Source organism: Thalia democratica, chromosome 1, assembly GCF_965202585.1.
Source record: "Thalia democratica chromosome 1, ktThaDemo2.hap1.1, whole genome shotgun sequence".
Taxonomy (NCBI): domain Eukaryota; kingdom Metazoa; phylum Chordata; class Thaliacea; order Salpida; family Salpidae; genus Thalia; species Thalia democratica.
This window is the reverse complement of record NC_139165.1, coordinates 28,814,724-28,886,812: the sequence shown is the minus strand read 5'-3', so window position 1 is coordinate 28,886,812 and position 72,089 is coordinate 28,814,724. Positions and strand designations below refer to the sequence as shown.

General features: G+C 25.6%; 3 protein-coding genes across 3 annotated transcripts; all 3 read left to right on the top strand.

Moving 5' to 3' along the window:
• Positions 1-11,147: 11,147 nt before the first annotated feature.
• On the top strand, positions 11,148-21,205 carry LOC145834999 (fibrinogen-like protein A). Its single transcript, XM_082942532.1, has 7 exons — positions 11,148-11,174; positions 18,311-18,551; positions 19,885-20,015; positions 20,178-20,274; positions 20,361-20,457; positions 20,584-20,657; positions 20,964-21,205. The coding sequence occupies exons 1-7, from the start codon at positions 11,148-11,150 to the stop codon at positions 21,203-21,205; spliced, it is 909 nt and encodes a 302-aa protein (XP_082798658.1).
• A 23,224-nt stretch (positions 21,206-44,429) lies between these two features.
• Positions 44,430-57,438, top strand: LOC145849268 (peflin-like). The gene is made up of 4 exons (XM_082954417.1): positions 44,430-44,493; positions 45,741-45,891; positions 49,187-49,330; positions 56,190-57,438. The coding sequence occupies exons 1-4, from the start codon at positions 44,467-44,469 to the stop codon at positions 56,417-56,419; spliced, it is 552 nt and encodes a 183-aa protein (XP_082810543.1). The 5' UTR covers positions 44,430-44,466; the 3' UTR covers positions 56,420-57,438.
• Positions 57,439-57,449: 11 nt separating this feature from the next.
• Positions 57,450-69,707, top strand: LOC145849267 (dynein axonemal assembly factor 3-like). Its single transcript, XM_082954416.1, has 11 exons — positions 57,450-57,555; positions 61,265-61,404; positions 62,217-62,310; positions 62,579-62,736; positions 63,738-63,911; positions 66,111-66,230; positions 66,875-67,003; positions 67,467-67,671; positions 67,931-68,045; positions 68,220-68,288; positions 68,606-69,707. The coding sequence occupies exons 1-11, from the start codon at positions 57,468-57,470 to the stop codon at positions 68,778-68,780; spliced, it is 1,467 nt and encodes a 488-aa protein (XP_082810542.1). The 5' UTR covers positions 57,450-57,467; the 3' UTR covers positions 68,781-69,707.
• The last annotated feature ends 2,382 nt before the right edge of the window (positions 69,708-72,089 follow it).

Below are 72,089 nucleotides of genomic sequence, written 5' to 3'. Positions count from 1 at the left end.
CTTATACATCACCTCCGCTAGTACTAAAAGACACATCGAGTTATGGTTTTACTTTACTCGTTATTATAGGTTTTAAGGTTACAAAGTACTGTTTTTTATATTTAAAATAAGTAACAATTTTTGTTTCATAAAACGAATAGTTGACTAGTACAGAGATTTTTAATATTATTGTTAATAACTTAACTTTCGAGCCTAATTTAGTCTCTTTTAAAAAAGTAATGAAAAAATGTTACTAAAAATACATACAAATAGAATTTTATACACAAAATATGTACTAAGAATTAATATACTTGAATAATGATGATTTTAATACATATTTACTTTTTAAGTTACTTATCATGAGATGTTTTGTTAAGTAATTGAAGTTTTGTTTAAATCACGATTTACCAAAAGAGGCGATATCATTCAAGGAAAATTTTAGCTATCAATGGGCAGTAAAAAATGAGGGCGTAAGTAAATCAGCAATTATCTAGTAAACAGAAATACTTATTGAACATAAAAAAATGTTTTTAAAACTTCTGCTAAGTGGGAAAAGTGAGTTCGGGAAGTCAAACATATTGTTTTAGAACTATATGAATTACATACTATGAGTATTAGTTCATATTACAAAGCGTTAAAGGATAATTAGAAAACTGCTCTGATGTAAAGCTTTTAGTATTTGTACATTTTAAGTATATAAGCGTTCTATGATATGAAAAATATAAAATACTACAATGCGTTCTTTAATTGTATTTTTATGAAACTGCATAACATTACAAACTAAGTTTGAAATGAGTTTTATCTAAGTTATAGGACAAATATTTTGAGCATCATTTTTCGTTGTTTAATAAACTAAAATGAATTATATAATCAAAAATAGTAAGAGAAGTTAAAGTAAAACATTTAATAAACTTTGTAACGAAGCTCAATGTAAAAAAATAATTTTAAGTTTTTATTATCTAAGTCTAAATAAAAATCGAAAAACTCTAATTCTTTAAAGCGTTTAAACTTTTATCCATTCAAAAACAACGAAAACTAAAAAATCAGGAATTTTTATTAATAAGCGTTTATCAAATTATTATCAAGTGGAGTTAAATTCTTGCAAACAACATTTTGAAGTAATTTTACGCTAAGTTGCTATTATAAAGAGCGATATAAGAGAACAACTCGCAAAAAAAAATTCTGTAAATTTTTCCCAATATTTCTCTCTCAAGCTAGTACTAGTGGACAAGTGCTTTGAAATTGTGTCAAACTGCTGTATTAAGATTTTTTGTCTTGTAGTCTCTAACTTTGAAGAAACTTAAATTTGCTATTAATGCTGTTAAACACAACTTTTAAAAAGTAACATATGTTGTCACTTATAAGTTTTATAAAACGATCTCAACCATATTAAAAACAAGTTTTTACTCAAATTATTAACTTAAAGTAAATATAGATTAATAGCTATATATATTTAAATATTTGTCTAAAATTAGTTTTTATTTGTTCTGAGGTTAAATATATATTTTTAATATCTACTTTTTTTACTACTGTTGATGGTACAAAAAGTAAACTATACAACTCACTAATAAGAACTATATCAAAATAAATAAATTTATGACAAACAAAACGGTTGAAAATATTTTTATTACTAACAAAATTCAAGCAAAACACTAATCTAAGCTAAACCAGTCCAAACACAAAAAAAGTAGGCGAATTGTCTAAAGAGGTAAACTAATTAAAAAAGCCCAAACAAATTATTTTAATTTAAGGTAAATAACCTTTTAGAAAGAAATGATTCAACAACCACTCGCAAGTGGTTACGTCACCGCCACCGGATTTGCCGTCGACATTCACACGCTTCTTCGTTTCCGCTTGGCTCGTTCCACCCCCGGACTCTCGCTCGCTGCCGTCACTCCTCTGCTCATAACTCTCGTCAGCCCGGTTGTATCGTTTTCTCTTTCTTTTCTTTGTTATTAGTGCCTTGAACTTTTTGTTGTACTTAAAGGTTTCTATTCGGTGGCGTTGCGTGTAACCGACGTTTTTCTTCGCGTCGGGTAGTTGATCGCTCGTTTTGGCGAACTTTGTGCTGATCGTTTTTCGCCGAGCCACTTTTGGTGGTATGACTGGTGCTGCGTACTTGACAGTACGTTTTGCGTCAATGAAAGACAACCTGCCGCTCCTCCTTAAGGATGGTTTCGGCAAAGAAACAGGCATTGGTTCGGTATCAACGAAGTCGTATATTCTTAAATCCATGCCTTCCAACTGCTGACAGCGTTAATTAGTTTTCAAGTAAAACCGGCACTTCTGTTTAATCCGGCAGAAAAAAAAAAAGCTTTCTCTTATTCTTTTTTCTCAGTTTATACAAGCCTATCTCAATTGAAGATCTCGAGCTTATGCTGTCACCTATTAGATCATTTTCTCTGTTTTCTAACTTCGAAATACACTTTTATTTCTCATACTGATGTTTTACAATTTTTTATATGTCTAGTTTAAATGATTAGTATGTGCCGTGTAAAATTTTGCAAAGTTATTGACAACTTACCATTAGTGAGTTGTTGTTTTTAATAATTTAAAGTAACTACAAGTTGAAATACAATATGTCGTTGAGTTAGATTAATTACCATCTATTTACTTGTTTATAGTTAATACTATAAAACATTTTAGGTGTCTAAAGCCAACTAAACAACCACGATTTTGCATTGTACAAATTAGATAAAATTATTATGACATACTTCAAGCATTAGTTGAAAATTAAGTACATAAAACTAAAATTAAACATAAATATATACAAGAGTTGTCAGTTTTATTTAACCATTTAAACTTATTTTGTATACTTTTTATGTACATAAATGTTTTATTTTTACTTGACTAGTTTAGACAAATCGCCTTTTTAAATATTTGTTTGTTGTTAAATGTAAGAATCTCAAAATACAAGTTTAAAATTGTTAGCTTAGTTTAAAAGATTTTTAATAAACTACAATAAACAATTTGAAATATTCAAATTTACGCACGTGAGAATTTCGAATATATAATAGCAATATGTGACTACTTCATTTGTAATATAGTTAGCTGCTTACTCAAATGTACTTTTCTTTTTATTTTCCGCTCATAGCTAAAAAATTCAAGTAACACATTTAAGTTGAGAGAGCTTCATACTGACAGAGAGTGCTGTAAAACAAATTATCAAATAACAAACCACTATATGAGAGTACTTCAATAACTCTTTAGTTGAGTTAGCTGTTTACATTAAGCGTTTTTTTTTTGCTCATAGCACAAAATTTGAAGTTATGTATACAAAGCTTCATGCTGACAGAAAGTATTGTAACGTGAAACTTGCTTGTTCATAATAAGATTATAGGTGTCTTGTCGCCGACTGATTTACCTTTACTTCGAACTTTCATCACATTAAGAAAGTATATAGATTTACTAAAAGTGAGGAGAATAACAAGATGTTTTGTTTTTTAATGTTTGTATCAAAACAAATTGTATGCACTGTTAATTAATAAAACTTTGTGTATCGGTCAAAAGTTATTGTGAACGCATTCTGAAAAAGTTGTTTTTTTACAAAGCTTATTTTAATATTAAGTTAAAACAATTTTTAAATGTATCAAACTGTTAGTAAAACTTTCAAAAATTGAACTTTATAAATAAAACTTTTTCAGTTGTATTTTATTTTATATACTTTACTAACGTAAACATCAAACGCTAACAAACAAAAATAACAAGTTTGTTTCGTCTTTGTTTTTGCAAGTATTGTTCTAACTTAAAAGTTAATTTTCTTTTTTATAGCTTCAAATGCTAATTTACATGTGTAAACTGTTTTATATGTTTTTTAAATTTTTAAAATCAGCATAAACTTAGTTGGACATCTTAATTACTTATAACTTGTATTTATTAAGTTAACAAGCTGTTTTACGTACAAATTTATTTTAAGGATGTACTAATAATTTGTTTAACAAGTTTTCAAATCCAAAAAAATATTTTGTTTTCCCAAAAAAGTTTTGAGTTTGCATAAAAATTTCGAAATATTGCAAGCTTGATGATACTTTCTTGTGTATTAATTGTAACTTACTCCAAAATAGAATTAGCAAAGTATTGATCTTTTTAAACATAAGAGACCAATAATATCAAGAAAGTTGTTGCTTATACGTAAAAAATACATTATTTTTGAAACGTTTTTATAATTTTTTGTTGAATAACTAAAATATCAACAGCCTTAAAATGCAAAGCTTTGATAATTTTTATAATTTAAGTTTATACTGAAATAAAGTGTTTTTTCATAAATAGCCTGTGTATTTTTAATATTAAACTTAATTTTAAATTATAAACTAATCAAATGCTATACTACTTTTTATTAAAACTAGTAAAATGTAGAAGTAAGCTGCACCGTAACAATTTCGTATTTAAATTTAAATTTTAAGATTCAATAGCAAACTTGCAATTCTTATGTTGAAAAATGTTTTGCCGGCCTTATATACTTCTACTGAAACAATTAGAAATAAAGTTGTTAAAAAAATGAATTTAAATAAAAAAATAAATAATTAAAGTATTATTATTAAAACTATGATTATAGAAATCAAGTAATTGTTGAATAAAATCAACGTTTTTAAATTTGGTAGATACTACAGTTATTTTGTTGTACAATGGTAAGATTTGTTTGAATACTTTAAGATAAGCATTTCAAGTTTTAATTTAGTTTTCATTTTGATAATACATAAATTTTAAATGTAGCTTTTACATTCTTGAATGAAGTTAAACTAAATATAAAATTTTACTTAGGTTTCAAATTAATAAGTATTATGAATTATTGATATTCATTATAGTTGAAAACTGTTTGGTTTTAGAATTTTGGTAGTTAATTTAACATAATTTTAACGAATTGTTCAAAACAAAAAGTTGTTATCAGTAAACATAAAAATATTATATAAAGTTCAGTATTATTTCTAAATAATTATATTCTACCTACATTTAATGACTACTTATCAGATTTTTTGTTATTAGTGAAGTTCATGAAAGTTATAAAGTTCAATTGATATTTAAAAAAAGTTTACAAGCAAATAAACTAATTTACTAAAGAGTGTATTTAAAATTGTTATGTTTCACTCTCTACTAAATTATATGTTTCAGCAAAAAAAACTACTTGTATTTTGTTCATAAAACATTCGATACCAACTCGGTGTTGTGTCGAAATCTATATTTTTATGTGCAAGTTTATAAGTAAAATAATAAAACTATATAGTTGTTTTACGTTTATTTATGTTCTACGTTTGTTTGTTCTACGTTCTTAAATTTTTTAATTCGTATACATAAGTTATTATATAGTTTAAATGTAGTTTATGAAACACTATTTAATTTTAAATTTGCCATAAAACGTTTGTTAAAAGAATATAAAAGTAATTTTTTTTTTTAGAAAACCTAATAATACCTTGATAAGATAGAAAATAAGTTGAATTTCTCATGCAACTAGACAAGTAAAAAAAAACTATCAAACAGTAATGTTAAACTATTAAACGGAGTATCTTAAAGTAAGCTCGAACGCTTATACTTATTGACTTACAGCAAAGTTATACGCTTGTACAAAGTGAAATAAAACGCTCACAACAACATACAGCGAAGTAAACTCACAGTTAGTAATGCAAAGTGCTAACAGAAAAATAAAATGCTGGTAAGTTCGAATGCTCAACGCTTAAACACAAAAGTTTAAGTACAAACGCTAACACAGAGAGTAAGTTACAACAAAATACAAACGCTCACACAGAATAACACACAGAAACCTACAGCGAAGTTAAACGCTCACAGCAAATTCTAACGCTCACAGTGAATTCGAATGCTGTAACACTGAGTAACAGACTTCCCGTCTACACTTGAGTAGACAGTTGAAACACGGCGAGAGAAGCATTTGAGAAAAAATATTGCGAGTTATAAATACAGGCATTTTCAAAGGCAAGTTACCATACAAATAAGGTTTTGCGATCAAAGTATCAAGAATAATATGATGGAAAACACAACTTTTATGATGTCTACTACTACGAACTACTTCTACCAGCAAGTGTGTTACGTTGAACGAAACAACGAGACGATTCAATATACAAACCAGTGGTCGTCAACAAGCGTAGAAAGCATGTCGGTTTTCAAGCATCCAGTAGAAACCACGAGTTATAACCAAAACAACTTTTCAGCAGCAGAAAACCAAGCATTAGCTGCAAGTTATAACCGAAACAATACTCCGGCAGCAGCTGCAAGTGACAGTTCGAACAACAACGAGCAAGATTTACTTGATTCAACAAAAAACACTCATAAGAGAAGTCATGCAAGAACCAGCTGCGAAGAAATGATCGAACAACATTTTGCTGGCATGGATATTGGCGTCAACGCTTTAGAGAGATGGATCGTGGAATCTTAACATTTTTTCTTTGTTAGTTTAATCGTAATTTTAAGCTGAATGTTTTAGGTTAATAAAAAGTTAGTGAACTATTTTTTAGAACTTTATTTAAAGTTTTAATAATTTATTTTTATTCGAAATAATTTTTTGCTTTTGCTGGTTACAGTTACACGTTTTTCAAATAAAAATTATAAACTAAAAAAGTTATTGTGATTAAATTTTTTTTTTTTCTTAGTTTGTGAAACTCTAACTTTTAAAAATCGTAGCTCGGTAACTATACAGCTGTTTTTAATTACTAGTTTAAATGTTTTTTTTGTCTCAGTGTAAAACGTTAGAAAATTCTTAAATAAACTGTATTGAATATCCAACAGTGATTTTAAAATCTTTTTTTTCTTTGATTATGTACGTTCGTTTTTATTGTAGCAATAGTTCGTACGTTTTGTAAATTAAAGTCAATGTCTGAATAGCTTTTGTTTTTGTTGTTTTTTTATAATCTCAAGTAATTTTCACTAATAATCAAAACAAACTATCAAAACCATTATGTTAAATGTCTAAATAACAGACATTGGAAATTTATTTAACTCAAACTAGTTACTTTTTAATATGTAGGAACTAGTTTACCTTAAATTCTTGTGTTTTTTTACGTTAAGTTAATTGAGAGTTCAAGTGTTTTTTATTTATTTAAAGCTGTTCTTTTTCTCTACTTGAATTAAATATCTTACAAAGTAATACATCTAATATCTTATTATATCAAAGTTATACCAAAGTTCTTCTAAAACAATTCCCTTTGAACTTATAGAACCACATTATAACAGTTAAGTCATACAAAACCGGTATGATGTTATTCTAAGGTATTGGTTTCATACTTTCATAAATATTTAACACTCATTTTGGTTAACCCAAAGTATTAAAACTAGTTGTTACTAAAATTCTCAAAAGTTTAAGTGAAGAGAAAAGGTATTTCATTAATACTTTTACATAAAAGTGAAGTTAAATTAAACTTTAAATTAAATATTATTATTCGATTGCTTGTTTTCAAGCTTTTAAAGGTTATTATGCTTGAAAGAATTAAGTCAGTTTAGTTAACAATCGGTGTAAATATTGTTTTATTGATGTAATTTCATCTAAGATTTAGCTGTATTTAGAAAATATATTTTTAACTAGATTTGTCTACTAGAAGAAGTGAGTGTTTTAAAGCTTTTTAACCAAAGAAAAAAAGAAAATTTAAAACGGATGTTGTTATAACAGATTAAAATTAAAAAGATAGATTAAAATTTACGAATTAAATTTTACCTAGCTCTAACTATTTGTTAGAAAAAATAATAGAATTATAATTTAATATTAAATATTTTGTTTAGTTATTAAATTATTAATACTGTAAAGTTTTGAGATTTTTCATAACAGTAACAACTAAGCAAGCCTAAATTAAAAAATAAAGTATTCCTTAAGTTGTTCATAACATTAATTATACTAAAAAATATTCTTAGATGACTAAATTTTTAAATAAAATGAAAAACATATTCCATTTGCAGCTTTTTTGTAAATTTTATTAGTAGTTATAATAATTTTCAAATTAAAAACATAAATAGTTATGATAAAAAGATCTACATACTTTTTAACTATTTGTTTTTTTGTGGATTGTTTTCACAAATAGTTTAGTAAATTTGCGCTATATTATACAGTGGGATAAATAAATTAAATCAATAACCATTGTTTATTAACAAAAAGATTTGCTTTGAACTAATTTTTGTATTTTGACACTTATTATGAATGTATTCATTACATATTTTTGATTTTTCTCATCATACATCTAAAATCAATAATAAAACTATTTAATCAAAAGAAAAGTTAAAGCTTGTAAATGTGTGTAGTTCTTCAAATAAAACTTGCTTTTATGCTCATGTAGAGGGTTTTATACAGCTTAGATGTGCTTTACCCTTCTAATTTTTCAACTAATAGTTTTTATGCTCATTGTAATTTGTATAAATGAACTATTTTATTACACTTTGGTGACAAATGTAAAATTATACAAAAATATAAAAAACTATATAAGTCAAAACCTTCAGCAAATTGCATAAAAAGAATATACAACAGTTACAAAAATGTTTAAATAAAAAATATATAAAAAAACAGATGACATAGATTGTTTTAGGTGTTTTAATTTATCAAAATAAGAACTAAAGTTTGTTTAGATTCGGTTTGTAACTTTTTACTGTTTCACAAATAAGTAAAGAAATATATTGATTTAAATACATTTTATATGATGGTAAACATACGTTTCAAAGTCTACTTACTGTAATGACTTCTATAGTTTATGGGTCTTACACGAGCTTTTCAAAATAATACTTTAACCTATTTCATACTTTATTAGACAACTAAATTTTTACCGACTGTATATTTCTATATTCCATTTGAACTTTCATATCGAAGTTAAATATTTTTATTCAACTCATTTATATCTAGGACCGTTATATTAATTTTCCTTCTTAACTTTATATTTTATAATAAAAGATGAATTAAAACTTAAACATTTTTTATAAATGTTTAAAATACAAGAAAAAATATAGACGTAAACAACAAAGCTACATAGACACATAGCATAAAATAAAATAATTAAAGATACAAAGTTTAAAGTAAGAGATAAACCTCAACCAAATTGCAAACTGCTGATATTAATATAGGCTTTAACGTTTTCATACAAAAACTAATATCGTTGTATACTAATATCGTTGTACTTATGAAACTTACAGAACTTTATTACAAACGTGAGCAGATTAATACAAACTTCATTACTTAACATGAAACTGAACATAACTTAACATTTAAAATTCAGCAACTCTTTGCACCTACTTTAAAACTTGCAGTAACATTTTCAAAGGTTTCCTTTTCTTTCCACCATTTCTCACAATATCGATTATGATGTTCGATAGATTCTTCAAAATGTTTTGTATGTCAGTCACCTTGTTATCGAGGTTTCGGACTTCTTTCTCAAAACTGCTTCGACATCAGCTAACTTGATATCAAGGTTTCGGACTGCGTTCTCAACATCTTCCCGCCTTCTGTCCAAGACCGCTTTGGTATTCAGCAGATCGCTCGGCTTGCTCGTTGCTAATGTCTTGAAAGGTCTGCAAGTCTTTTGTCATAGCATGCAAACTGAGTAATTCTGCAGGAGTTGCTACTTTAACTTGGTTCGTTACTTTGTTCAGTTAACGGTTGTAACTGCCGCGGAAGACGGCGAGTTTTCGATCCAGTCTCGCTAAACTCTCGTTTGCTGGGAGATTTCCATGACCAACTCCAGGATAGGGAGGTAAAGGGTCTCGGACTGGGGGATTCATCGAAAGGTTGAGGGCACTATCTAAACTTTGAAGATAGAGAACATTATTCCCTGTTTCGTCATTTAGACTTCGGAGGCGAGGTGTCTCTGAGGGATTTTCAGCTGCATTTTGAAGAGAATCGTCATTCCTTGTTCCGTCATTTTGAGAATCACTTTTGGCCTTATTTGAGTCCGACAATTTCAAACAACAGTATGCTGTGAAATAAAATGAAAGTTATAAATTATTATTATTAATAAAAACACTGTTTTTTGAATGGAGATTCTTTGTTATTATGTAAACTAATATTTTAAGCACTTAAGTACATTTACAATTAATTAAATCAATTAAACATAATAATTTTGATGTTATAACTTAATTTTTATAAAATACTGAAACTTCAAATTTACCCAAACACAAAGTTAGGTTCCCTAACCTTAGTTTTGATTTATATTATTAACACTATTATTCTTTTTATAAATATTCGTACTTATATCAAAGTTTTAAACAAAAGTTGATTTTGCATCAATAAGTTAACATTTTGTAAAAGTCAAATCTTACTAAAAGTTAAAATGTTATAACTTTATGTTTAGTATATTATTCAAACAAAACTTTACTCAGCATTTAAATTTCGCAAGAGTTTAAAGATAAGTTTATTTTGACTTTTAAAGTATACAAGTTTGTATATATAATAAACTTACATTTATGAATAGTTCATATAAAATTTGACTTACTATTGCTTCATCGAGCTTAAATAACTTATAAAATCAATTATGCAATTAAAAAATCTAGTAAAAGATTGTATGATGCAAAAATAATCAAACATCTTCTTTTTTGATAAATATTTTATTTTCAAGAAATAGTAACAAAAATTCAAACAAACTGCCAGTTTTAAAGTATGTAACAAAGTAGTACAAAGTAGGTAGGACGTACCCGTTTGTAGGCATTAATAAAATAGTGGTGTGGAAATATTATTTAAATTTTAGTAAAAAAGAATATTTAACAACAGGAGATAATTTTTTTTCATAAAGCAAAACCTAAATATTTAAGCTTAAGATAAGGTGTTAAAATCTAACTAATTAAAACTTTTATAGTTTTATTAGTGAATTAACATTTACATTTTAAAAATAGTATAAATTTAATCTACAAAGTATAATTTTACATAACATTTTTATATGTATTTTGTGTTATAAGTTTTATTTGTTGTTGAATAAGTTAAATTTTATAATACATTTAAATCTAAATCAAATTTAAAATCCCTAAGAATTTAATACTTTATAACTGTAATGTTTGATAAATGAAAAATATCTATAAACTATCCCAATCCATAATTGCGTAGTTTGTCGAACCGCTTCCGGTTAAAGACATTTTAACAAGATGCTTTAGAAAAATATTTTAGTAACACCGAATAAAATACATTTAAACGCAGGAATTTCTTTTTCATTATAAAGTATCTCAATCTAAAAATTAAGATTAAGATAACGTGATAAAAAATGGTCAACGTCAACAAAAAAGAAATCGTTATTTATATACTGATTTGGAAAATTCAAATGGTGCAACCTTAGATTAAACTAAAAACATATGGATTTTATACTAAGTTTAAATCGTTGTATAAAGTTCAGCACGAATCTAGCTCGCCTTGGTTTTGCATATATTTTTTTCGTACTACTAGTTTTCAAAAATTTATATCATTTAAATTATATAAAGTACAACTAACAAATAATTACGTTTCAAAACCTGAAAATTTGTAATAATTTTGAAAACAACTTAATGTAAACCTGCTGTACCAGAATTAGATCATTCATGGTATGAAAAACTTTAATTTTCTTGTGAACCAGCTACACAAAAAGTCCTAAACAAAACTATTCTTTAGTATTTAAAACTTGATTTAATAAAACTTCTATGATATTTATAATTTTTTACCGTTACTGTTTCAAAACTTTAGTTGCTAAGCTAAACTAAAAACTTTTATATAAACCTTGTATACTCACTTATATTCTGTGTATATTTTTTAACCTTTAAAAGAAGTAAATTCCATTCTTAAGTCTTTTACTGAGTTTCTGGTCAACTTGTTCACGTGTTTAGGGCCTAAAATTTCAAAAATTATTTGAAATTTTTTTAACTTTGTAAGGAATTTTTATATTAAATTAAACTTACCAAGTTAAAATTTGCCGTTAGTGGAGCCAAAACCCTGTTCGTAATCATTCCAATTTCTATCAAAGTACACTGTTCCATGAAATATCCTCTGAAAAATCTAAAAAAGTTTAAATTACTTAGAAACACCAATCTACTCTATAATAACTTTTTTATTGTAACTATGTTTACTCAATAATAACTTTTTATAAAACTTTAATTGAAAACATAATTGCCACAAATTACTTGATGCAAGTCATTAAACATTTGTAGAACAAACTTATGGTCCATCTACCAGAGGCACTCTTCACTTTACTCTGAACCTCAAAATTTTGCCAATCTTGTAAAATTCAATTGGTGAACTTGGATTCAGTTCTTTGATGTCTTTGCAACTCCTTTACTTTGCCAAAAGACATCTTAGATCTTTTTTTAAAGCTACGTTTAAAAATAAATACAATTGAATAACCTAGAAGTTAGTTTTATAAATCGTATATTTTCTTTGATTGGTTTACCTTGATTGATTAAAAGTTTTACTATTGTTTAAACATTGTATATTTTCATTACATTTTGTTCCGCTATATTATACGTTTGCATTAATAGCGTCTTGTTCAGCAACTGTGAAATTAAATTATAAAATTTTATTAATCTATTTAAACTTAAAATTTACTAACTGTTTTAAAATTCATTTGCGCTGATCTACTATTGTTTTGTTCACTAATTTTCTCATTCAATGCATAATATTTTCTAATACAATGTACCGCCACTCATGATAGACTGATCACTAAAAAAGCATTAAATATTGCAGCTGCAACTAACAAATATTTTATTATGAATAGCTTTTTTAATTTTTTAAAATATTTGAGTTTTTTTTTATACACAATGACAGAGCAAGTTTTTGTATTTACTTTAAACTAAATATTTATGATTTATAAAAGCTCTAGTTGTAAAACTTAGTTGCAAGCAATTTTTTATAGTTTTTTGCTATTGCAGATCAATAAAAACAGTAAAAATTATAGGTAAACAACAATTAATACACTGTTGAAAATAACTCTTCTTCTTAATTAACAAATCATTACAGCTTAGAAAGTAAAAAACAAACATTTTTTAAAAATGGTTAAGCTCAGAAAAGGCACACTACTGTGCACAAGTGCACACTCTAATTTTTTATTAATATTAAAATTAACCAAGATAAAAAACATTCCTAGTTATCGTAAACAGTAGTTGAAAGTATGTTTATATAATAAAAAAAGAAAACCTAAACTAACTGAATTAATATTACAGTTAAGCTTCTTGTGTTTTAACTTTTACTAAATTGCTTTATATAATCAACACAACACAATGAACTATTTGAAATGAACCTAAATCGTTAACGAAACTGATAAAATTCTTAGTACAATAAACATATTATAAACTTCATAAAACCTTATTAAGAAAGGTTATATTTATTTTTAAAACCATGTTACATCAAGCGTTTATAATTTAAAGTTTTATAAATTTTACAACAAATTTACATTTTAAAGGATATAAAATTTTAAACACTTTGTTTATTAATACAAACTTGTTATTATATTTTTTTAAACTTTTTTTAAAACTACAGTTTTTGTTTTTAGTTTTTATTTGTACATTAAAAAAAACGGAGATTATTACGCTGTGTAAATATATACGAACAATAATTTGTTATAGTATGTAAAAACATGTATTGTATTCAAGATTAAGTTAGTTTTTGGTGTTTAAAACTTGATACTGGGGTTAAACTACATTTGTGCATTGAAAAATGTTATAATAAATTGCTACGGAGTAACTATAATCAGATTATTTTGTGATGAAAATCAAAAATTGCTTTATTATTAACACATAAAAGAAGTTTAAACAATTACTAATGCTTTTTCAAGTGTGTAATTAAACGACGCTGTTTTAAAAAGTTACAATAATGTTAAATATCTAATCGTCAAAATACAAACCTATTTTAATATAAGTAATATTTTTACTGTTACAGGTATCATTTTCAAAAATGTAATCATAAAATGGTTTAATTACTTAGAAACTACTTTATGCTTTTGAACAACTTAAGAACAATTATTTTAATTTTTAATTAAAACTTATATTTTACGAAAACAACTCTTAAAAGAATATACATAAAAGTTTTACTACCAACTAGTTTATAGAGATCACTGCTTGTTTAAAAATTTTCAAATTTTAGTTTTTTTTATGTACTTAAAAAACACTTTGTAAGGTAAACTGTTTTAGTCATACATTTATTTGTGTTACTTACCTACTTTTCATATCTACATATAAATATGTTGTAAATTTTGATGTTCCAGTGTAATTTTTCAGTAAATTTTAAAATATTTTGTGATTTTTTACTCTATCAAAATAGAAAATAACTTTTTACTTTTTTTTTAATATATCATTTAAAGTTCTTAAATATTTAATTACTGATAAATTTACTGTAATTTCTTAGTGTAATTTTACAGTAAAAGGATAAAATATTTTCGGTGATTTTCTACTCTCTATAAACACTCTCAAAAAACTTTCTACCATTGTTCTAATAAGTCATTCATTTTTCTAATACTTAACTTTTTTTAATTTTACTGTGAAATTTTAACTTATAAATGTAGTTTTAAAGTCATTTTTTTACTTTTGTGATGATTTTACTATCTTGATATAGAAATAAAAACTTTCCACTTTAATAAGTTTCCACTTTAATAAGTCTGTTTTAATAAGTTTTTAAAACAATTAAATTAATATGCTATTCATTTTGATTTTGTTTTAGAAAATATATTTTGTTTTAACTCGTTGTGTAAAAGTGAAAAATTATAAAAAATACTTTACTTAAAATCTATTTGTTGTCGTAAATTTATGTTACTTAGATTTTTTGCTAATTAAACTAAACTTTTTAAAGACAATTTGCAAAATATTTATGGTTAAACAAGTTGAGTGTTATTATAATTGCAATAGATAAACAATTCAAAACTCATAAAAACTAATTAATTTTTTTTAATTGAAATTTATGCATGTAAATACATACTTTCTAATAACAATTACTACTTAATGTTTAAAACTTATTCATTCAAACTTTAAACAGTTGTTAAGAAAAAATAAAATCTGAAGTACTAATGTTTCTTATTAAACGCAGTGTAGTACATTATACTTTCTATGCGTGAACTTGTACAACCTAAAAACAAAAACGCGTGTCTATCGAAAACAAATTTAACAAATTTGTTTTCTTAAAACAAACTAGTTTAAGCATTAATAGTAGTAATCAGGTAATGTTGTTGTAAACAAGCTTTTTTGTTAAAAACAGTAAACACACACGACTTTAAATTTAAAATAAGATTGTGCAAAGTAGCAAAATAAAAAAATTCATAATTGTTTTACTGTACTTTTTTTAATTTGATATATTTTATAAAATCTTTAAGTAATTTATTATAACATCTAACCTATTGTTTTAGTTTAAAACAAAAATTGCAGGTTAGTTAGATTTATTTGCAAAACACATCAAATACTGTTGATAAAATGTATAGTTTGTATAAAAGTTTATTTACAGAGATTTAAAATGCTTTTTTTTATCGTTTTAAAACTCATTTAGTTTTAGTTATTTATAAATTTGAAAACAAAATGTTTAAATCCCAACGTAAGTTCTGCCAAAAAGTAATCTGCTTATTATTTTTAGTTTTAAGTTGTGTAATAATTTAAAAGTAATAAAACAAGTATGAAAGTTGTTAAACTAAAATATTTTATACGCCTTTACTAAGTAAAATTAGTTTAATTAGCTGTTTTTGGATTACGGAGTGAATATAATATATGAGTCAAGATAACTAAAATTTATTTCAAATATATTTTGAGGAAAAACAAGTAAAGAGCGTTTTAAACACTTTTAATAAGCATTAAAATTAGTCATATTAAAATAAAATAACATTATCAAAGCTGTAAGTAAGATAAAATAGATGTACATCACAAAAATGCTGTTTTAATTTGTTAATGGAACCACCTAAATGTTCTATTAAAAATAGATAGTAACATACTAAAATATTTGACGCTTACAAAGGTAATTTAATTAGTTTAATAAAAGCTTTTACTTTTTGAAAAGTTTTACATGTGTAACATATATAAATATTAAACGTATGAAAAAATTAGTTTAAAACGTATTTACTTTTACTTATCACTTCGATATTTTTAAGTAAAATATATTTTAACGAGTTTTGTCTCAAACTCAAAATAAACAACAAAAACAATTCAAATTAAAAAAAAAATTTGAAAGATTTAAAAAATTACCAGTGGAAAGTTTTTTGTTTAAGTCGAGAGAGTGGAAAATCACAAGAATTTTTTTTTACTTCAACTGTATAATCACATTAAAAGTTTAAAACTTACATTAAAATCTTTGGTAGTTTAATATTTTTTGAAATTCAAACGAATTGTGGAAAGTTTTTTTTTTCGAGAGAGAGGAAAATCACTTAAAAGTTTTTCTATTTATAATGTAAAGTTACACAAAAAATGTGAATTTTTAGAAGATTTGTTTGTAGGTGTGAAACGTAGGTAAGGAGTGCAAATAAAAGTAAGACTAATAGATATTAAGTATATATAGAAAATTAACAAACATTTAAAATGTTAACTTACAGCTAATTGTTTGATAATAAAGAAATAAACAAGCTTATAAGACTAAACAAAAGTAAATTTTTAAAACATACTCTGTTATGAACATTATATAAAATTCATTTTTGTAAGGTTTTTCATTTTTTATCGCCTTACAGTAAATTTTCTTTTATTGTTTACTTGGAATGAACAGTTTATATCAAAATAGTAAATGTCGTTTGTTGAAATGGTTTTTTACCTTAAAGTTTATCAGTTTTTAAAAATTACATATCCTTAAAAGTTATTTAAAAACATTTCATAGCTCATACAGCAAAAGAAAAAAACTATCCTTAAATTGATTAATACATACACTTATATTATTAAAAACTTACTTTTAGAATCCTTTAACACAAGAGTAAAGATATACAAAGAAAATAAACGAAAAATTTATAAACATGCATTTAACTCTACAATTCAGTTGTAAAGAAAACCAGATAAGAGATATAGATAAACACTTGGTAATTACGTTCTGTTTAAACAAAAAAGTATACAAGTATACAAACATTTAAAAAATAACCATCGTTACAGAAAAATCATGTACTCAATATAATTTTTTGAATATTTTTCAATATGGTATATTTAAAAATACAAGTTTCGCATATTTTTAAAGTTAACAAATTGTTTTCATTTTTGTTTAGTTTTTAATTTATATTGTTTTGTGAACATGCAATATACTTTAAGTTTAAATATTTATTTCACTTGTATTTTTTTGAATTCTCTCACTACCTTTTGTTGGTTTATAGTTTTACTGTAGCTTTACAAAAAAACTTTAAGTAATTTTCCACTCTCTCGTTAAAAAAAAAGTTTTTATCTAAAAAAAATAGTTTTAATTTTTGATAGTAGTTGCCTTTTGATTATCTTTGAAGTTGTAAATCAAATTCAAAAAAAAATGTTTTAAGTATTTCAGTATGTTGGTTTTGTATGTTTAAAAGTTAAAGTAGTTTTCAAGGAGGTACTTTTTTAAACTATGTTTTTTAAAGTAATAGCTGTACTAGTAAAAATATAACTAATATTAAGATAGATTTTTATTTTGACAATTAGATACTTAGCATTGTTATAATTTTTTCAAACATATAGTTTAATTAAACACACTTCACTTAGTAAAGCATTAAACACTATTTACAATACTTATTTATGTGTTAATAGTTAAACAATAGTTGTTATCATCATAAAACATTTGATTTTAACTACTCCATTGCGGTTTATTCAAATATTTTTAATGAGCAAATGTAGTTAAAACCCAGTATTAAGTTTCAAACTCGTAAAAAACACATTATCTTTGTTTTAACACACTTTTACTAAAGACTATACAAATTTATTGTTTTTAAATTCACGCCGTATTATAAACTCTGTTTTTGTTATAAACTAACACAAACTAAAAGCAAAAATTCTTGTTTTTAAAGACATTTCAAAAGAAAAAAAAATCTTATTCATAAACTAACTACTTAAAATTTTAAAGCTCTTACAATGTATTTTTTTTGCAAAATTTTTAAAACTCTAACTTATTGATGCTTGTTTATAAATGTTTAGTGACCTTAAAATTGAAAAACAATTTTGATTAAATGGTTTTGTAAAGTTTTTTAAGGACTTGTTGTTTTACTAACTCGATTAATTTTATTAAAAAGTTTAAATTCATAATAAAAATACGTTATTGTTATACAAAACATTTAGTATGAATCATTTTAACAAAACCTAAATTATAACTTAGTTTTCGATGGTTTAAATATTATTTTTTGATAAAAGATAACAATTTAAATTACTATTTATATATGCAAGTATTATTCCTTGGGCACAATAGGTCTCGACAATTTAAATAATTGGAGACAAAGAGGAAAAAACGTGCAACTGCCGCAACAAAGACTCCTGCCCCTTAAGTGGCAAATGTTTGCAGGGGAATGTTGTTTATAAGGCGACGATTACCAGTCAGAACGAAACAAAAGAATACATAGGATCCACAGGAAGCCAGTTCAAAAAGAGATGGTATGCGCACATTAGTGATATTAAGAATGAAAATAACAAGGGAACAGAGCTTTCCAAGTACATTTGGAGACTAAAAAACAATAACACCAGCTACGATTTAAAATGGAGCATAATGCACAAGATCAGGGAAATGAAGAATATAGGCAAAATCTGTAAGACTTGCAATTTGGAAAAGATAGAAATAGCACTTGCTAATAAGAAACGAATTTTAAACAAAAGACAAGAGCTCTACTACACCTGCCCGCACTTTAGGAAATTTTATTTCAAAACTTAGCGTATTAATTTCTCTATTACTTAGTTCTGTTTTTGTTATTACTTGTACCCTCATTTGTTAAGCGCCATTTTGTTTTGTTTTGTAATAAGCTAAATCCAAATCTATATAGAACAAATCATCTATTGTAAGTATAAATCATATTTAAAATTAAAAAAAAAGTCTTTTTCATTGTTATAAAACTTTTAAATTTGTTAACTAATTATCTAGTAATAGCGCTATACATTTTTAATTTTAATTTGAATTCAATTATAATTTTTTGCATTATTGTGTTTTCTTAAGTTGTCCATCGCCTTATGTTTATCTTATTTTACAGGCCTGAAGATCCCTTAGGGGAGAAACATTGTTGCCTTGTAAATAAATAAATTAAAAAATTAAATTACTATTTACAATAATTTAAAATATTTTAGTAGTAAACTTGTTTATTTTTAATATTATTTCAAAGGCCAGAGTGTGCACCCGAACACAGTTGTCTGCTTTTTTAAAGCTATACAGCTTCGATGTGATTTATTTTGAAAGCTGTAATGAATTTTTAGATAAAACGAGGAGTTTTAAGACAAACAGTAAAAACTAGAAATAAACAACAACTACTGTACAAAAAATTAATTCACCTATAATTTAATTGAGCAGAAGTATATCTTTGTATATATACTGCACATAGAGTTTAAAAAAGTTGTATGCAACCATTTATACAACTACAGTTAAAATGAAACATAATATTATGTTCCAATTTAAATAAACAACTTGCTGTCAAATTGTATAACTAAAAATTGTTTTTCAGAAATTTCCTGATAAAACAATGATGGTATTTGAATCGAAAAAAATGTTAATTGCATCTGCAATATTTAATGTTTTTGTAATAATATGCTTTTCTTGCTTAGCGGTACATTGTACAGGAAAATATTATGTCTTCAATAAAGTGATAAGTGAGCAGAACAAAACTATTTTAGGGCAAATGAATTTTGAAAATGTTAGTTTATTTAAATTTGTGATGCTTAGTTTTAAAATTCTCTAAAGAATGTTTATGCTTACAGATGCTGAGCAAGACAATATTAATGCAAATGAATAAATTAGCAGACCGGAATAAAACAATAACGAAAGTTCAATCAATTAAAAAGATTCAATCAAAGAAAATAGACGATCTACAAAACATAATTCTAGGTTAATTATTATATTTTAATTAGGTTTAATAAAACTTATACATGCTTTTTTAGGTAAGCTCAGGAATTGTAAAGACATCAAAGGTTTAGACCCAAGCTTACCAAGCGGTATTTACAAAATTAAAATTGACGGGGAAATTTTAGAGGTTTGGTGTGAAATGAACAGTGCCTCTGGTGGATGGACCGTAAGTTTGCTTTGTAAAGATTTGGTGACTTACTTTCAGTAATTAAAAATTCATTTGTGATTAATAATTTAAAAAATATTTTAAAAGCATTTGTTACGTCAACTAATTTAACAAATTATTAGATGTTGATGTTCCTAAATTGAAAAAAAAAACTTTTCACAGGTTTTTCAGAGGAGATTTGATCGAACAGTGGACTTTAATAGAAATTGGAAGTCATACGAACAAGGATTTGGCTGCGTTAATGGCGAATTTTGGTTGGGTGAGTAAATTTTAATGCAAATAACACCAGACATGCTACAAAATTATTTTAAATAAATATTTTTTCAACCTTATTAAAAATTACAGGCCTTAAACACTTAAACAAGTTGACAAAAAACTCAGTAAATGACTTAAGGGTTGAATTTACTACTTCTGATGGTAAAAATAAATATGCAGAATACAAGTGAGTTAAGTTATGTTTTATATAAGGTTTATTTGAAATTACAACAAAATGACGCTGAAAAATTTTAAAAGATGTACAGAATAATTTATAGTCAATTTTTATTTTTTTAAAATTAGTTTATTTTAGGAATTTTCGTGTAGCTGGTTCAGAGGAAAATTACAAACTTACATATAAAAAAGGGTCTTACTCGGGAGATGGAGGTTTATAACAAGTTGTTTTCAGAAAATTAAACTTATAAAAAGAAAACTTTTTTTACGAAGTTTAAGCTTTGACCAATAAAAATATAAATCTATAAACAAAACATTTTAACTAAAACCTAAACAAATTTTCAAAAAGATCTAATTTAAAAGCAAAATAAAAAATTCAAAAAACAAAAGTTTACATTTTAGTTGTTTTAAATTACAAAAAATTTTTCTTAAACTTTTGACTAAAAAGTTTTTATAAAACAAAATACATTTAAAAAGTATGTTTTGGAAAGTTCTTCTAAAATTAATTTTAAACGTTAGGTGACGCACTGGAAGATTCAAACAATATGGAGTTTAGCACATATGATGATGTTCACGACAATTGGCAATTTAACTGTGCTTTTGCACGTGGGGGTGGGTTTTGGTGGAATGAATGTGGCATGCAAAACGTCAACGGACACAATAGTGGAAGCGATTATGACTTTCGGCAATTAAAATGGTGGGATAACCACAGATATTTGAAAAAAACACAACTGATGATAAGGCCGGCTGGTGGAAACTAAACAAAATAAGTACAATCATCTATCGAATGTTTCAGTTAATATCAGTTAATAAAACAAATTTTATGTTTCCTTTTTTTACCATAATAACTAAGCACTTAAAAAAAAAAGTTTTTTCATACTTATAGTAATTATGAAATAGGCTGTTTAGTTTTTCCTTGCTTTTGTAAATAAATCAGAAATTTACAAATACTTTTTATCACCTTAGCTATCAGCAAGTTTGTATTAGAATAATTTTTTAATCTTTTTATTATTAGTTTTTTTTTTATAAATAGATTATGCAAGTGTAATAAAAGTGAGTTGTTCTGTTTGTTTAAAAGCTTGGGTTTTTTATACAGCGTGTAAATTTAAATTATAAACTAAGATATGATAAACATAACTTCTTAGAAAATAAGATAAATTTGATTAGTATTTTTTTGACCAAATTTAAGTTATAATCAAAAACCTATTAATTTTGTGAACGTTAGTTATAATTAAAATTAGCTTTAAGTTAAAGAAATTGTAAAAGTTAAATTACAAATCGCCTTGTAAAATTGCATAATTTTTAAATAGTATTTATATAACAAACGGTAAAACTAGACCAATTAACAAAGAACTTAGTACATTTTTTTATAAAATTCGAGTTTAAATAATTAATAAAAAACGTTGTAGTGATAATTAGTTTCTTACGAACGTGAAAAATATGTTTTAAAGACATGTTCATTTTTTATGTTTTTTGTAAGACTTGAATAAAATTTGAGCTGATCATTTTATATAATACTAAAATTTAAACTAAAAAAGTACCTCATATGAACTTTTATTTTACTGAGAGAAAATATTATCAAATGTTATTATTTATACGTAAACTTCTGCTTAGTTTTTTTGTATATAACTTGACAATATTATTTATTTTGGATGTTAATTTAAGTAACACATATTAACGGTGAACTAACTTTTAAATCTTAACTTATATAACTCATTAAAAACACAAGTTTAAGTTTAAGTTAAAAGAAGCAAAAACAAGCGAGTATTTTTTCTTGTATTTTTATCTTCTAAATAAGATGTTTTCTATATTTCAATAATGTAGAAACTACTATTTAAAATTCTAAGTTTACTGAAATTTAAATAAAACTTTTTGTCTAGTTAGGTTAACACTGTAATCACAGTATGAATTATTTATTTTTTATATGTTTTATTTTATTTACTGTTGTTATTATTTTTATTCATAAATGTTATTTGGTTTTAATTATTTGTTTTATATATTTTTAATTATTACTACTGTTTGTTTTTATAACTAGTTAAATTTTACATTATTTGTAGTCATTTACTACTAAATTTGTTTATTCTTGAATCATTATCAGTTATCTACATAGAACAGTTTTAGCTTGAAGGCTCGTTTACAAAATGCTAGCAATTTTCCTTGTGAAAAAATATCAATCTTAAATATTTTACTAATTCGGTGCACTACAACATCTGTGCGGTTTTTGAGAGTGATTTCTTATGAAATCTATGACTTTATAAAGTTTTCTTTATGGAGTTTTTCATCAAAAGCCGATACACAATTGTATCTACGCACCGGAACCTGGCTATGCATATTTGGTGTTTGAAAAATCGTTTAGAAAAAACAAATTAAGCATGGAATTTAAGTAGTTAAAGATTTAAGATGATACATTCTTTTTTCAAAATTTCTTAGTATTTCATTTTATTTATTTTAATTTGAAGCTTTTCAAGATTGCCACTTCTTTTTGAGAAATTTGTTCCAGGTTATCTGACTTTTTTTTCTATGTTATTGAAAGTACACGTTTTTAAGTCTATTTTTAACTTAAAGTTAACTTTAAAGTAAAAATCTGTTTATATAGTATAGCAACGTTGAAAAGATACTGTAAAGCTACTTTAAATATGTTTTTAAAAAAACTTTTGTTGATGACAAAACTTTCTTTATTTACATGAAAAAATATTTGTGTCAAATCGAAATTTCACTACTAACATGTAAAAACTGCTTAAATTTTAGTATTTTTAGTGATTTTTCTCGAAATTCCATGATATTCCAGCCTAATATATAAAATTCTATTATTTTAATCCTGTTTTAAATCCTAGGTTTTGTTGCCACCCTGCTTTATTATTTTAGAATTAACTTATTATTTTTTCTTTATATCTAAAGTAGACTAGTTTCATAGAACTAGGATGTTTTTTTAATACTTTTGATAATTGAACACATGATACACAAAAAAATGTTTAGATTCAATGAGAAATATAATTAACTATTTTAACAAACTTAGTTGGTCTGAACTTTGCTAGATAAAAAAACTAAGCTAGATAAAACACTAGTTTTAAATAAACTACTTTTAATTACTCCCATATTAATATAAAACTATTTAAAGATTTTTGTTAAATTTTAAAGTAAAAAGACCGATAATGGATTACTTTTCAATTTTTTTTTTCTTGTATCGATAATGATAATGTTAAAAAGTTTTTTAACTTTAATTACATTGTAATGAGTACAGTTAAACAAACACTAAATAAATAACAGTGTTGCTAAAGATTATTTGAAAAGTTTATCCATGAGTTTTAAAGAACAGTTTTTTTTTCCATTTTTATTACAAAATTAAATTAAGATATAAAAGCTAACTTAAATGAAACAATAAAATTTAAAAGATAACGTATAACATTTTTAAAAACTTTTTAATAGAAATAAATTTAACGATATCAGAAAAAAAATATGATAGATTTTTTTATCTAACTGAAATTACTTAGATTTAATAAACAAAGAAAAACAAATCTTATTACCACAACTTTAATTGATGCTTTAATTTTTTTTACTTTTAATTTATTAAATAACAATAACACTTACTGTTGTTGCTGCTAAAGCTGCAGAAAAACTTCTTTGTAAGTGCCGAGTCCAATTCTCCTTTCTCTGATTAATTTAGATTTTTTTTTTAATGCATTAGCCTGCACTCTTTGGCACCTTAAAACTTTTCACTCTTTTTTTTATACAAAAATGTTCAATTTTAAATAAAATTTAAGCTGCTTTCATTTTAACTTATTTCCAATAAACTACTAGAACTTGCTTTCTGTTAATCTTATATCTGAATAAAAAATATTTATTTTTTTAAGATGTATTATCAACAAAAAGAAACAATTGTGAATCAAAAAAATGAACATTGTAAAAAAAAATTTAATTAAAATTTTACATGAAAAACAATCTGGCGAACTGTTATGAAAATATTAATGCTGCTTTAATTGCAATTGAAAAATTTTTTGATCTTTTAGATCTGAAGCAATGAAAAGAAATTTTAACAGAAGAGGATAAAAAGACGAAGGTTTTTACAAGCTTAGGAGAAAAAAAAACCAACCCGTCACTACTGAAAGTTCCTAGGGAGTGGGTTCAGAGTCCTGGTCTACGGTCGCGCCCCGTCCCCTATATAAAAATATAGTAAAGAACTTATATTTAAACTCTACGGAGAAACGTGTGTTTTAAAACACTTCGTGAGCGTTGAACCCACGACCTAATGGTTATCAGTCTAACAGCTCTAACCTATTAGCCATCGTGATTGTTGAATTCATAAAGTTAATCAGAATTATAATACAATATAATTTAGCTTTTCGATTTTGCCTTTGCAAAAATGATCCTGCGGCTGAATCGAACCCAGGGCCTTCCGTTTTTGGGTCCGACAGCTTCATCCAATGAGCTAATAAATATCTGTAACTATTGACCGATACCAAATCTAACAGTATTTTTTATTATTTTAACGCTTAATTATTACTTAAAAATTTAATTAATTAGTAGTTAGCTTCTTGTTTGTCTTTGTTTTAAATAAAGCAGGCTTTTTATAGGTGCGTGTTGCTTATTGTTTTAAAATATACTTATATTCAGACAACTGAGTTTATAATTTCAAATTATACGAATTTTCTTAATGATAAAAAACTAAAGATCTATATAGTATATATTACTATATAGTATCTATATAGTACTATATTTATTTATGTGTTTATTATAAATTATACAACAAAAACCTAAACCATTAGCATTTTATGTTCTTTATACATTAAATATTTAAAATAGATGTATGTGTAATTTTTTTTTTAATGTATACTACAATTTATTACTTATAGTTTGTTTATTTATGTTTTATTTTATGTTGTATATATGTTTGTTTAACTTAAATAGTAAGACAGTAGTGCAAATAAGTATATGCATCTTTTTGAGCATATCTAATACTTGAAGAATTTAACAAAAAAAATTTATGGAGAATAATCGAAACTAGTTTATGTTATGTTAAAATAATTTTGAGTAATTCTTCAAGTTAGCTTTTTAAGAAAACTATCAGAGTGATTCAATTAAAAAATATTCATGCTGCTGCTTTTTTACCGAAACATACTAGTCATTTAGAACGGTTTTAATTTTAGAAAAAATACATTAAGACTGTATAAGTAAAAGTTATTCCTAAAAATGTCCAAAAGAACCAAATTTCTTAAACTTTAAAGTTAACCGCTACTGGGCATCGATCTTCGTACTCTTTGCTACCAGTCCACTTAATAATACTAATGTAAACGGGTTTATAAACTTAAGTATATCATATAAGTTCATTTTTAGTTTTAATTCACTTAATCACTAAACAAAGTCAGAAATCACCAAACAGAAAAAAAAAGAATATTAAATACATTACTTTAAAATATTGACATACTTCAATACTTCATTGTTTGAATTGAATCAGAATTTTAACTATCAAAACAATAACTTAAAATACCAAAAGTTTTTGGTTTTATTTTTTTAAAACGAAGAACTACTATAAAGTAAAAAACAAAGTTTAAATGTATATTTGTACAAGAAAGCCAGACTGTTGATCACCTCTTTCTTATTACTTAGTATATAACCAAACATTAAAATGTTATTAAGAGACTCTAAATCACAAATGTTTCTTTTTATAATTTGAAATATTAACTTAACTTCAAGTTTAAACTAAAGTATGTTTGTTAAAAATTTATTTTACGGCTTAGTTTAAAATAATTCATTAAAAACTCATCAAAATTCATTAAAAAATCAATCAAAATGATCTTATTAGGAAAATAATTTTACACAATTTCTAGTATTGTATAAATATTGAAAAAACTATAGTTTAAAGAGCTTGTTTAGAAATTTTTAATGTAATAAGTTCTAATCTGGAAAATAAAAAGTTTACTTATTGGTTAAAGTTTGAATAAGATCCCTACCTGACCTAAAGAACTTAAACATTTTGGTCTTTTTTATTTCCTTATGTGAACTAGCATTAAGTAATTGTCTATTCTTAAATATTGATAAGTAAAAAATGGAACAGAACTAAAGCTTATAAAATAAAATTACACTGGAGTTGTTGTTCAATAGCAAATAACAATTTATTTTAAATCTTTTAGTTAACCAAAGTCTCTGCAGGTTTAAATTTTAATTTACATAGCTTTTTAATTGATTTAGCAACAAACATAGTTAATTTCTTTTAAAATACGCCTATGAGTTATATTTTATTTTATATAAATCAGAAAAATAGCTTAGTTTTAAATTATAATTGATAATTTTTACTTTTTTTTTGTGTATATTTTTTGTGTCTACTTTAGTCCTATTTACTGTAGATTTAAAATTTTTACTACTTTAAAGTATCCAAGACATGTCTTTAATAATTTTGTAGATCTGATAAATGAAATATTTTAAATTAACTATTCTAAAAGTTTTTTTTTGCATTTAGTATAGTATAGAAAATGTTGTAATTGAGATAATTAAAATAAAATTAAGTACTTTAATTAAGTGACAGCTTAGACTCATAACAAAAACTATTTTTACATTTAAAATATAGTTAAGTATAATAAACAAGTTAAGATTAAAATTTACAGTATTAATACTAAAACTGTTATTATACATTTATCACAAAGTAGTACTAAAATACTTTACTATTACAATTAATGAGTAAATTCAATTTTGCTTCTTAACTAATAAGTCTCTTTTTTTTTAGTTTTTTTGCTAGTAAATATTTTTTTATAATTTTTCCCATTTTCAAAATAAAAGAGCTTGTCAGAGGTAAGCTCATTAATATTGTTAGCTCATCTTTTTTTCTACCAGGTTAATTATTTAACTAAAAGTTAGAGATTTAGAAAGAAATTAACGTGTTGGTATAAGGTTTATTTTATTTTTTAACTTGAGCCTACCACTAGAACCTAAAAGGTTACCACCCTCTGAGAGACTATAAATTAGATTGTTTACCTCAATCTAACCTTAAAGTTTTAAAGAAAAATTTAAAAATTAAAACACTTGCTATATATGAAACAAAAAAAAACCTTAATTAAAGCTAGTGATGTACCGGACCCACAATTTCGGGTCCGGCCGGACCCGGATCCGGACTTTTTTTTCAAACTAGAATCCGACCGGAACCGGATCCGGACTTTTTTTTCAAACTAGAATCCGGCCGGAACCGGATCCGGACTTTTTTTTCAAATTAGAGTCCGGCCGGAACCGGATCCGGACTTTTTTTTCAAATTAGAATCCGGCCGGATCCGGATATCAGACAAAAATGGCAATATCCGGCCGGACCCGGATAGTGAGTCCGGTACATCACTAGAATAAACTAGCCTGAGTCAGAATGAGGTTTTTAAAAACTGAAAAAAAAAGAACTTTAATCTAATAATAAGTAGAACAGCTAGCCACAAGTTTTACAAATTTAGGTGTTATTTACAATTATAAATCTGAAATCAAGTTCTTGAACAAAATACACTAGAAAATTACAAAATATTGAAAACTGGATCAGCTCAAACTCATTTAAAATCTAAAAGAAAACTAGCCTGAGTTTTAAAAAAAAAACTAAACTAGCCTGAGGCAGTTCAAGATTTTCTAAAATTTCCAAAAATTTTCAAACTAGCAGGGTTGCCACTGTTTAAGTCAATAAAACTAGCTAGAGTGAGTATAAACAAGCCTGAGTCAGAATAAAGTTTTTTAAAACTGAAAAATTACTTTAATCTAATAATCAGTTGAACAGGTAGCAAAGGTTGACAATTTGGTAGTAAAGTTGTGGACTGATTGTGGTACACTTAACTTATTAGTACTACCCATCATAATTAAATCCTACCTTATTTAATTAATATCTAACACATACTAAATTCTAACTGAGACTACTTTCTATAAATTTACATCTTATTTGTAATAAGAATCAGACACGACAGTTTTGAGTGATGAATCTTTTATATAAAACACAAGAAATACTAGCATATGCAAAATTATTAATTAATTTGGTAACATTTTAAAAACTGGAAGCTATTTATGTCTATATCAAAAGACTTAAAACAAAAAACCAAAAATTAAATAAAACTTTTAGTAAACAAGAAACTGTAAAATTTTTATTAAACTGTTAAACTATAAACCTGGCTTAAATATTTAAACAATTAAACACCTGTTGAAATATTCACTTTTAGGACAAAACACTTCTTACAATAAGCATTCACAAAAACGTTCAAGATATTTTGTTGCTTCAAGCTACACACCAAACTAACTAACTGCTTACATATAAACTGCCTGTCATTATCTGATGTTTTGTTGCATCAGTATTTAGTTTGAAACATTTCGTCATATGATTTTCATTGGCTCGTACATTCAACCGTATTAACTCTACATATTCTCTGAGCTCAACTTTACACAATAAATAATGCAAGTATTCATTCAAAAGTTTTTAATTTTACAACATATGTAAAGAGTTGCATTTCATGAAATGTTTATTTATAGTTTAAATGTAAACAAATGTAAATTAGTCACGTGTATAAAATGAGCCAATCACAGTAGGTGTTTAATTTTAACTGACGAAAATGACTCTTATTAATTTTCACAGGGTTTGTTTTTAAAAAAATAATTTTCAGTATGCTCTTTTTTACTAACTAGATCCGGGTCCGGCCGGATCTCTGTTAGGATCCGGCCGGACCCGGATCCGGACTTTTTTTTCAAATTAGAATCCGGCCGGAACCGGACCCGGACTTTTTTTTCAAATTAGTATCCGGCCGGAACCGGATCCGGACTTTTTTTTCGAATTAGAGTCCGGCCGGATCCGGATATCAGACAAAAATGGCAATATCCGGCCGGACCCGGACCCGGATAGTGAGTCCGGTACATCACTAATTAAAGCAGAACTAATTTTAAGTTAACAAATGTTAATAAACGATATAATAAACATACTTCACGAAAATTAAACAGGGTTGCCAATCTTAAAGTAAAAAAAAAACTGTCCTGAGTGACTTATAACTGCCCTATGTCCCGATTTTTTTTCAAACTCTTATATTTTTTTTGGTAAACTACTTATACCTCATGATCTTTATCTTCTTACTAATTAAAAGGAAGTTTGTAAACGTATACTTTTGCCATAGGTGTTTACTATAATTATAAAAATACTGTTTATTAGGTTCCAGAATTAAAAACTTATAACAATTGAAAATAAAAGAGAAAACTTTAAAATTTTAATAATTTTTTGATTAAATTTATGCCACCATTAAAACTGATTTTATGTACAAAAAAAAAATTTGAATTTTTTTTTATAAAACTTTTCTTAACTAACTTTAATCTTACCACATAAACTACCCTATTTGTTAACTTCAATGTTAACTTTAATTAAAATGTTTAAAAAATTAGTTTCAGATTCAAAACATAATCTACAATGTTAGTTCTAAGATTAGTGAATATTTTGCAACAAGGTTTAAAAAAATTTTTAAAAGTGTTTAAAAATAAATAAAAACTGTTTTCTAAAACAAAATAGGTTGAAAAGAATACAGGGGTTTAAAGGCAAATTTTTTACAGGTTATTAAAACTTAAGTTTAAAAGTCTATTTTTGATTTAAAGTTAAGTTTAAGGTAAAAACTGTGTAAAATAGTTTAAGAAAATTGATATGATTTCTTTATGTTTTTGTAAATGTGATTTTTGTTTTAAAAAGTTTTTGATAACAAAATAAATTTTTTGGTTTTTAATCTAAAATTTCACTACTTAACATATAATAATTGTTTAAAATTCGAACTTTTCTAGATTTATTAGTGATTTTTGTTCAAAATTTCTAAAACTCCAGGTTTTTCCAGGGTTCGTGGTTTTTTGGCAACCCTTAGAACAACAAAATTTTGAAACTTGATCAATTGGGTCTTATTCTTAATCTTAAAAAATATGTCCTGAGATTATTCGTTTAAAATATTAAATCAACCCTTAGATTTTTATATAAAAATTAAAACTGTCATAATTCATCATCAATGTGTAAAGTTAAGTAAAATATCCTGACTTCTAAGTTGTCTTCATCATCTTGAGATTAACTGGCATTTTAATAAATTATGAGTCATCCCGAATACCTAAATTGTATCGCAACAATGTTTAAGGCAAAAAAGTGGTAAAGGATCAAAATAGCACAAAGACAAAATTGCACGATGTAGTTAAAATGCACGAGGGCACAAAATTGCACGGAAACACTTTTGGTATAAAGGCAAAATTGTACAAAGATATTTTTTCACCGAGGGTTAATTTTGCACGCAAAGTCATTTTTCCACAAAAAACAGAAAAAAAGAAATAACAAATATTATTATGAAGCAAAAAAAAAAACTAATAAATAAAAATAAATTAATTAAAAAGAAAAAAAAGGTACCGACCGAGGGTAAGGGTTAGGGATAACAGTAAAAGTAAAAAAAGTTACTCATGCAAAAGTATCCCCTCGCGCAAAAATGTCTTCTTGCAAAAGTATTTTCGTGCAGTTTTGTGCCCTTGTGCAATTTTGTACGCTCGTGCAATTTGACAGCTGCCCCAAAAAAATTGCCTAAAATTATTGAAATAGTAAAGCTAAATAGCTTGAGTTATCCTAAGGGCATGAGAGTATAGCACCCCTGAACCTATGAAACTCCCAAAGTTTTAAATACGCATATTTGATAAGTTATTTTAAATAAACAAAGTAAAAAGCAACTGTTAGCCTGGCTATTAATGTAAATAACACAGAAATTAAATTATTCATTTTCCCCTTATATACTTACATTTTAATCACGTTGGCAACTTATTTTGAGAAATTTCTTCCACATCTTCTGTATTTCAATAGGGTCTTAAAAGTTAGAACTAAAGGTCTTTTATTAAAATAAAAATTGGTGATGACAATAAGTTTTAAAATATTTAGTAGATGTTTTGTGTCACATCAAGTTTTACTATTAATATGTATAATACTTTTAAAGTTTCCAGGTTTTGTAGTGATTTCTGTTCAAAATATTTAGTTTTCTCTTTTTATTTTAATAATTATTATATCCGAAGTTTTTGTTGCTAAGTTTTGACGAGGTCTCTTACATGAAAAAAACTATTAATTTTAATGTGAATCTCTTTGAAATGGTTCTTAATAGCTTGAGTATCCACTCCTTAAATTTTTCTACCCTTAGTTCCTAAATTCCAGGTTTTAAATTTTGAAGTTATTAAAAATTAAAAACATCCTGAGTTTTAATAAATGCATAAGTAAACTCTAGTTTTACTAAAACTCAAAGTACTTTATGAAATGTAATTTTTAACCTTATACCCACACATTAGTCCCAACAATTTTTCTTTCAAAATTTAAAACTTTCAGTAAAACAATTCAACTGAAAAAAAAAAATCTTTAAGCAATTATAATGAACTTTTTATTCCTTATCCCTGTACCTTTATTTTAATAATGGGGAAAAATACTAAAAGTTATTTACTAGAAATTTAATTGGTAACAAAAAAATACTTGTTGATTAATTAGTAATATTCAATATTACTATTAGATCTATTAGTAAAAGTTACTAGTACTATGCCATATGAAAATCATCATGACAATGTTACCATTATTACTTAAATATTTTACCTTAACGAGGAATAGAAAGTACTTAAGGGATGTTTGCTGGACTTATGAGTACATACGGTTTGGATGTTGTTTTGCTTAGTTTAATTAGTTTGAAAGTTTAAAAAAACCTAAAAAACAAAGTTTCGCAATAAATAAAAATCACCGTATAGTAAAATATATAAAATGACATAGTTGTTGACTAAAATATTAAAGTTCAAAATAAGCTAGAACAATTTAAATACACTTAAAATATTTTTTTATCTTTGTTTCTAAATAAACTAATTTTTTTGTCCATGGTATGAATATTTTATTAACAATTTTATTTTTTCTTTCCTTAGTTTGTTTCAAAAATTAACTTTTACTGTTTGAGGTTTTAAATATTTCATTTTTTGCCTTTAATATAAGTATGATATAAAACTTTGGTTTTCAGTTTCTTTCTATGTTTAAAATTTGGTACTAGTTAAAAAACTTTTTACCAAATGCAAAATTGATGTTCCCTGCAAAAGAGTCATCGTGCAAAAATGTCGCTGTGCAAAAATGTCAATGTTGAAATAAGACGTTGTGCAAAAGTATTGTTGTTATTAATTATTTTAGTAGTAGGTAGTTGTAGATGAAAAAGTAAAAATATAAGCACACTTTACAGAATATAATAATTTTTTTAGTGTAATTGAACAAATAGTTATTTTAAGGACTTATTTTAGTATTTTAAAATCAATTTTAAAGAGATACTTATTACAAATTCATTGTTTTATTCATGTTTACTCAGAAAGTATTTAATTTAAAGTGTTTTTATACAATATAAAACTTTAAAATTTTCAAGTTCGAAAAATTTAGTATTTTTAATTTAACTATTAAAAAATAAACCATAGTAAAATTGTAGTTAAACTTTTATAAAAATTTATTTATAAATAATTTTTTTTATTTTCATTTTCTTGTTTTTAATATTCAAAACTGGTCAGTCTTCAAACTTAAATCTACTACAAACTCACAATCACAAACTATTTTCTAACTTAAAAAAACAAGTTAATATTATAGAAGAGATTTAATTGCTGAAGACATACAAAATATGATATGTGAAAGACATGATGTAAGTAAAATGATACGTGTAAGTGATGTAAGTAAAGTAAAAATATAAGCACACTTTACAGAATATAACAATTTTTTTAGTGTAATTGAATAAATAGTTATTTTAAGGACTTATTTTAGTATTTTAAAATCAATTTTAAAGAGATACTTATTACAAATTCATTGTTTTATTCATGTTTACTCAGAAAGTATTTAATTTAAAGTGTTTTTATACAATATAAAACTTTAAAATTTTCAAGTTCGAAAAATTTAGTATTTTTAATTTAACTATTAAAAAATAAACCATAGTAAAATTGTAGTTAAACTTTTATAAAAATTTATTTATAAATAATTTTTTTTATTTTCATTTTCTTGTTTTTAATATTCAAAACTGGTCAGTCTTCAAACTTAAATCTACTACAAACTCACAATCACAAACTATTTTCTAACTTAAAAAAACAAGTTAATATTATAGGAGAGATTTAATAGCTGAAGACATACAAAATATTATTTTCAGATTTAATTACAATAAAATAACCGCAACATCATCATTTCATGTCGTTTGAAAGTAATATGGATCAAACTGATATTAAAAGAATAAAACTTGAAGAAAGACATGATAAGTTAGCAGGTTCTGACGCAACGTGCAGAAGTTCAGTAGTTGATTGTTTTAAAAACAAATGCATGAAGTTTTTCACAGAACAACTGGATAATAAAAGTGCACGAGCTTACAATAATCTTATCAATACAGGTAAAATAGTTAAATCAATGTTTTAAAAATGATCGTTTTGTATAACTTAGTTAAAAATTTTTACGAGTTTTAGTTTTTTATAAACTTAATTTACCTGTTAAAGTAGTATTTCATCCCTTAAAAAAGGCTATAAAATTTTAAAAAAAGACTTAGTACTATGATTAGATGTTATAAAAACGTTTTTAAAAGGTTTGAATACTGTAAACTATATAAAGAAAAAAAATTTTAAATAAATATAAGTGTAGCTAAAGAAATTAAGAGCATATGAGGGCTGAAAAATCTTTTTTTACTTTAGTACTGATTTTAAGATAAAGTGTTGAAGGTTGACTATATTTAATTTTTTTAATTTTAAAAAGCCATAAAAAGGTTGAGATATAGTCATTTTGTTTAAATGTTTATGTGTGGAATATTTACACAGTCAAACTAATCATAAATACAAAAAATTAATAAAAAATTATATCTTTCATCTTACAACGTATCTTACTCAAGTTTTCAAGAAATGTTTTGAAATTTTTTTGTAAAGATTGAGAAAAGTTATGACAAAAAAAAAATTATGTTCATAAAAAAAGACAATCTTAATTTTTTATAGAATAGTAGTCTTTATTATATACTTAAAGATTTTATAAAGACTGCTTAAAATCTAGAAGAATTTTTTTTAATGAAGTTGTATTTTTTTGCTTTTCAACTTTGCTTTAGTATAAGGATTTATTAAAACTTTTTGACTTTGTCCTTAACGTTTCAAAAAATAGTTTTTTTTTTCTAGAAAATGTTCATGGTTAAAGTTCTATAGAATAATTTTAATAAAAACAAAGTTTTTGGCCTAACTATGTATTTAATTAAAGATTACAAATGTGTTTAAATGACATTATAAAATGTAAAGTTTAATTAGCTTAAGTTTAAAAATCCTTTTTGTTGTAATTTTAATATAAAGAACATTCTATTGATAGCAATTGTTTTTTAATTAACAAGTAATACTAAATTTAAGTTATAGAATAATATCATAGTTTAATATACACATTGTGTATGAAACCAGCACGATATTTCAATCACACTTAAAATAAAAATTAAGGTTTTAAATCTCTTGTTAACTATAGACATTATTATCTGATTTTTATTTCAGATATCAAATCAAATAATAAGAAATGATAAACAACAAAAACAATAATAAATAAGGATATAAAATTTGATTTTCGAAATTTGTTATAGAGAGCAATGTTTACATTATTGTTGGTTTTTCCTTATACAGTCCAGATTTTATTAAAAGTTATAAACAATGCCAATTATTAGAGATCTGTTCGTAGATTACCTCTATCTTACTACGTTTAATTTTAAAAAATTAATTTTTTCAAATTACATTTTATTGTGTCAATTATTACACACATTTATATCGCTATAAATAACGGCATGATATAATAAAACGTTATTATTTTATTCATAACGCACATTTTTAATTCTAAAATTTTTTTAATTATTCTGGGCAAATTTAAAAATATAGTACATATACATGTTTTTTTAGATGTACCAAATATGAAAAAAGATGAAATCGTTTTAGCTTTTAAAATAGATCACCTTCTGCAAGTAGAAGATACTATCACAAAGATCAGCAAAATCCTTAAAGACAAATTAACAATTAAAAATGTTGTCGCATATTATTCTTTAGCTAAATGTTACAACCTAGCTACTATTTCTGAGTCATCCTTGATTTTTATAGAACGTTGTTTTCCAATGGTAGTTGAAAATCAAAACTACTTACACTTAGACTTCATTCTTGTTGCTAAAATACTTTCAAGTTCTGAATTGAATATTCACTCAGAAGTTGAAGTGTTTAAAGCAGCAATTACTTGGATTAAACACAACATAGAAGAACGTAGCAAATATGCAAAACAATTGTTACTAAAAGTCCGATTGAATTTATTATCAGAAGATGCTTTGAAACATTTGTTAGACTGTAGTTTATTGCTTAATGAAAACATTGAATGCATTAAAATATTAAAAGAAGTATTACTAAACAAGAAATATTTTCATCCGGTGAAAACAGATAAATACTACATTAGTAGGTGTTGTTGCCAAAATAAGTTTAATTTATTAGTTTGTGGTAGTAGAGATGAACAGAAAATAGTTGTAAGAGATGCACATCAAGTTGATGGAATCACATTAAAGTATGTGAAAGATGTTTCTCCAATGAAAACAGAGAGAAGAGATTTCGAAGCTGTTTGTTTAAAAGGAGAAGTTTACGTGTTTGGTGGACATGATAATTACGAGCGTTTATTAGTGTCTGTAGAAAAATATTCACCTTCTACTAATAATTGGAATAAAGTAACTGATATGTTCGATCAACGTATACTCTTTCGTACTTGTGCATTTATTGATAAAATATATGTGTTTGGAGGTTGTTGCGATCCATATTTTCTAACAACCAACTCTTGTTTAGAATTTGATAGTTTAGAAAACAGCTGGAAAGAAGTTTCCGAGATGATTGAAGTAAGAGATTCCGCAGCTTGTGCGGTTTTTCAGGGAAATATTGTTGTTTCTGGTGGCACGACTGAAGATATAGACGCATTGAACTCAGTCGAATCATACGATGTATTTGCAGATAAGTGGTCACCAATGCCTAACATGATAAATGGTAATCGTCATCATAGTTTAGTTGCTGTAAAAGACAAACTGTTTGTTATTGGAATTCGCTGTGAAGTTTATGACAACGTATGTAGAAAATTTGTTGCTTTTAAAAGACGGATTGTATTTAGTTTATGGAAAGCCATAACGATTGGAAACAAAATTATGTTCACTCAAAAAAACCGTTCTATAATTATTTGTTATGATGTCGATAAAAATAAATGGTCTAAAGAGCCATGTAAAGCAACCAACTTTCTCAAAGGTTCATCTTTAACAAAATTACCTTGTTATTAAAACTCGGATAAAATGAATCTACACTTCTAAAAAAATACCTTTGAAAAGCTTAGTACATGTTTTTGACTATTAAGTACGTGTATAGAATTTACAATTTGTTTAAAAATTGAGTTTTGTATTAAATATCACTTGATATTTGTTTAGGTAGTTTAAGTTTTAACTTTTAAAACAAATTGAATTGTTAGAAATACATTCTGTTAAATTTTAAATTCTAATGTTAAAATTTCTAGTTTGTGTAAATTTTAAAAATTTCAGTGTTTAAAAAAGTCAGCTTTAAAATGTTTATTTTTTGATTTTGTATAAAATGTAAAAGATTCTTAATGTTTATTTTCAAGCTTTGGTAAAATTTAAATTTATTATATATTCACTTTCATATAAGTCTAATTTCAAAAAATGTTATTTTTTCCTTTATTTTTGGTGTTTACAATATAAATGATTTTTCAAAATTTTAATTTATCGAGTGATATTGTTCAATAAATTTATATATATCTTAGTTGTGTAATTTTTGTTGTAGAAAAACAGTAGTCAAATAGTCTACCTTTTGCAACGAAAAACACTTTCTGGTGTTCACTAAACCTTTCTTATATTAATTTAATTATTAACTTCAAATTACGAATTTTCCTGTCTTTTTAGGTTCGTTGTAATTATGTAGATATCAGCTACTTTAAGCTGTTTGGATAAATTTTTATTTAAAATTCAACGTTGTGCTTATGTTTTTATTTTTGTTTTACACTGTATAAATAAAATAACGTTTTTAGGTATTCTTATTAAAGTTTAACATTATTTCATTATTTCATCAAAAAAAACAAAAAAAAACAATCAAAAACATGAAAATTAATAATCTTAATTAAAACTATGTAAATAAAAAATGTAACAAAAATATTTTGATTTATATTTAAACAGAATAAAAAAGTTAGTTATTAAGCACACTTAAAACGGTTTCATCTAAAAATAAGAAAAATTAAACAACAAAAAATGTAAAGTCTGAGTTTTTAGTTTGAAATGTTTAATATTAAATAATTTTCTCTTATTTTAACTAGTCGTAATACGAGAAAACGTATTTAGCTAAAGCATCTTTGCAGACCTGCTGCAATAATTTTATTTGGCATTTTGGTTTGGTAGCTTTGGTCATAACAACAGTTTAAGTTTTTTTTAAGAACAGATTCTTTTCAAAAATACTTACTTCTAGTAATCTACCGAATCCAAAAATTTTGAATTCGGCCGGATCCGAATCCTAGTCTTATTTTGAAATTATAATTTAGCCGAGTCCTAGTCCAAATCTCAATTTTTAAACTTGGATTCGGCCGAGTCTAACAACTATTTAAAAATATAAAACGAACTACAACAGACTACAAAAGACTATTCTTGTTTTTTCAAGTTGTGGCGAAGAAATAAAGTTATTCTCCAGTCTTCGTAATTAGTCAATTACGTTTTTCCTCCTACATTTTACCATCTTCAGAAATTAATCTTTCAGAATGCACAGAAGATGATAGTTCAGCAAGATGCAAAGCTGGCAAGATGTTGATGTTTTGTCTTATTCAAGCTCTACCAGTTTAAGACTTTATCTTCTTCAGTATCTGCATTCAGATTCTCTGTAGCAAAAACTCCCTTTATTTCTGCTTCAGTTTCTTCATCTAAATAATCCTGTTACTCGTCCTTCTGTGTAGCTGTGTTTGATTCTATTTTAAAGCAAGTAGTGTAAGTTGAAAACGTTTTTGGATCAAAGTTTACAGAGGGTTGTCGTTTTGATTTCTCTGGTGGCAATATAGGTGAATCACCTTTTTGATCAGTATTAAAAGAGATATGCGTTTTAATTTTAAATTTAAGCTCCTCTTTTAATCCAAATAGAGTATTAGTTTACTCATTTCAACACGGGCCTAGTTTATCTGACTATAAAGTTTTACCATTTTAAAGCGAACACTATAACCACCTTACTACTAGATCCACTAAGAACTATGATTATTAATGAATCTAATTGAACTTACTTACTAAGTTAAGATATTTTGTGCTTATTAACTAATTATAGACTTTTACAATAAGCTTGCATGGATAATAAATTAATTTTATTTACACAAATGAATTAACTCGGTACAAAAAAATAATACAACAAAATCAAAGATAAATAACAACAGAACAGAGCTGCGTGTAGTGCGCGAGCTAGAAGTTGATGAGCAATTTCTTAACGTTATCTTAAAATAAGTACGTTATTTTGATTAACTATAGCGCCAACTGGCGGAAAAGTATAATAACAATGAAATCGATAATCGATTTCGTTACAATTTATGATTATTTTTGTGGTAAGAAGGGAGAGCAGAAAGTCGATATCGTGGATCAACAGCTGCTGTGACTAAAAGTGATTTGTTATTGTTTATGTTTAAGTTGTTGCCGTTAGTAAAGAATAGGGTTGGGAAATGTACGGCCCGCGGAGTTAAAATGACAAGTCCCCGACTGCTTTTGAATTACAATCAAATCCGGCCCGCAGATGAAATAGACCGGCTCACGATAGAGGTGTCCGTCCCCTAATCTTTTTTTAAAATCTTTGTATCATATTTTTACAAAACAATACTGTAAGATTTAGTTTGAATTTGTTTAAACATGTTTGAAAATGGCTTTTAAATTTCAAGTCTACTGATAAAAAACCATTTTGTCTTAAAAAATGTGTTGTTCTAACTTACTTAGAATATCTTTTTGTCAAATTAGCCGAAGCAAAGTGTTTGTTTTTATCTATAACTTTACATTCCAACTTTTGTCAACTACTATGTCAATTCTATTTGTAGTTTAAACATGTTTAAAAATTTACTTAACATACACATCTGACATGTCTCAATCTTCATCTTAAGTTGTCACGTTTAAAAATTTTTTTTTTAGAATTAGGAAGATTTATAAAAGTGATCGACCGTTTTTATAAAATTAGATTCCGTTCAAATCCAAAGTTTTTATTTAAGATAGAATACGACCGGATCCGGATCTCCACTAAAAATTAGTATCCAATCAGATCCGGATAAAGTTTTAAGTTAGGATCCGGCCGGATTGATCTGATAATTTACTAATTCAAAATGCTCCGGCCTGCAAATTACAAAAATTCTCCAGATACAGCCCGCCGATTAAAAACGTTGACCACTCCTAGTATAGACTCTCTTTTGCAAGAATCCCCTATATTTTTGGCTAGAGTTTTAAAAAAAAATTTGATAGTTCTTCTAAACTTTTATTAGTGTTAACTCACTTTGTCAGCGATTTTGCATGTGAGATCACGCTTGAGAACAATGCATTGTTTTACTACTTTCCTTTGTAAAAAAAAAAGTACGAGCAGTAGAATAATCAGGTTAACCAGTTGCCACTTTTTAGCTGTATTAATCGAATCTTGATCATTTTTATAGTTAGCCACATAGTACCGGACACCTGATTTTAGCTTTTTCAGTCTTTTTAGCTTAAAATATGTTAAGTTCCACCTTGTATCCACATCTTGAACAAGAAACAAGACTTTTTGTTTTGCTTGTAATTTTTAATGTTTCTTGCATTGTCTAGCGTAGGACAACAAAATTACAATAGCAATAATTAGCAAAAATTTAATATAAACTAAAGCTATCTGAACATTAAGTTTTCTTTAAACAAAGTAAACTAAATTTAAATAAAAAAACAACTTTGTTGAGATTAGTTTGTTTTTAAAACAAATTATTTTTTAAAACAATAATAAATAAACATAAAAAACAGATCGAATTGTCGGATTAGATAAGTTTAGAAACGATCGGGTGACAAATGATCGGGTTAGTTTTGATCGGGTTAGAAATGATCGGGTCAGATATGATCGGGTTGGAAGTGATCGGGTTAGAAATGATCGGATTAGGAATGATCGGTTTAGAAGTAATCGGGTTAGAAATGATAGTAAACCCTGCTCTACACTGAGTACTTGATTGGTGTTTGTTTTAGTTTTAAATGTCATTGTAGTATATAACTAGATTACTAGAATAAGAAATAAAGTAATACTTCTGTTTAAGTGTGGTTTAAACTATTATTTTTTTATAACTAAGTTACACTACTGGCATAAAAAAGCTTTTTTTCAATAGTTATCTACTTATACAGTATACACCCTTTAAAATAAAGAAAGAAATTTTGGTTGTAATAAAGTTATTAGTTTCAGTATTAATTCTCTACTTTCAAAGACATAAAGAAAATTGGTAATTACCTAGGATGACTTCGCACTAATATAAAGCTGAAATTATGTTTTGTTTAATATTCTTTTAAACCATAAGTTTAGGCTTTAAATCAATATTTTAAGCCTTATATGATTGATCTAAAATTATACTTCGTTTTAAACAAGCTATATAAATACATAGTTAGAATTAAATTCATTTATTATAAGCTAAAATACTTAATTGATTTTGATTTACAGTCTTGTAATGTATATATGTTATTGTATAATTCGCTTTATTTTAAAAATAAAAGCAATTAAATATATAAGTTTTATTGGTTTATGATAAATAAGTTTTATTCATGTATTTAAAAACTGCAATTTTTAACCTATTATACTGGTAAAAAACAACAATGAATTTAAATAGTTTCTGCTTGATAATGGTGCGACATCATCCTAGGTAATTACCAGAAATTTGATAAAATTTTAACTTAAACTAATAATGAAATACAACTTTTTATTAACTAGCAAGCAAAATTTAAAAATTTATTAATCATAATAAAAAATACCGCTTTCTTGAGAAAAAAAAATAAACAGAAAAATCAATTTTAAAATTATTTTCATATATAAAATGCTAAAATTATTTAGTTTAAGGTTTGGATAACATTCTCCTTTTTTTATGAGTATGGTAAATACAAAATTAACGTAAAAAATCAAATTTTAATGTTTATTTACTTAACAGTTTATATAAATATTTTCTTTACTTCACAAATTAAAATAGTTTTTGTTTGCAGCTATAAGGTTATAGATTATTATTCTCTTTTTTTATTTTAAATAAAACTGTTTCATTTTTGTACAATGCTTTAGCGACTTATATTTACTAGTTTCTGCAAGTTGAGATCTTTAAACTATTTTAAACATTTAAACCAATAAGAATCAAGAAAACTAATAAAATTTTCGAATGTTTCTAAACAACATAAATACAATAACAATGAATGCTATTTCTCTCAAAATTTATGGTTACTATAAATAATTTGTAATGGAAATGTGTAAATTTTGTGAATTGTCAAAGTTTGGCTGATGATATTATAGATAATACTTTAGTATATACTTTGACTGGTAGATACAACATAATTTGATGTTAAATTTCTGAATCTTTATAGACTTGAATAATGATTTTTGTGTGTATTTGAAGCTTAATAAACAATTGAATTGAAATTTGTTGAAAAACTCAAGTTTTTCTATTAATAGCTTTCAATATTATTTTACTTCTTTTAAGATTAATATTTGTGTAAGACAGGGTTTTTAAAAAACCTGTAGTCCCTAAAAACCTTGAGTTTGAAAAATTTTGAAAAAAAACCTGGAGTTTTAAACAAAAATTTCTTAAAAATCTGCAACTTTAAACAACTTTTGTATGTAATTAAGTATTAATTGTACACAAAATATCTATAATATAGATTAAAAAATTTGTGATTTTCAAAAACTGTTTTTTTTTAAACCAGGCTTGCCAAAAAATACCTGGAATACTGGAAAAACCTGGAAAATCTAGAATTTGACAATTTAGGCTCAAAAAACCTTGAATTTGAGAAAGTTTGAAAAAAACATAGATTTTTGATCAAAAATCACTAAAAAAGAGGATATTTTACATTTAGTTTTAAAATATAAACTATTTCTTTTATGTTATGTTATAACAAAAATACACTTTTTGTCAGAGGATAGTAAGATTAAATTTCTTTTGAAGAACCTTTATATTTACAAAGTTCTTGTAAGTATTATCAAAACTTTTATTACTATTAAAAACCATTTAAGCTATTAAGTTTACTAATACAAAACAGTTTTGTATATTTGTACAATTTTGATTTATTTGTTATGATTTCATAATTACTCAATGAAAGTTTATATAAGTTTTATAAAACTTAAATAAATTAATTGTCTGTAATAGTTTGTAAACAAGTTTTCTTGAAAAAGTATACAGCAAGCTTGTTTAAAATAAGGTTTTAGTATTCAAAAAAAAAAACTGTCTTACAATTAGATAACTGATTTACTCTGCTATGCCATTAAAACAAATAAAAAAGAAAACACAAAGTAATTAAATTTTTAAATTTATCTTAACTAAAAGCTGGAATCTTACTGTAGAAATTTTCACAATAGATAAAAAGAATGTAGGTGAATAGTTTAAGTAATATTTTAAAACTATAAACAGTACTTGGAATACTCTTTGGGTTGAAAAAAAAATAAAAATTGCAATTAAAGAACAAGTTTTCTCTTTGCCAACAAACAATTAATGAAACAACTCTTAAGTTGATAATAGAGGGTTGAAAATTTTATTTTTAATAGATAAAGGCTTTAAGTGGATTAAAATTAATTTAAGTTATTAAAACTTTATCTGTTTTATTTCAAAGTTGTTAAAACATTTTTAGTTTTTCTTTTGTGTTGTTTTATTATTTTATGTTTAGTTTTTACTTCCTTCAAACAATTTGGTCAAAATTATAAACTTTATTTAATTTCTTAAAGGTCTCAAGCTTGTGTAGTAAAATACTTATAATTTATTCAAGTACCACAATAGCTTTCTATCAACAACTGTTAAGGAGTTGTGTTTAAAGTTAAATCTTAACTACTACATTTTATAAGTACTTTAATTATTTTACATCATAGTTGACTTTTGATGCTTGTAAAGTTTAATTGTTTTTGATTTTTATGCATCTCTGTAAATTATATTTAGTTACAAAGCTTGATTAATTTATTTTTAACTTTTATAAGAAATTTTTCAAGTTTGTATGACCAAATTGGTATGATCAAACCTTAATAAGTCCAAAGGGGGGGGGGAGGGGGGTCCAACATTATGTATTTTTTAAAATTAGCATTAGACCTTTTGTAAAAGATATAAATTAATAGTATGAAATACTTTTTGGACAACTAAAAATTTAATCATTTTTTGTGATATTGTTAGTTGTGTATAAAGTTTCTGATACAAATGTAAGATAAAAAAAAATATTGTGGATTTTCTCAAATTTTAAAAATTCACTAAAGATCTGTTTGTCCATGATTTTTTTTTGCCAATTAACCTCAAACTTACATGAAGTGTTTCTTGCATTAATAGATACAATTCTATTGTAAGAATTTAAAAAAAAATAGAGTTTGAAAGTGTTTTGATCAAAAAAATATTTACTCAAAAAAAAAAAACAATACAAATATTTTCTATTTAGTTTACTGAGAAAGTTGTAGAACGACTGCAAAAAAAACTGTAAGAGAAGATTTATTTTAAATAAAAAGTTCTTTTTCAACCTTTTTACTTTGGTCCTTCTATATGGAACCTTTTGAGCTCTCCGTTGTTGTACCCTCATATCTCAAAAACTAATTGCAGTTTTACAAAACAGTAAAAGGCACCTGTTAGCTAAGTAAAACATCTTCAAAATAAAACCAACATGTAAAAGAAGTGCCAACCCCCCTATGTCCTCAACTTGAGCTTGTATCAAGTCATTCAAAGTCCAAGCTTAGGCTCTGTAGATTTTTGCTTATAGTTTCTTTGATTGTATTAAGGAGATATATATTTTTTTTTGTTTATTTTTTAAAATAATTTTCATTAGCAGCTAATTTGTAAATTCTTTATAAAAAAATCACTATGGCTTACTACGGACAACAACCTCAGGTAGTTCATTAGTTATTTTAAATTATATATCAACTGTATATATCTTGTCTTTAAATGTAATGTTTTCAAAAACAACAATAACTAATTATTTTAGTCTATTATAAATATGTAGTGTATACTAAAACACATAAACTTAAAAATAAGTTCATGAAAATTTTTTTAAATAAAATGTTTTACAATTAATAAAAAAAATCAAAAACAGATTAAATGAATATTAACAGCATAGTAGAGGTCCAGCGTTTTTACAAAAATTAACATGAGCTCTTTATTAAAAATTCTAAATTACAAACTTTGTATACATTTTGATAAAATAAAAAATCTTCAATTAACTTTTGGGTTTTTTTTGTTTTTGTAGAAACTTTTTATTATTGTTTTAACTTTTCAAGAAACTTGGAAATTCACTGTTTTTTTTTTTTTGATTTTGAAACTCAACCTTACTTTTGAACGATAATAAAAAAAAAGTTTACTTTTAGTTTTATAAAAAAAAGTAAAGATTAAAAAAAATCATTGTTTTTTTAAGTTTTATAAAGATAAGTCTGAAAAAATTATAAAACATGGCACCTCATTAATGGAACAGATTTTTGATGAAGTAGTCTTCTTTTTTTTTTTTTGGTTTGTGCATTCCATAAGAAACTTATTTTATTTATTTTTGAAACTATAAAACTTTGATTGGTTTAATATCAAAAGTAATCTTAAATCAAAAAACCAAATAAAAATTAACTGGTAGCTTAAACCAATTATGTAAATTAAGATGATAAAGTAATCAACACCCTATGCCCTTACTTAAAGTTACAAATAATTTCATTACATTTACAGTTTTGAGACACCTATTACATATTATATCAAAAATAAATTCAATTTGAATTAAAGTATTAAGATAAATATTAAGAGTTTATTTAATTTTTAAGGGTTACAAAGAAATACCCTAAACACAATGGCCTTCTTTCAAGATGCTTAAAATATCAAAAGGCTATTTTTTTATACAAATTCTATACATTTTAGTTTAAAAAAATCATATTAAAATAAAAGACAAAATACAAATTTAGTTGTTAAAGGGTATGGCCTAATACCACCAAACATAGTGGCCTGATTTCTATCATAAAATAGTATAAGAATAAATTAATACTAGTTTCATTAACTTCTCACAGTACTAATGAATACCTCCCAACATAGTGGTGTGGTTTCAAGCATAAACAATACTTAATTAGTCAAATAAGCAATATTGAAAATTTAACTTTCAAACACAGAGGTACGGAGGAATACCACCAAACATAGTGGCGTGGTTTCAAGCCGTGGACGCGGACAGGAGCGGGCAGATATCGGGTGTTGAGTTGCAGCAGGCTTTGACCAACCAGGACTGGTCCAGATTCTCACTGCCCACCTGCTACAAAATGATTGGTAAATTTTGTTGTTTATTTTATATTGTTTGTTTTTGTTTTAAGATTTTTAAAACTACTGTCATTTTTTTTCTTCTAAAATCCGTTTCCAACATGTTTTGTAAAATTAAAAAAGAACATTGACTAAAAATTTAAAACTAATTGCTTTAAAAGTGAAAGAAGGGATAGACTTTTAATGAACCTTTCCTAACTTTAAGAAATTTGCTTAAAGCTTACAAAATGATTGGTAATTTTTGTTGTTTTTTTTCTGTTTACTTTAAGCAGTTAATAAAATTCTGATGAATTAAAATATTTAGAGTATTTTTTTTTTAATTTTTAATAAATTATCCTTATTCTTGTTACAACACGATTAGTAGTTTTGTTGTTTATTTATGAAAGCTTTTGTTTTACATATTGAGCTATCTTTTTAAAGTTGTGTAAAAAATTTTTTATGAGTTTGATTTTTTTTTTTGTATTTTTTTACTAAATAACTGCCAACCTGCTATAAGACGGGTGGTAATTTTTATCTATGTTATATATTTTGAGATATATATTGTTTTTAATAGATAATTTTATTCATTCTCATTGAACAACATTTTATTAATGACTAATGATCTCTTTTTTTCGGTTGTTTAGAAAAAGAAATCAAGCATTGGAAGTTATATTATTATTCTTAATGATAAGTTGACCTCTTAAGTTTTTAGTTCTGAAACCAAACATTTTTTTGATAATTGTTTAATTTTTATATTTTAAGCCGTATAATAATAACTAATTTTTGAGATTTATTTTTCATTTTGTTGAGTGAAGCAGGTTCTCACTGCCCACATGTTACAAGTTGATTGTTAAGTTTTTTTGTTACTAAATTTCAACTTCTTTGAAAACTTTGTTTACTTAAACAACTTAAGGCTATTGCTAATTTTTTTTAAATTTAGTGGTATTTTTGATTAAAAAAGACTAAGAAACGAGTTAATACTACTGTTTAATGAAATTAAATTTGAAAACTGGTTTTTAAAAAACTTAAGTCATATTTTCTTTCTCCAATAATCCATTTACTTCTCGTGGTTTGTAGTATTTAAAAAGAACATTACATAAAAATTTCAAATTAATTACATTGAAAATGAAAGAGGAGATAGATTTTTAGTGATTTTTTCAAAAATTTTAAGAATGTTTACCCTCAAAGTTTTTTTATTTCATGCTGTCGTATTGATTTTCTTTTACACAACAATTTTTTTAACACAAAAGTTTCTTTTTTTTGAATTGCATAAAAATTCTACAGAATTTGTTTAAGAGTCTATACTCTAAGCTTTCAATTTACAGCCAATGTTAATTTTAAAGCAAAAATGTCAGACCAACTCCCACAAACAACCTTAAAATAATTTATTATGCATTAGGAAATAATTTAAACTTTTGAAATTAAATATTTTTATACACCTATCAAAAATAGAATAAACAAAAAAAAAAAAAAATAAATTTCGAAAAAAATAAAAACTTGTACAAGAGGATTAGTTGTTTTGTTGTTTATTAGTGAAAAATGTGTTTTAGATTTTAACCAATCTATTTAAAGTTCTATTACTTTTTTAATATAAAAAATCATTTTTGGTATATAGTTATTTTTTTATCGTTTAAGATGATATTATAAGACTTTTTTGAAGTTAGAACTTTTTTTATTATATTAAACTAATTGGGGCTTTAGAGAAAAAAGCATGTTGTTTTTTAAGATAAGTTGTAGACTTATGTTTTTGATTTATTCTACATCTTCAAAAATTGTTATTTGATGCTATGGATAAATGCTTAACTAAGCAAATCTTTACAAAAATTCTACTGACTCGTATAGTTCTTACCAATTTACTTCAAATTTTCACAGTTTATCCATAACTTTCTTACAAATCATTAATTTTTTTTTTGGTTTGACAAATACATAGACATATCTTAAAGGTTTTGGTTGTACAGAGCATTTTCTCCCAAAAATATGCTATTTTTTATATAAAATCTCAATGTTAATTCGGTAAATAAAAAGCCTTTATCTCTTATGCCTTTAACATCTCAAAATAGTATTTTTTTCTTACAAACATGATGCTTCAAAACTAGTAACTTGCCCACGTTTCACATAAATTTTTGACAAAAAATCTCTAATCATCGTTGAAAGTATCTATCAAAAAAAAATTCAAAAAATGTGTTTTTGTTGATAATTTTAGTAAAACAACGTGGTCATGAACTTATCACATTAGATTAATATCAATTGAGAGTTCTTAGCTTAATCTGTTAAAGGCATAGGGGGCCACCTCGATTTTCACAAGTTGATTTTTTTTGTAGATTTTAATCTGAGCTATCAGACATTTTTAAACGCTCAACAAGTTTCAAAGTAATTTTCAAGATATCACAAGCAATCACAGTTGTTGACTTTAATAGGTTCTTATAAAAGGCGCAGACCAAAAATGCAAATAAAAAAACTATTTCACTAAAACTCTGTCATCCCCTCCATTTTTGAAAATTTTACAGTAAGTCAATAACTTATTTTTAAATTGATTAAATGCATAAATTTTATCAGTTAAAAAATAGTTAAATTTTATTAAAATAAAAACACTTAGTTTTTTTGTATGTTTCCACTAAATTTTTTATTTATTATTATTTTCAAAAACCTAACATTCAACTATAAAAGGAATTTTTCCAAAAATTTTGAGGTCTCTAGCTCAAAAAAGAAATAGAAGATATATTTTTAGTGAGTATTTAATTTTCAGAGAAAATTGACAATAAAAAGTTTGTGGTCTGTACGCTTCTATCAAAAAAAATGTCTTTTTCTCAAAAACTGGAAAAAAAAATTATATTCTATAAAGCCAGCTTGTAGTTCATACTTTAAGCTTTCATATAACAGCCATTTTTATAAAAAAGAAAACAATGTTGAACTTCCCTATGCCCTTAATAAAACAAAATAAAGCAAGTTTGACAATCAAAACATTTCACAGGCATGTTTAACAGGAATTACTCCAGAACTTCCCAAATTGGGCCATAACAAAACATTAGGGGTTCATAAACAAGCAAAGGGGCCATAGGGGGCCATGAGGTCATAATTTGAAATTTACACTAGATATTCTGGAATTGATGAGGAAGAGCAAAAAAAGGTCTTAGGCGTTTTATGGTAGTTTTTTGAGAGATCTTGGTTGGAGGAGGTCTTAGCTTTTTTTTTAATTTCTTTAAAAAAGGTTGAGAAAACCTGGACTTAACTAATCATTGTATCAAGATTTTATAAACAATTTTGATAATAAATTTCTGTTACAACAATATACCAACAAGCTTATCAACATGTTGTTTTTTCACAGGAATGTTTGACAGGGACTACTCGGGCACGATCAACCTGCAAGAATTCAGTCAACTGATGACTTATATTCAGCAGTGGCAGCAAGTGTTCGCGCGTTACGACGGAGACGGTAGCAAGTACATATCCACACAGGAGTTTCAAACTGGTTAGTGTTTGTTTTGTAAAAAAAGGTTAACAACTGAAAATAATGACCTTAAGACCGTTTATCTGTATGAATGCTTTCAGTAATTTTATTTTATTCCAACTAGTAAAAATAATTCTATACTTATCAATATTACGTTGTTTAATATCTATTACTTAAAACAATTTATTAAGGCCATAAGGATTCCAACACTTTTTTTTACAAAAATTAACTTTGGTTTTCATATGATTCAAAAATATAATTTAATTTTTGAGATATTTTTTTAAAAGTTTCCGATACAAACGTATAGACCGCAAACTGTTTTGGGTCAATATTCTCGGAAATGTTAAAATACACTAAATATCTAACTCGTTTTTCATTTTTCAAGCAGTTTTCTTCAAACTTTCAGAATGTGTTCCTAAAATTATAAGAAAAAACGTTACTTATAAATTTTAATAACTTAAAAAAAAGTATGACAAAAAATTTTTATAAAAGTTTCTTAAAGTAGTGAGCTTGTTTATTTATTCAAAGGTAATTAAGAAAATATTATCTACATGTAAACACAAAATTTTTAAACTGGTTTATATTTGATTTTTCATGTATAAGAAAAGGAGATGTTCTTTGTATGTTTTAAGTTTTTACTATAGAAAGTTACTATTCAAGATACTAAATTATTTTTTTGCTTTTCTATGAAATATTGAAAAAGGAATTTTAATTATTTTTTTGTAGATATATAAAACTTTGTATATCTTTATACTTTTAAGTTATATTTACTGTAACTTATTAACCAATTTGAACCTGGTTTTACAATGAAATTTAACATTCTTTTGCTTTCATATTTGTTCGATACCCGCAAATTGGTTAAAATGTTTGTTTTATGATGTATATATAAAACTCTTTGGACATTTTAAAGTTCTATTTTAAAAATTGTTTTTTATTGGAAAGTGTTTGCCTTATTGTTTGACATTTTTGTATATGTTATTTATAAAAGTTTCATTTGATTTTTTAACACCGATTTGAACCTGATTTTACAATAAGTTTTAAATATAATTTCTTGTGCTTTAATATTTGTTCAACACTCACAAATTGGTTTGAATGTTTATTTTATGATGTACATAAAATTCCTTGGGAGTTATAAAGTTCTGTTCAAAAATTTTTGTTTAGAGAATGTTTTTAAAGTGACAAAAGTTTTATTATCTGTTTTATCAATTTGTCATAGTTAAAATAATAAGTAAAATTTATTTATTTTCTCAAGTTAAATATATTTACTATTTAGATTTTAAAGTATTATAGTTGGGTGTTTAAGTTATTTTAAAACAATAGAAATTTTTTGTTTATTTAAAATTTTGGTTTATTATTGTTAAGTATTTAAAATCAAAGAATTTAAATAAAAAAATCTTATCAAGTGAATAACGCTGCTGATGATATTTTTACTTAAATACAACCGCACAATTTAGGTTAAGAATAATTTAAAAATTTTATTTGAGTTTTTTTATGAATTTTACTTTTTATAAAGTTGTTGTTTTGTTGTTTAATTACTATGTTTTAAGACTTTATTATTTAATAACAAAACTAAAGAGGTATTTGCCAATGTTTTATAGTATAACTACTTTTAGTAGGCTTTATTTTATGATGTTGATTTCTTGTAAAATATTTTTTTATAATTTAAAGAATCAAGCACAACTGTATCTGAAAAATAAAGTGTGGTTCGGTATATAGTTAATTTTGACTTTATATTGCAATTATATTTTTAAGCAGGGTAAACAAACTTTTCTAACTAACTCTTATGACATTTTTATTAGATTGCACAAATTTTTTTGACTAAAACTATATTATAAATCTTTTAGATTGAAACTAAATTTTCTTTGCAGGTTCTATTAGTTTCATTACCACCCTTTGAAAGTAAACTAGTATTTTATATAATTTTTTTTAGATTACTTGAGTAAAATCTAACTACTTGCCAGTTCTTTGATTGTTTAGTTCAAATGATGTTCTAAATTTCATAGAAGCTTTCGACCTTATTATACTTTGTAGTATTTGAATGAAAATATTCAAACTGATTTGTATAAAGTTGTGTTAGTTATATTTAAGATAGGGTCCTTCCTTAGACTAATTGAATTTATACAATTCAAAACTAGTCATGTTTTCAATATTTATATTCGAACATTTTTGTTAAGTTATTTTGAAGTAAAGAGCTTTTAATTTTAAAATTAAAACAAGTCAAAACTTTTATTTTTGTTTAGTTATTCAGTTGTTCCTAGTTTTTGTATTATTTTTTAAAATAATTTACTTTAATAATAATGTAAACAATTTCTGTAAGGAGTTGTAACTCAGTTTAGTTTTGAAATAATTTTTTAAAAACACATACATAAGCTTTGTTTATTTAACCCAGTTTTTGATGAATTTTAAAAAGATTAAATTATGCTTTACTTAAATTCATTTGTAAAGCAAGCATTTTGTTTATGAATAGTTAATTTAAAAATAAAGTAGTTTTAGATTTTATAAAGCTGGAAAATTTAATTAGTAATAAGTTTTTTCATGTACTTTGTAAAATATAGGTAACTTCATTTTTTCACAATTTATACTTAAACTAGTTGTTTGTATAAGAGAAAACATATTTTAAAAATGTGTATTTTCCTCTGGTTTTAATTTAAGCATATAGTTTTCTTATAAAATTAAAATACTTTTCTAGTTATGTAATTAAAGAAAATATTTGAAAAATAATTTTTTGTTTAGAAAAATATGGTTTGAAAATATTTTTAATTTAAATCTCATTTTAAAATTAAATGCTGTAAATATGTATGCCTACTTAAAACTTTGTACTACACAACTTTGTTGTCTTCATTTTTCAACCATAAACAGCAAATGTTTTAAATAATTAAGTCTTCAGTTTAGCTTTAATTGTAAATTTTTATTTTTCTCACTTAAATTTTGAAACTTCTCCAATTTTTAACTATTAAGTTTTATACTTTTAATCAGCCACAAGAAAGTTTTTTATGATTTTCCAACCATGCAGTAAAAATAGCTTGTAGAAATCAACACCAAACAAATCTGTAACATTCTCAGTGCTACACCACTAAGTCTACCATCCTTTCTTGTAGTTTTACAACAATAAACAGCAAAGTTTTTGGATATAAAATCTTCTTTTAAGCTAAACTTGATATTTTTATTTTTCAGTTTGATATGTTTTCAACTAATTAAAAATGAAGTTTTATGTTTTTAATTAGCTGTACAGCTAATTTAGAGTATTAGCTAACAAGGAAGTGTCTTTTTGCTGTTTTAATGTAACAAAATGACAAAATGAGTAAATACTGGTTTACTTCCTGATATATGATTAAGTTTTTTTTTTCAAACTACAGTTTTACAATTGTTTTGTAGTACTAACAAATTATTTTCAAACGCATCAGTATGAAAGTTCCAAAAGTGATGAAATTTGAAAAGACACATTTGAAAATAAAAATTTACCAGAAAGTTTAACAGAAAACACTTGTTAAAAGAGACAATTTAAAATTTTCAAATAAGATCAAAAATTCCAAAGGCGCTCATTCTTATTGATTCTTTTGTTTTCCGAGCGAAAAAACTAATGAAAAATTCCTCTTTTTCCATAAAATCCTCGCAAAACTTCCAAAAATAAAAGCTTGACAAAAACAAAAATTTCGCTTAACAAAAACTCGTAAACTCATTATGCAACAGAGTGGAAGGAAATTCCAAGTAGCGATTTGTTTTCAATTCGGATTGCAGTTGGTGAACTGTCACCTACTGAGAAATTGAAAATTGTGCAATCTGCTAAAATAAGGCGGCAATTAATTGCGTAGTAAACAATTATTTTAATTTATTCAAATTAATCACGTATGCTTTACGCGCTGGTATCTGTTTGATATTTATGTTTTTTTTTTGTGGTTTTTATTTTCAAAGCAAGAATTTGGCTTAGTTTTTGCGATAATTGATTTGATGTTGTTACGAAGCAAATTCAAAGTATTCAGTTTAGTTTATTTGATTTTGATGATTACTTAGATTTTTTAGTTTGAATGCTTTTGTGTTTTTTTTGTTACGATTTTCCAAAGCAATTTTATACTTAAATTTTTATTCTGAATATGATTAGTTTATTTCAGTTTAATATTTGTAGGTAGTTTATTTTTAACTATTTAGTTTTTTATAACCAAGTAAATTTATAATTAATAGAGAAGAAATTAGTTGGGAAATAAAGTCTAAGAGTTTTTATTACGTTTAAAAACTGAAAAAAGTTATTTATATTTCGGTATACAAATTTACTTTTAAACTAAAAAGTTGTCGAAAAATTAAATACATGACAACTGTGCATAATATTTTTAAAATAGACTGATAAACTATTTAAAACCTTTTTTAATATTAATGTTTAAACTTTATTAATCAATCAGTGTAATACACTTTTTTTATATAATTCTGAAACTCTGTGAAAACTGTGTAGATCTTTTTTTTTAATTGATAAACTTTAAAAAATATTTTTAATTTTTTACATCTTACTGACATCTAAAAAGTATGGGTACTTTTGAGGTAATTTTTTTTTATTGTAATTTAAATCAGAATTTTTCATTTAAACTTAGTTCTACTAAGTGTTTTATGTTTTAATATTTTTTTATTTATCATTTAACATTGCCCTTTTTATTGCTCATTAAAGGTGTACATGGTTTTATTTACATTAAATTACTTTTGAAAAGATAAAAATTATAAGTTTTATCTAATTTTTGTTAATAAAAAATAAAAACTTTATTTTAGGTAAATACTATATTATTCAAACTGTTATTAAAAAAAATTGTTTGTCAAATCTTGAGAAGTCTTTTAATGTATTCTTTAATTTAAAATGTGTAAATTTTAAAAGGTTTGTGCACACAAAGTCTTCCTAACATTTTATGAATGTAAATAAGCTCTCATAGTTTTTAACAAAAAACATTAGCAAACAAAATAAATCTTAAAAACAACAGTGTTTGAAACTGTTTTCGCACAAATTTTCAAAACTGAAATGTTTAGTTTTTTATGTGTAAAACACTTTATTAGTTTCAAAACTGTAAAGTATTATAAAAGGTTGTAATCAGAAAAAGGTTATTTTGTGATTAATAAAAAAATGCTATGTTTATTTTGTTGTCAGCTCCAATGAAAAACAAAAAATTGTTATGCAAATAATTATTTTTCATGAGTGAATTTGTTGAAATTTTCTGACAACTGAAACTAAAGTTGAAGTACACTAAAGTTTTAAGTTAAAGTTTTTCAACCAAAAAACTTTATCCCAGACTGTTTGACAAAATCCAAATGTTTCATATAACATTTGAATATCCAAAGATGCTTTCGGCAAATTCAGATTTAATTGTTTAATAATTAAACCTGCAATTAGAGTGTTATATCGTATTCCAATTCACAATATTTCGTATAATCGTTAGAAACTTTCAAAAATGCAAAATAAAACTCTCTCTCGTTCATGTTTTCTCGTTCGTATTTGCTCTCTCGATTTTCATACAATAAAAAGTGTGCAGCTCAGCGTTTCATTTTCAGTTGCAGAGGAATCTTTATATTGTTACAACATTTTTAATTTCAGCCACTTTATTTTGTACGTTGAAAGTTATAACAGTTGTTTAAGAGAAAACAAATTTAAGCAATTGGTTTTGATGAGAATAGAGTTTAAAATAGTTGCTGCTGTTTTTGTCAATCGAATAAACATCAGTGTATTGCTGTTTTAGCTAAACGCAATCAAGCGTGAAGGTAGTAAACTCTTGATTTTTGAGAACATAATTTCAGATTTTGATTTGTCAGTGAATAAACAGTGTTTTTTGTTTACGAATTCAACAAAGTTTCTGATAGTAGAAAAACATAAAAAAACTTGTTACGTAGAAAAAATAAAAAACAAATGCAAATTGAATTCTTTGAAATTAGTAGAAAGTATCGGCATCAGCCTAACACTTAGCTTCATATGTTAATATGGTTTTACAGAATTTTTGTATTGTTATTTCTTTTGTAAATGTTTTTTGTATTATTATATTTTCAATTTTTTATCTATTACAACAAAACATTATTATATAACAACAAGTAAAAGTTTCAATGTCTATGTTAACTCATAGTAATCCCTTATTTTTCTTATTTAATCATAGGCCTTTATTAAACCCGAAATTTTAAACCAGGGTCCAAGCATTATAAGTAGTGTTCTTTAGTTTTATTTAGTGTTTATTACTTATTAAATTTAAAACTAAAAATATCAAACTTGCAGTTGTTGTTAAAACTGGTAATCATTTTACATTCATTGAATTTATTTGTTTATAAATTTTGGTCTAATGTTCATCAAATCAGTTTCGTATATCTATTTACTTATAACCTAGATACCTATCTTTTTAATTGTTTTACTGTAAAAAATAGTGAAAACTCTAAGCACTCCTTGTTTTAAAATACTTTAAATTATAAATTATTATATTCAATTCTAATATCAGGGTTGCCAAAAATACTGGAACCCTTCAAAAATCTGAAATATAAAGGTTTATGCTAAATAACCTAGAAACACCTGGAATTTGAGAAGTTTTGATGAAAAACATGGAAAAACCTAGAACTTTGAATAAAAGTCACTAGAAAACCTGTAACTTTTAACAATTTTTGCATGTAAAGTAATGAAATTTCGATTAGATATAAAAAACCTTAATTTAGACAAGACATTATCTGTATACTGCGGACATATGCTTCTACTGATATAATTTTGTTTCAACAGCGCTTCAGCAAATGGGATACTCACCTGCATTTGCTTTTTGATAACTCATCTGTTGACAAATAGCTATGTATATTATATTTATAATACCGCACAACTATTAAAACTAATAATCACCTCTTTTTAAAATAATACCTCCTTCAATATTTGTTTACTCCACAGCGCTTCAGCAAATGGGATACGGTTTGTCACCGCAGTTCGCCCGCACAGCGACCTGGTGCCACGACAAGCGAGGCGTCATGGGACAACTCGACTTGGAATCGTTCATCTGCTGCTGCTTGAAACTGCAGAAACTGACTGGCGATTTTCAGAGGAGGGATGCGCAACGTGTAGGGAGGGCTGATCTCAACTACGAGGATTTCATGGTGATGGCAGTGAACAATATCATGTAGAATGCTTGTGGGACTTTGATTATTTATATTCATTAGTATTCTGGACTCTATTGACATGATAAAAAACATCTAGGACTTGATTATGACGTTTGTATGCATAGTTTTTTTTTTGTATTGCGGATATTAAGCTAGGTAAAAGTTTTGTGTCACAGCTACATGATAATTTTTTTTAACAAGATTATTTGTTTTACACAGTAAGTAGTTATAAACTTGATATACTTATACTTATTTTTGCTGTTAATGACACTTCTTTTTCGTATTGCCAGTGTAAGATTGGATGATTATTAGTGCTACTAGTGTATTACTACTTATTACTGTTAAAATACACATTTTTTTTACACAATGAAAAAAAATGAATTGCCTCTTCTGCGTAACACCAATAGATATTATTATGCAAAATTAAATTTAGTTCTTGAAGTTTTGTAAAACTTATCTCTGCATGTTGAAAAAGTTATTACTGATTTGTATTATTTACTCTCTACTTTGACATTATAACCACATCAGTAGGTTTGCCTCTGATTTCTAAAGTAAACGTTCTTATTACATTAGGTCCTAAAACTTTTCATTGACATTTTTTGGTTATTATTTATGACATTATGTAGCAGCTGAATTTTTTTATTTTGCTAGTTTATACAGTTACAATCAAGTACAAAATATAAATTTCTGCAACATAAACATCTTTAGAAGGAGTTTTTTGTTTTCTCGTTGCATTTGTATCAGTTAACAACAGCTGTTTACTGATAAACTTAAAATTACTATAAACAAAACAAAGCAGAATTTTAATTATATTTTTTTCTACTTTGAAGCCTTCTATTTACATTTTACTAGTACAAGTAACAAATATGTTTTTTAGAGTTTTTCTCCGTTTTTAGAATAATTACCTACAAACATACTAAATTAAGTTGATAAATGTTCTCAATAAAGCCTTATTTTGAAATGTTCTGACTGCATAATTGTTAACAATTTATTTAATACATACAATGTCTGCATACTGAAGTGTTATATAACAAATATATTTTAATCCAGATATTTTATACTAATTAAAACAATGCCGGGTAGTGGAAATGGTGGAGTGATTCCGGGCTACGGACTCGTTTCATACTGGGGTCACAGTCCCGCCATAGATTTTCAAGAAGGTTTGTTTGTTTTATTTATATAAGAATTGTTATTTTGTATTATACAAATTAATTTCAACTTGTTTTTTACTTGGGTCACTGTCCTTCTATAAATTTTTAAGAAGGATTGATTTATATAAAAATATTATTTAACTTAAGTTTTAATTTGTTTATTGTGTATTATTGGAGTCAGAGTCCTGCTATTAAATTCCAAAAAGGTTTAATGTTTTTTTTGGAGTCTACGTTTTAATTTTCAATAATTTTTTCTCAAAGTTTGTTTATTTGAAGTTTCAGATACCTAGAGTTTTTTGATATGTATATGCAATTTTTTTATTTTATCTAAATTTTATACTAAAGAATTCGTGAAAAATGTTTGTTTACTTACACAATAAATACACATAAAAACTTTTCACTTGAAATACTTTTGCATAGATAAAATTTGTTTACATAGTTAGTTTTTTGAACAAACTGAAACGAGTAACAAATACTTAGGATCTATTTATTGCACAACTTTAAATGTGTTTCAATATTTTGTAGTTTTTGTAAAATAAATATTTAATTATCACTATTTATTATTAACGTATTAACTATACCTAAGATTTTTTAAAACTTTTATTTAACTTAACATGCAACATGGTTTATTGCAAAATACATAGATTGTTTATTTTTGTTTTTTAAGCTACAACTAAAAAAATTATTTTTTCGTGCACTATTAACCGTTCCTCGTATATAAACAAACTTCGTAGCGACTACTTGGCGGCTCGAGCAAAATTATACAACCCAGCTTACTTAAACTAAGCTGCTTCAACACAAAATAGTTGCTGAAACATTGCTGAAGCAGTAATTTCGATTCGCGCCCAGGCAGTGCAGCTACGAAACAAGCAGACAAAACAACAAAACATTTTCGTGCAACAAACTGCATGCCGCCAAAAATTGCATCTCGAATCTTCCCTTAACTATCGCTGGCGTCTGTGACGGTTCTCTTGGATATGCATCATTGATTCTCTCGGTTTTTTGCGAAAACAATTTTTAGAGAACTCGTTTGAACTCTGTTAAGTTTATTCGGCTTCAAAAAGCTTTATGTTTTCGTAATACGTGAATATTTTGTCTATAGAAATATAAATTAAACTTTTGTTTTTCCTTCATTGGCACTCTTTCTATTTTTTTTGCAAAATACAATTATGACAAACTCAAGTTTTTTTGATTCATTCAGCTAAAACATTCATGTTTAGTTCTAAAAAGAATTTTTTGTCTTTAAAAATATTAATCCTATTTTGTTTTTTTTTCCTTCGTTGATTCTTTGCGTTTTGGTAAAAACTTTTAGGAAAACTCGTTTGAACTCTAAAGTTGATTTATGCATCTAACAGTTTTATGTTTGAATTTTAGTGCATGTGAATGGTTTGTCTTTCAAAGTTAATTTCCAGCTTTTGTTTTTTGAACCTGTTTGAACTCGCAGACGTCTATCGATGTTTTATTTTATTTTCCTTTTTTTAAGTACTTTCGTCATTTAAGAATAAATTTCAAAATGCTTTTCTAACTCGAGGGAATAGCTTGTTGCATATGAACGTTAATGCAGTCTGTCTCTGGAAATAGAAACCCAACTTTTGTTTTTTCTTTTTAATTTTTTTTTCAAAAACAACTTTTTGGCAAACTCATTTGAACTCTCTTATATTGATTTGTTAGGCTAAAAGCTCTTTAATGTTAGTTTGAAATTTGAATGTGGAAATCCGACTTTTGTTTTTCCGAACTCGGTTGAACTTGCAGACGTCGATATTTTAGTTTTATTTTTCTTAAAAAAAACCAACGCAGTTTCGTCATTCAGGATTAAATTTTGAAACTCGCGGGGGAATAATTTGTCTCTGTTTGGATTGCGAGCCGAAAGAATGAAGAATTAGTTTTTAATGTCGTTTTATGTTTGTTTATCATTTATGTGTTTTTATTTTAAGCTTCCAAACTCGAATGATCCCGAATACTTGTCGAATTTTGCAAACGAGAACACTTTTGATTCTCGAAATGTTTTTTTGTTTTGCAATTTGTTTTGATTTTCTTGCCTCTTAACGGGTTTTTGCATTGACGTCAGAAATTTTGCACAGCTCACGTTTTAAAAGGCAGTAAGCAAATTAAATAAATAAATTGTGTTTTTGGTGCAGCTGTTTATTTAGATTCAAAAACATTCATTGTTATCGTTATACAAGTTAATAGAGCTTTAATAACAAAAAAAATTAAGTTATATTTGAATGATACAGAAAAACTAATTTTGATGAGAAAGCTTCAATTTTTTTTGATATATTTAAACGGACCACTTTTTTTTATAGAACTAAAAACTTATTTTATATAACTAAAATATCAGTTTGTACTATTAATATAAAATAGAAAATGTTTGTTTGTCTGTTATAAATGTTCACTATGTGGTTTTATTTTTTAGTTTCAATGAAAATAAAATTTTTTAAATAAAGTTTAGTACCTAATTGTAATTTCATGGTGAATAAATATACAAATCGATTAAAGCAACTTTGTTTAATATATTTTGAACCTGCTTTAAAATGAAATACAGGGAAGATACTTGAGCTTTTAAAAACCATTTTAAAGAGATACACATTACAAGTTTGAATACATTTAAATTGTTTTTACCTGTACAATAAAGCTTTTTCGTTTACTTTTTAGTAAGAAAAAGTTTTATTTAAAGTGTATCTTAAATTATTTGTTGTTTTACTACTGTTAAAAATCAATTGGAAAATTTGTCTCTTGCTTTCAAAATTTAAGTATAGTTTTCTCCTCAAAATATTATTATTAACTTAATTAAACATAATTTGAATTGTTTTATTTAAATGTAGTAAAAAAAGTACTTTTATTTTTCAATTTATCTCATAATATGTTCTCTATGTTTCAAAAAATTTTTCATAAAAACTAGTGACTATTTTACAAAAAACTATCAATTCACTCTAACTATTTAGTCTTAAAATTTATATAGTTTATTGCAAAGTTAAAACATAATAAAAATAATAACAACAAGTATGTTTTAGGTGTCAGTAATTAAAGGTAGAAAAAAAGTAATTAAATTTTAGTCTCAAATTATCATTACATATATTATTGTTACTGTATATAATTATTATATGTTTGTTGACATATTATTATCACGACATAAGCTAATAGACTGTAGTTCCAAAGTAGTTTAAACTCACGAGGAGTTAAATTATTTATTTAACAGCACATGCAGAGTTAAGTATTTTTATATAATTAACATAAACTGTTATATGAAAGCTTATAGTATAAATTAAAAGAATTTTTTTATAGAGTATAAAGATTACGCTTTACTTTTGTTATGTGTTTGTTTTTGTAAAAAAAACTCGGATACAAACGTATGGAATAATTTCGCAATCAGATACTTTACAGGTCTGAGCGAAGAAATACTATTAGTATTGTTAGTTTATTTTCCTATGTAAACTTATAAGTTCGTTAGCATTTTACCCCTTTAGACGGTATACTATCAAAATCCACCCGATTTTTTATATATTTTCTTTATTTATTAATTTATCTTATATGCTTTTTGCATTTTTAAAATTTATTTATTATTTATTTTTCACTATCACTGTTAACCCTAACCTTTACCCTCGATCAGTAAGCGGTTCTCGAATTTGGCTGGGTATATTGATCGGGTGGATTTTGAACGTGTACCCCTTTAGACAGCACAATAAATTTCACAATACAAACATTTTTTTTATATTCACAGACCTATGTGAAGACCTGAAACTGGAAACCGACAGACACGGTAATGAGATACTGAACGTGTTGATGGTCGGCAGCGGTGACTGCCGACACATACTTAAGACCATCGCCAAGATGTACAAGCACAAGAATAGAAGCATTCATGTTTGTTTTATTATTATTTATATTTATTAATTATATTTTGAAAATATGGCTAAGATGTACAAGCACAAGAGTAGAGGCATTCATGTTTGTTTTATTATTATTTATTTAATATTAAGTTTTTATCTGTCAACATATAAATATAAGCATAGTAAATCCATTGACTTCATATGTATTCACTTCAAATACAACTATATTGGTTTGAAAAATATTAAAAAACACTTTAGTTCTCAAAACTTCCTTTTAAAATTTAGCAACAAATTTTAAAACATGGTTAGTATTAACTTGTGTTTTTGTACGCTAATATAAATATATTAACACATAACATTATATTTTACAGATATATACACAATATTATATTCTACAATATTTTAAAAATATTACTTTTACAGATATACACAATATGATAATAGTTTTATGTTATTTTTCTACAGATATACTCAATATGATGATAACTTTATGTTATTTTTCATACAGATATACCCAATATGATGATAATTTTGAAAATTTTTATACAGATATACACAATATGATGATAACTTATGTTATTTTTTATACAGATTCAATATGATGATAACTTATGTTATTTTTTATACAGATATACACAATGTGATGATAACTTTATGTTATTTTTTATACAGATATACACAATGTGATAATAACTTTATAATACTTTTTATCCAGATATACATAATATGATAATATTTTTATACAGATATACGCAATATGATGATAACTTTATAATACTTTTATACAGATATACACAATATAATGGTATTTTAATGTTATTTTTAAGTATACAATACACATTACAGATATACACAATAGAAAGCAACATGGAATCAGTTGCCCGCCACATCCTTCTACTCACTCTAGCATTGGAACCTAAAGAATTAATGGGGATTCAAGGTATTAACATTGTCAATATTTATTATTTAAAGATTTCATTAAAAGTATTTTTAGTTTTGTATTTGCTTCTTAAATAAAGCTTTTACTTTCAAAATTGTAATTTTTATTTCTAATAAGCAGTATGTACACATATTAGCATTACAAAGTTATATTATAACTATTTATTTATGGTGATAACTCCTTGAAGTAAATTAACATCAGGGTAGATCCCCCATATGCCCTTAATTTTGGTAACATAATTAAACGAAAACCAATGCGATCTAAACAGAGAAAACGGAAATGTTCATGGAATTGTATGGTAACACACTCCTCAGAGACAAGACATCCACATACCTGAAGAAATCATCGTACTGCTTGGAACAGATGGTAACAGATCTCGAATATGCCGATGAACGGATGCCTTGTTTAGATTTCGCTGCATTGAAGGTGATTATAGCATGATGCTATTTATATTAAGGGCATAGGGGGGGGTAAACACCCTTTTTTGGTTTTTTATCTTATTTTATGTAGTTTTTACTAAGCTACAAGATGCTTTTTACAGATTTAAAAAATTCGAAATAATTTTCGAGATATAGCCGGTCAAAGTTGGAGGCAACAATAGGAACCTTATGGGAGGCGCAAACTAAAACGGCAAAAATAGACTATTTCACTAAAAATCTATCTTCTCCTACGTTTTTTGAGATAACTACCTCAAATTTTCAGGAAATGTTCCTTGATAAATTTAGAAAATTCTGTCGGAACAGAATTTAAAAAAATTAAAAAATAAAAATTTTATAACAAAAAAACTAAAAAAAAAATGTTTTTTTTGTTTATTTTTTATATAAAATTTTTATTTTTTAATTTTTTCAAATTCTGTTCCGACAGAATTTTCTAAATATTGCAAGGAACATTTCCTGAAAATTTGAGGTAGTTATCTCAAAAAACGTAGGAGGAGATAGATTTTTAGTGATTTCTAGTTATTTGCAGTTTTAGTTTGCGCCTCCCATAAGGTTCCTATTGTTGCCTCCAACTTTGACCGGCTATATCTCAAAAACTATTTTGAATTTTTTAAATCTGTAAAAAGCATCTTGTAGCTTAGTAAAAACTATATAAAATAAGATAAAAAACCAAAAAATGGTGTTTACCCCCCCCTATGCCCTTAATGTTAATTATAAATTTATGTTATATATACTCATGGTGGTTTATAAAAAATAAAAGTTTTTAATGCAGCTTTTAAAAACGTTAATTGTATTCAGATAGTATGTAAGTATAAAGATACTGTATACAGTAGAATTATATAACTACAATCAAGTTTGCTTTTTTTAAATTTGCGGCAAACTGTAACTGTTAAAATCATAAATGCATTACTGGTAAAGGTATTTGTTTGAAATTAGCCAGTTTTCCACGGTCACAAGTTTTATTTTGAAATAATTTCAACTCACTTGCAGTTGATGGAGAGAGACTTACTGGATGCTTCTTTCAAATCGTGGCGCAACACCAAGGATAAATGCGAGATTATGGAGACTCGGGATATGAGAGAACGGTCTCTGTTAAGGACAAGATATGACTCGCGGGAAGGGCACTACGACTGGCAGCTTATGATGCAACTTCATCAGAAACAAGTTAGATTTATCAAGTTTTTATATGCATTATTTGTTATTATGATGTTTATAAATGATTCAAGATAGGGACGTTGCGATTGGCAACTCATGATGCAGTTGCATCAATAACAAGTTAGGATGATATAATATTTTCTTGAAACAAATATTTTATTATTTGGTTTATATTCAGTATATAGTATTTTGACTGGCAATCTATGATGCAACTTCATCAGAAACAAATTAGTATTATTAACTAAATAATGAAAATATTTATTTAGTGCAACAAAAAACTTATGCAACATGTTTCTAAACTGGCAGCTTATGATGCAGTTATATCAGAAACAAGTGAGGTAGAATAAAAATTACTTAATTGGAATTTTACCTTATAACTGACCATTACCAATACTAAATTTAAATAATAGCTTTTAAAATTTTTTTGCCTAATAATTTTTTTTCGTACTGGTAGTATAACAGTATTTTTTATGTTTCTTTTTCAAAGTTACAACAAAACTTTTACAGGGAAGAATAGTTTAATTAAAGCTTTGTACATTAGCAAACAAAATGGTTTAATTTCAAAATTACTCTCCTTGATTATAAGCAATATTCTATAATACAAAAAAAATTAACACTTATTTGTGATGAAAAAATTTTGTTTTTATTGATTTATAAACAGAATCAGTTAGAAAGTTAACCGTCAAAACAAACTAATTAGAATAAAGGTCAATTTGTTACGACTGGTGTCATTAGTTTAATTCAGCAATTAGTAACGATGAAAATGTATTATGAAGTATTTTGTAATTAAGCATCATTTAATTAGGTAGTTAGAAGTATACAATTAATAATAAAAACATAAAATAAAATTAATCGACTTCTTTGTTAAGTTGCAGTACTACTTATTTATAATGAATAATAATTTTACGCCTACAGTTGTTTGTTTTTTCTTGGATATAAGCACAGAACAAAACTGGTGAAGAAACATAAACTTGTAAAATAAATGTTTCTTTATTGAAAAAGGATTTTTCTTACGTTTTTTTCTTGTTGTTTTAAGTCACCTCTAAAACTTCAACAAAGTGTTATACAAACTCTAGTAAAGATTTTGAAAAATAAAAAGGGTTCAACAAAACTCGGTACATGATACAAAAATATTTTTCCCAAGTTGACTGCTGAAATGTCTCACTGAATAACAAATATACAAGCAGATAAAAAAAAGTATTAGACAAAAAGTACCCACATGTTTTCAATACGTGATCAATTAAATGTGATTTGATTGTTTCAAATAAATTGTTTTATACACGTATTGACATTTGTCTATGTGTTTAAGAAGCTTTTTAAGTTATTTACCTTAAATGATGGCATTGTACTGTTAAATTTTTGTTAAATAATTTTGATAGCAACATTGTAAAGGTGGTCCGTTGTGTATACTTACTAATTTTACAATTCATACTTTCAACTGTAAAGGTGATGAAGAAATGTAAAAAAATAAAACAAATTCATTCCAAATTGATTGCCAACAGACATGACAACCTTTCAAGATACCTATTAATACAGATTGCAACGTTTTAGTTAGGCTAGTTTAAATTTTGTTTTTAAATAGGGGGTGAGTCAAAGTTTCTATAAAACGTATATGTAAACCTTTTTGTTATCATTAATTAATTATTTGTTCAAATAAGTATTTCTCAAATTTTTGAAACCAAAAAGACATACCTAATCCTGTAAAGGTTTGATTGCATTGGTACCTGACAGTTTATATTTTTTATGTATTATGTATACATGAATCATGTAAAAAAATATAGATAGTCTACCTTTAAAAGGAAAATATTTTCACGGACGAAAAAAGTTTACAAAGTTTTTTTTCTTTAAACAATCAAGCAATATTACACACTATAGACAATAAATTTTCAACAATTTGTAACAGGCGAACATGATACAAAATACGGAATTAATAAAAAATATGATTAATATTTATTAAATGAAAATGAATATCAAGATGTAAAACTTGAAGAATTTGAGTTTCGTGCTTATACACTCATCAACTTCAAAATAAAGCACAAAAAAACTTGTTTGGAGTTGATGAAAATTTTTCAGGAGTGCATAACTAAGTATAAATGAATTCTGAAAGCGAGTCTTTTCAATCTGATATAACAGCAAGTTTACATGGGTGTACGTTTCTGCAGATTTACGTACCAAGCTACGTGCCTGATGTCTATTATTTTCAAACAGGCGAACATGATACAGAAAACGGAATACTTGAGGTTCAGATTCGACGGGGTTGCATTTCAGGCCATGAACGGATTCTACCCCCACAAGAACAGAAGTTTGGAAGGTTCCGCCACTCTGAATGTAAGTTTTATTGTTATTTATTATTTTCTAAATATTCTACCCCCACAAAAACAGAAGTTTAGAAGGTTCCAACACACTAAATGTAAGTTTTATTTATTATTTATGTATTCTATTTCCACAATAAGTGTGGAAAGGTCTGCAACTTTAAATGTTAGTTTTATTATTATTTTGTTCAAATTTAGATATTCTACCCCCACAAGAACATAAGTTTAGAAGGATCCGAATTAAGTTATTAATACGCTGTAAAAGAACGACGTCGTTTAGAATAAAATAATTAAATCAATTATGAGCTCTATTTAATTTTAACTGAATCATATAGGATCACTTAATCAAGTATAACCATAAACTAGAAAAAACGAGTTTCAAATATGTAGCTTAAAAACTTGAAACTGCTACTATAACTAAAAAATGTGTTTTATGTTTGAGCTACATAAATTCTTTAACCAGATATTGAAAAATAAAAGTCTTAACTTTTCGTTTATTAGCAAATAAAAACATTTATCTTTTCATTATCACGGGAGGCAAGTTTTTGTGTTTGTAAAATTACAAACAAACTCTTCTATCAATTGCTACTAATTCAAAACTGGTTGCTGCTATAGCTTAAAATGTTGTATTTAAATATTTACGTTTTTTTATCTCAACAGCACGGTAGGCAAGCTCCGAAAAAGGTAAAGGGTTACTGGGGCGACATGACCACAGGACCCTTTATCACTTTCGGCACCGAAACTGACAATAAAGAACTGCTCAAGACACAAAACGGTAAGGTTGCCAAGGTCAGTTGCAGATTAGTTTTGATATTTTACTGAAGTTTGTTTAAATTTTTCACCTTCATTTAGATTTAGAAAAATTGACTGTTACAAATTTTGTTGTGTTGTTGATTGATATTTATTTTAAACAGTTGTAATATAAATATATTTGACATTGTAAATTTGGTTACATTTAAGTTAGTATCAGATTGTTGTGAAATAAATCTTGTGTTCTTGATTGTTTTTGTAAAAGTATCTGATACTAAATCTAATAAGTAGGCTTAAATAACATCTATCAGATGTTATAGTTTAGTTTTTTTTAACAAAAATACATGTAAGTATTAAAATAGTTGCCTTTTCATGTTAATTTTTTCTGATACTGGTTATTTATATAATGAAATCTAAAGATCTTAATAACAGCCATCGACACAACTCAAGTATGGCTATTATAATACATTGCAACCTTTTTTTTATGAATCTTCTCCAACAGAGCTCAACGGAGATAACGCAGTACAACCTGAACGAGATCTTCCACGAGATACTGCACAAGACCCCGTACGATCCCGAAAACCCGCCCAAAGAAGAAGAAGAGATGGATCACGACGGTGACACGGACAACTCTGAAGATGAGGATTCCGATGGCACCGACTACGAAGAGTTCGTGTACCCGGAAGACTTTATAAGGGATGAATACGGTTTGTTTTGATGAATGAGTTATTTATATGCAAGTATTTAAAGAAATTGTTGTTAATGTTTGTGTATCCTGAAGATATTATTAGGAACGAGTTTTGTTGGTTTTGTTTTCATAAATGTTATGTTTTAGTTTTAAGGAAAATTTGAATAGATTGTTTTTTAATCTGTTCCAGAGTTTTAATACTCAATGTACTAATTGGTTACACCAAAAAGGAGAATGAAAATGGAAAAAATCTGTAATCTATTATGATATATTAACAGAGCCGATCACAGTAGACAACATAACAATCCATCTACTGCCTGCCGCGAGTGGACCAAAGCTTCATTTGAAGGAGAAATATAAGGAGTTCTTCCACTGCATTTTCATGGGAACAACGTTAGTTTCAGTTTTATTTCGGTCTCAATAAATATGTGAAATAACCCATTGTTACTTATACGTCAAATTTAAATTTTTGTACTTGTGAGTTTTCTGTTAAGTCAAAAAACTCATCATTACCAGATTGTGCCGCGTATAATTTGGTCTTATTTAAACAAAGTATTTTTCACACAGATTAGCGAGTTCTGTGTATCTGAACAAAGTCAGTGCTCCGGGATGTTCATTGACTATTGAGCTTGCAAAGTTTGTTTTTAATTTGTTTTAATATATGTAAAAAATGTAATGTTAATTAAACTTATCTTTGTAACATAATTTAATTGACTATCGAGCTTGCAAAGTTTGCTATCAATTTATATTAAATAGTTTGTTAATTTAAACTGAACTTTATATTATCATTTTGTGTTTATATGTTCTTGTTGATATTATCTTATGATTTTTTTTAACTTTCTATTAAGATTTTACTAACGTTTAGTAATTGTGTTCCTTCTCGTTTAAGAATTTTTAAACAGGGCATCTGTACCTTTTAAGTTTTAACTTTTATATTTATTTTTACTCACCAGATACTACCTGGACTTGTCAAAGGAGAGGGTGAAGTGTTTCGAGAGCAACATGAACGACTTCGCGAAGAAGCACGGATTCGTGAGGAGGGACCCTTCAAGTCAGTTTCCACAGGACGGTTACGAGAACGTCTTTTCCAAGTTCGTCTTCAGGCCTCAGAACAACTCGGAAAAATAAAAACTTTGGTTTTTTTCAAGTTTTTATTATTCTTTGAAAATTTTAAAGTTTATTGAATTTCGAGATTGATTTTAAAAAAAGATCCTTTTTAAATAACTTTAAAAAACAAGAACAGCTTATTTTGATTTGAAGTTAAGTTGAAATTTTTGTTCATGAACTTTCGGAAAGTATTTTTTAGCTCTAAATATTAATAAAAACTTTGTTGTCAAATTTTTTGTATCACCTGATATTTTGGGTTCAACTTTTAAGGATTAAAATAAAAAAATTCACAATATTCAGGAAAATTCTGTAATATAAAGTTGTGATTTTTTGTTTTAGATATAGTTGACATTTTGTTTGAGATATTTTGGCAAGCGTTTTATATCACTTTTTTTGGTTTAAACAAAGCTTTAAAAAATCTTTATGTTTAACTAAAATGTTTGAAGTAAATTTTTAAAGTTTTTGTGAGTATTTTTTAAATTTTTACTCGAAAACTGCGGAAACTTTGAACTGTTGTAAAACGAGTTTATATTCGTTTGTTTCTATGCCTTTTAAATGTTTCTTCCACCTTTTGTGTTTTTTGCACAAAATAACTCTCAGGAACGCTTTGTTAATCTTAAAATACTTCATTGTTGCATCGAATCAAAAGTTTTTTTTTCAATAATTCAATATAGACTCTTTATCAATCAAAAATGTGGTGCTATTTTTTTTCTGAACTTAATTTTACATTAAAAACACATCAGTAATTGATTTTTTGCCGAGTAATCTTTAACGTTGATTATTTTATTTTTGTTTGTTGTTTTGTTTTTTTTTTTTCTCGATAACCTTTTGAGAAAACACTTTTTTCAATGCAAAGATTTTTACAATTTAGAAAACAGAATTGTTTTTGTACTCCATTTAGTCGTAGCTCCAATAAACAGTAGCATTCAATTTTTATAATTGAAAACGAATAAAAGTGTTTTATTTTATATGTAAGTAAATTATTTTTTGTATAACTTGAAAACAATTTTTAAGAAAAGTAACAAGTTTTTTCAATATTGTAATTTTTTTCTAAGCAGTATTTATTAATTGTATGCATGAAAAATACTTTTCTGATTTTATACTTTTTACAATTGAAAGCAAAAACCTCTACATTTTGCTTTAAAAATATTACAAGTTTAAATCTATTTAACTAGAACTATTGACACATTTTAAATAAAAAAGTGCTCATTTTAAAATATTTATTCAAAATCAAAGTGCAAAAAAGTATAAATTATTGCTGTGGCTTTTTTAATGCTTTTAGTGATAGCTGTTAAAAGAGTGATTTTATTTAACATTTAAGTTATACAAAGTTATAATGACACATACTATCAAAGTTGCCATAATTTAAAGCTCTTTTGTTTGCGCTTATTTAAATGTTTATCACTAAAAGCTCTAAACTAGGGCAACTTTGCATACAATCACCTTTGCTTAAAGCTGTAGTTATAAGTATAAATACCGTTCGTTTATAGAGGTAGAATACATTTAAAAATATCAATTTTAATAACAATTAACAAGGCTTCAATATAAAAATTGACACAATTGTTGTAAAAAGTCGCGATCTACTGGATTGCTTTGTAAAAATCCGGCTGGATCTTGATTTTCAAATAAAGTCTAGACTTTACCTTGGACCAAAAACTTTAAGCGTCTTTTTTCGTCGTTGTATAACCATAATAATAATACCTAAACTTTTGACCGAATCCAATTAATTAAATACAATAAAATCTTATTAGGAAAAATAATCTGCTAGAAAAAAAACAGTAAGTCTATCTCTCTTTTTTGAAATGACTTAAGCGCACAAGTTAAACCATAGTTTTACTTTAAAAAATTGTAAACTATGTATACTGTAAGTAAAAAATGTTAATAATCATTGATTTAGTTTACAACATGGTTTCTCATAGCTTTTATTCATAAGGCCCCCTCTAAAGTAATAAAAAATCTATGGCTTCCTCAGACAATATTTCTCAGAAGAACACCATTGTATACGCCTAAGAGCTTTTTGATCCTCATCAACAACTTCAGAATTTCTAGTGTAAGTTTTAAATGCTGGCCCTTTGCTGTTTTATATAGTTATATAGCCCACTTTGGGAAACCCTGGTTTAGAACATGGGTTTGCAAACTGTGATAAGGTGTACATGAAGTTTTTGAAACTTGCTCTTCTGTGTAGTCGACAAGGGGTTTTAAGCTAACGCTGAAACATTCTTCAAATTCCAGTGAAGAATAGAGTTGTCTTCTGTGAAAGCTACAAGTGATTTTTAATTTACGATAGACGTTCTTAGATTCGTGATAAAAATTAAGTAACAGAATAACTAAATTTGATTTCAAAGCTGGATCTTGATTTAGAAATAACATTCAGAACTAGTAGTACTAGTGATTTGAGAACCAAGTAGATAATTAGTAAAACGATATTTCTATTTATTGAATAACACATGTCAGATTTTTTAAAATAGTCTAAGTGCGTCTTGTATACGAGTAGTTACTAAAGTTAACATGTACAAGTTGTAAATCAAAAAGTTACAATAAATATAATATGAGTGTTGCTACAATGTCAAAGATCTAATAAAATACAAGCAAAAAAGTTAAAATTATCTTGACTATGGTTAATGTGATAACTTTAATATACGTCCGATTACGTAGTTAAGCTGGAAAATAAACAACTTTAGCTCTGAACTTCTCAGTAAGATGCGTATTAAGGTTAGTTTTATAATATAACTGCACAAAAATATTATACCAAAGTAAAACAAATGTAACTAAAACGGTTTGATAGATTTAATAAGTTTACTATGATTTAATTAAGTTAAATAGCTAAGAATATTTGGAAAAAACTATAAACAGAATTTTAAAACTGTCAGAACAAATAGAAACTATAAAAACAAAATTACAAAAAACATTGGGTGTATAATATAAAACGAGACACTTTTTAAACGAAAAACCATTATATTTGACATTTAATTTTTTTTTATGAGCAATATTAGATATGGCTTCTTGTGCTGGAGAAGAGAAATTAAAAAAGTATAAATGATATCAATGTTCTCATAAACAGAGCACTTAGATGGATACATTATAAGAAGTATGATGATATTAAAAACTCAGAAAAAATATTAGATGTTAAAAGTCTGTATATGTATAAATATGAATTAGTTATGTTTATGTATAAGTTTAACAAGAATGTGTTACCAGCTTACTTTAATAATTAATTTTAAAGTGTAAAATAAAGTTTTAATTTTAATTTGTTTATACATTTTTTAGGTAGGCATTCTAGTTGGGTTAATTATCATTGGTTCAGCAACATCTTTGTAATTGGCAATTTTT

Coding starts and splice junctions, on each gene's coding strand:
- LOC145834999 (XM_082942532.1), top strand. CDS start 11,148: ATGGTCAACGTCAACAAAAAAGAAATC. Junction 18,552..19,884: donor GAAGAATATAGGCAAAATCT/GTAAGACTTGCA, acceptor ATGCTTTTTTAG/GTAAGCTCAGGAATTGTAAA. Junction 20,458..20,583: donor AATAAATATGCAGAATACAA/GTGAGTTAAGTT, acceptor AGTTTATTTTAG/GAATTTTCGTGTAGCTGGTT.
- LOC145849268 (XM_082954417.1), top strand. CDS start 44,467: ATGGCTTACTACGGACAACAACCTCAG. Junction 45,892..49,186: donor CACCTGCTACAAAATGATTG/GTAAATTTTGTT, acceptor GTTTTTTCACAG/GAATGTTTGACAGGGACTAC. Junction 49,331..56,189: donor CACACAGGAGTTTCAAACTG/GTTAGTGTTTGT, acceptor TTTACTCCACAG/CGCTTCAGCAAATGGGATAC.
- LOC145849267 (XM_082954416.1), top strand. CDS start 57,468: ATGCCGGGTAGTGGAAATGGTGGAGTGATTCCGGGCTACGGACTCGTT. Junction 57,556..61,264: donor CGCCATAGATTTTCAAGAAG/GTTTGTTTGTTT, acceptor TTATATTCACAG/ACCTATGTGAAGACCTGAAA. Junction 67,672..67,930: donor CTTTATAAGGGATGAATACG/GTTTGTTTTGAT, acceptor ATATATTAACAG/AGCCGATCACAGTAGACAAC.